At 46.1% G+C, this 72089-nt stretch overlaps 1 protein-coding gene across 1 annotated transcript; it reads left to right on the top strand.

Moving 5' to 3' along the window:
* The first annotated feature begins 37783 nt into the window (after positions 1 to 37783).
* On the top strand, positions 37784 to 40054 carry LOC142772331 (uncharacterized). Its single transcript, XM_075874531.1, has 6 exons — positions 37784 to 38031; positions 38820 to 38934; positions 39125 to 39193; positions 39267 to 39343; positions 39867 to 39926; positions 40007 to 40054. The coding sequence occupies exons 1-6, from the start codon at positions 37873 to 37875 to the stop codon at positions 40052 to 40054; spliced, it is 528 nt and encodes a 175-aa protein (XP_075730646.1). The 5' UTR covers positions 37784 to 37872.
* Positions 40055 to 72089: the final 32035 nt, after the last annotated feature.

Here is a 72089-nt window from a genome sequence, read left to right as displayed (position 1 = left end):
ACATTGCCAAGCCCACCACGTAAGCGAATAATGCCTCGCGCTATGCAAATACCTTTCTTTAGCAGCAGCTCGACATTGACATCCGCTGTTCCTTCAGAGTCGACGAATGCATCGTTCCTTACGCCAACCAGGACGCTGCATCGTGGTGGCACGGTTACGTCGCCGTCGATAACATGCAGCGCAAAACTTCCCGTCTCCTCGTCTATGGCCAGCTTTGTCGAAAAAGAAATACTACAATTCTGCAGGTTTATTATGGCGCTGTTATCTAGCAGGAAATCCATTCCAATTATTACGTCTCTCGAGCATTCTGGCAGAACTAAGAAATCAGCGACATAAGTGGCACCCTGAATGCCGACCCTGGTGGTGCGTCTTCCCAGAGGTGTTATCAGATGGCCCCCAGCCGTGCGTATTTTCGGTCCACTCCAAGGCGTCAAAACTTTCTTCAAAACTTTTGCGATTGCATAGCTTACGACTGAATAACTGGCACCAGTATCAACCAATACGTTAAATTCCCGCCCGTTCATAGTAACATGCAAGTCTGAAGAAAATTTTTCTTTACCTATATTTGTCGTCATTTTCTGCTCGTCACTGCTTCGCTGGGGCCTTGATGGAGGATCTTTGCTCTGTCGGACATCAGTGGCCTTGGCTCCCCAGGTCACTGGCTTCAATTTTTTTGACGCGGGCTTTTTGACCGATAGTTTCGTGAATTTAGTGGTGAACTTCAACGTCGCGGACTTGGCAATCGATAAAGATTTGGTGCTGGTGACCTTGGCTGGTGCTGGAAGCTAGCGGCTGGAGATCCGTGCCTTGAAAGGTACTCCTCTATTTCTATGGGTCTTTCACCATTACGCGGGCATGGATCATACACAGAAAGCCCACGCAGACCGGCCCTTCGGTATGGACAGTGTCGGTAAAGATGTCCAGCTTCTCCGCAGTGAAAACAGAGCGGTGTCCTGTCAGGTGTGCGCCACACATCGCTTTTCCGTGGTCTCGGGTCTCCAAGTAAAGGTGGGCTGGTCGAAGCTGACTGGCGGGCACCGGGAGTCGCGAACGAGGCATTGTGGACGGCAGGTTGGCGTAAAGCGTCTGCGTTCGTTGATACATGACGTTCCTGCAGGGGTTGTTGAAGTGGAAGAGGTTGCACTTCTGGTTCCGGCTGAAGAATGGCGTGTCGAACTTCATCACGGATGATGGATGTGAGGGATGAAACTGTCGGCATGACTTGCGGTTGGAGAATGTTACGAAGCTCCTCTTTGACGATGGAACGCACCAGCTCCCTCAGCGTCTCGTTGCTGCTGTCTCGCTTTGCCAAAAGGACGCCCGCGGGCTCACTACCGGCATCCCGATTGTAGTGACGGGCACGCTGCTGCAATGCTCTTTCTGTGGTCATGGCTTCTGTGCGGAATTCAGCAACGGTGCGAGGAGGATTGCGAACCAGGCCTGCAAATAAGTCCTGTTTGACTCCCCGCATCAAATGGCGCACTTTCTTTTCTTCGGTCATGTTCGGATCGGCTCATTTGAATAGGCGGGACATGTTCTCGATATACATGCTGACACTCTCGCTCGTGCGTTGGTTTCTTGATTGAAGGGCATTTTCTGCCCTTTCCGGGCAATCCGTGCTGGCATACGCAGCAAGCAACTGCTGCCGAAAGTCTTCCCACGTCGCTCTTTTCCCTTCGTGGTTCTCAAATCATAGTCTCGCTCCATGCTCCAACGCAAAGTACACGCTGCCCTATTACCTCGCCTCATCTCAGGCATTGGTCCTTGCGACCCGCTCGAAATTCTCCAGCCAGTCTTCCACATCTTCGTGCACGTCACCGTGGAAGGGTTCAGGTAAGCACGGGGGAGACACGATAAGCTCAGATGTTGAAGCTGGATTGGCCATTTCTCTGAAATTGGCGGTTACCGCTGCCCGTGTTGCTGGAGTAGTGAGGAGTGGTCCGAATTCAGGTGACTCACCTCGGAGGCGGCGACTTGAACGCTGGTGTACTGGAGTAAGTTCGCCAGGCTCCAATCGCTGGGAGTCAGGGCTTTTTTCTCTTGCTCCAAGGGGACTTCCAATCATACCCCGAACCTCCACCAGAATGTCACGTAATACAAGAGGGGAACACACACAATGATTTATTGAGGGCGAACTTGTGCCCAGAAAAGCAGCTATGTCACAGTCGGCTGAAAGCGTTCCGCCTACGTGTCCCTTTCCGAACAACTCTTCCGTCAGTTTTCCGGCTCGTGCTCGTTCACCCGAGGCATGAGCTGCTCTGCCCAAGATGTGTGAGCAGGCGCGAGGCACAGTAGACGCCCCCATTGCGTCTCGTTGGTTGCGAGGCACTGTAGACGCTCACATAGCGTCTCGTCAGTTGAGAGGTACTGTAGACGCTCACATAGCGTCCCGATGGTCCTCTTTGTAAAATATTGCCGCGACAGGTTGGCCACGTTCAAGTAGCCCGCCGCAATCATCATGGCAAGAGCACCAGCAAGACCCGGCTGGCATGCGCCACGCGTTCGTGTGCTCCAACAACGAGGAAGAGGAAGTTAGTTGAATCTGTGCCTCTCGGCTACTCGGACTCGACGACCATAGTCATTAGACTTGTGGGCACAAGTTCGTCCTAATAAAGTTGCTTGTTTTTAGATGCGGAGCATCTTATACTCGCGCCTTGTAGTGCGCCGTCCGCACCGCTTCTCGAACATTCGACAGCTGACGCGCGCGCATGCGCCGTCGCGCCGTCGCCCACTCTTCCACCATCTGTGCATCCCTTCCTCCTCTACACACCGCGCGCGCTTCACTCCTCCACCATCTGTGCACCCTTCCTCCTCTACACACCGCGTTCGACATCTACAATTCTCCTGATTCTCCAGTGGACGCGCATGTGGCGTCGCGCTTCGAGAACATTCAACAGCTGACAGTGCATGAGCCGTCGTGTCGTGCTATATATATACTCAAGGTCGGCGCTCGCTCGCTCAGTTGCCGCTCGTCGGTTGGTTTGTACGGCGCGTCGACGTCCAAGGTCGCGGTGAAATGAATTCCAACGAACCCACAAACACAATGATCGACGTCCCTTCGACCAGCGCCGCCCTTTCGCATACGTGTGTACGTGTTCACTCATTTAACACCCCCTCCTACAACCACGTTAACCAATTTAGCCATCGACCCAAGTAAGTCGCAATTTAACACCCCATTTCACAACCACGTTAACCAACTTAGCCATCGACCCAAGTAAGTCGCACTTTAACACCCCGTTAACCAGTTATATGGTCCGCATCCTCCTCAGTGTTCCCCCGAGGGAAGCTGCGGGCAATTTTTTTAGCCTGTCTGCCTCAGCATCACTACATTTCTGGTGGAGGTGCTGGGTAGTCATAGTGGTGGCATCCATAGTTTGAATTCCCCTTGGTGTGAAGTGAAGAGGACCGAACTCAGGTGAGTCACCTCGAAGACGGCGAATTGCCCTCTGGTGTACAGGAGTCACTTCCACGGGGTTGATACGCTGGTCGTCGGGGCTACGCTGTCTTGAGCTCGCGGGGCTTCGATTGATTAACAAAAAAGACAATACGCTTAGATTCTGTGTCGACTACCGAAAACTCAACAGTGTAACTAAACGAGATGTCTACCCCTTGCCACGTATTGACGATACACTAGATCGACTGTGATCCGCAAAGTTTTTCTCCTCCTTGGATCTGAAAAGCGGATATTGACAAATAGAGGTAGACGAGTGGGACCGTGAAAAAACGGCATTCGTAACACCAGATGGCCTCTACGAATTCAAAGCGCTTCCATTCGGCCTCTGTTCCGCGCCAGCGACGTTCCAGCGAATGATGGACACTGTCCTCGCGGGATTGAAATGGCAGTCATGTCTAGTGTATTTGGATGACGTGGTGGTATTCTCTGCAACGTTCGACAAACATCTAGAGCGACTGCGCACTGTATTACAAGCCATCCGGTCAGCGAACTTGACAATCAAACCCGAAAAGTGCCACTTCTGCTTCGAAGAGCTGAGATTCCTTGGACATGTCATTAGTTCTGACGGTGTTCGTCCTGATCCCGAAAAGACAGCCGCTGTTCAGAGTTTCCCTACACCCAAAGACAAAAAGTCAGTGCGTCGATTTTTGGGTTTATGTGCCTACTATAGGCGATTTGTGGAAAACTTCTCAAAGAATGCGGAACCTCTTACAAAACTAACGAAAGACGACGTGCCCTTCACAAGGGAAAGCGAACAACAGAAAGCTTTTGATGAATTAAGAAAACGGCTACAGGGTTCACCAGTACTTGCCCATTTTGATGAGACAGCCGACACTGAAGTTCATACCGATGCCAGCAATGTCGGCCTCGGCGCCATCCTGGTTCAGTGGCAAAATGGTCATGAGAAAGTGTTAGCCTATGCCAGCCGCAAACTCTCAAAAGCTGAGGCAAACTACTCTGCTACTGAAAAAGAGTGCCTCGCAGTCATCTGGGCAATAAATAAATTTCGACCCTACCTTTATGGTAGACCGTTCAGAGCTGTCAGTGACCACCATGCTCTATGCTGGCTAGCAAATCTCAAGGATCCGTCAGGTCGACTAGCCAGATGGAGCCTTAGGCTGCAGGAGTATGACATTACGGTCTTATACAAATCTGGAAGGAAACACAGTGATGCCGACTGCCTGTCACGCTCTCCCGTCGATCCAAGTGTACCTGAAGAGGAAGACTTCCCGTTTCTAGGCGTTGTCGACGCATCCGAAATCGCTCAACAACAACGAGAGGACCCGGATTTGCTGGCGCTTATACAACACCTGCAGGGTCTCGACGTTCAAGTTCCTCGCATATTCTCCAGAGGGCTCTCCACGTTCTACCTTCGAGGAAGTGTCCTTTACAGGAGGAACTTTGAACCTAATGGCGAAACGTTTTTACTAGTCGTGCCCACAGCCATGCGACAGGAAATTCTGCATGCATGCCATGACGAGCGAACTTCTGGCCACATGGGTGTGAGCCGAACATTCGCCAGGATTCGCCTGAAGTACTATTGGCCCAAGTTGCTCGCATCAGTGCAGCGCTACGTGAAAACTTGTCGTCAATGTCAATGGCGCAAAACTCCAGCCGTAAAACCAGCCGGCCTTTTCCATCCAATAGACCCTCCGGATCCCCCTTCTAACAAGTCGGCATGGACTTCCTAGGACCTTTCCCGACATCATGTGCAGGCAAGAAATGGATTATCGTAGCTACAGACTATCTGACCCATTATGCTGAGACTGACTCTCTGTACAGTGCGACAGCTGCTGAAGTCGCTAAGTTCTTTGTGAACAACATAGTGCTCAGACATGGTGCGCCCATCGCCGTTATTACGGATCGAGGCACCGCATTTACTGTAGACCTTATGCAATGTCTGATGCGCATGACAAATACCGATCACAGAAGAACAACGGCGTATCACCCTCAGTCAAATGGCTTAACCGAACGCCTCAACCGAACTCTGACCGACATGCTATCAATGTATGTCGATGTTGAACATAAACAGGGGGATGAAATATTACCCTACGTAACATTCGCATATAATACGGCTGTTCAAGAAACAACGCACGTTGCCCCTTTCGAACTAGTATTCGGCCGAAGAGTGACCACCCCACTGGATGCTATGTTACCACTACAGGACGAAAACAGCTATCCACCTGACTTAGATGACTTCTTGCAAAAAGCCGAAGAAGCACGACAAATGGCAAGATACCGAATACGCCGTCAACAGCGCATCGACTCTAGTCGGTACAACAAGCGACGCAGTGGCGCACTCTATCATCCTGGTGACAAAGTGTGGATATGGATCCCAGTGCGCCGCCGCGGACTCTCTGAAAAGCTTCTTCGTCGATACTTCGGCCCTTATGAAGTACTCAACCGTATCAGCGAGGTCACTTATGAAGTCAGATCTGCGGGACACGTGAGCTCAAGACGCCGCAATACCACGGAAGTGGTACACGTAGTCCGCATGAAGCCCTATCATGACAGATCGTCTGAGAACGAGTGAGAGGGCGCATGTATCATTTAACTCTCTCAAGCATCGGGACGATGCATCTGAGGAGGAGGATAATGCCGCGACAGGTTGGCCACGTTCAAGTAGCCCGCCGCAATCATCATGGCAAGAGCACCAGCAAGACCCGGCTGGCATGCGCCACGCGTTCGTGCGCTCCAACAACGAGGAAGAGGAAGTTAGTTGAATCTGTGCCTCTCGGCTACTCGGACTCGAAGACCATAGTCATTAGACTTGTGGGCTCAAGTTCGCCCTAATAAAGTTGCTTGTTTTTTATCCTGTCTGCCTCAGCATCGCTACAATATTTAGTAGGACCAATCTCTGTGACATTTGGTTGAGTATGCTTTTTTATCCTTGTAATCGAAGCGCAGTTCCTCAATTGAATGATATGACTAGTCGAATGTGTGGTCCTGCATGCATTCACTTTCTGTATTTTGTCGGTTTCCGAAGCCGTCGCTGCATTCGTCGCGGAAAATGCCAGGCCCGTAAACCACCTACAGACGCTCCCGTTCATTTCTTCCTTTTCTGGCAGATGTTCGCATTCCTGCCATTTTACCTCGGTTGCTGAGGAAGGGCATTCGGAGAGGTAGACAGACGAGGCGATGAACGCGTTCCCTGTAGGCGCTTGTCTTGCACAGTTGCAACGCAACTAACTTTTTGTGTGGCTTGCCATGAGGTGTTCGTTTTTCGCTTCAGTGACACGCGCAACCACACGAAAACTCGCTCAATAATTACAAACAGGACTTCTCTTTAATGACATAGAATGCGACAGATATACTGTTCATGTCAGTCCACCCTTCTGTCTATCTGTCAGTCCTGAACGGAGCAGTATATGTGCACTAAGCAAGTCAGTTGTCAGCCCATAACTCAAATATGCGCTATGTGGTGCATCGTTATTTGTGTCGTCCTTTTGTTTCATATAACCTGACACACAGATGATTCGATATCGTAAAGTCTGCTTTTACTTAGTGCTTGTAGAGAAAATGTGTTCGAACTCCGTATATGTGGTCGGAGCCGTGTATGATTTTTTGTCTTATTTCTTTACTCTAGGCCCACTGCGAGGACACAAGCTTCCAGCAAAGGAGGCAGGATGGTTGGAAGGCACAAGGCCAGATGCCGTTCGGATGCTGTTTGCAATAAAATCTAACCTGGAAAAACTTGATTTGTCCCTCGTTGCTCTCCTTTGCATTTCTTCTGGCCTAATATACAGGCTTGAGGGCATAGAAGGAGGGCGATGTAATGTGATTGAATGCTCTACTTTTTCGGGCAATGCTTACAGCTTATAAGTTTTTTAAAAAGTCATTGTACAGATTCGTTCGCAGGAACTAAAATTGCTGTCGGAAAGTATATTACGGAGAAACGCAATGTTTAGGGTTTGAGAAGCAGGCTAGCTGAGCTATTCGGTTTACAGGGAACATCGCGAGCTACCCAGTTGTTTGTTTTGCCTTCCCGGTCGTTACGAGTTCCATCATATAAACGGCACGGTTTCGAACCTTGCACTAAGAGGCCTATGAGGTATTTGCAGTGCTAAGGTGATTATGCTTCATAAATGGCGCGCAGACATCGAAGTTCATTCATAGTGACATCGAGGTTCTCTCCCTCGCAAATATAGGCTCCCTAAATAAACTCACTCCGCCAATGCGGTGCGTCTACCAAGTGAAAGAAACGAACTGTTTTAACAGTATTTTATACAAACTCGAGTCACCAACATGTCTTTCCTGTTCTACCAAACCACGGCTAACTTCAGAAAACAACCGTTCAGCCTTCAGCAGTTGCTATACAAAAAACAACCCTCGTCTCGTTGAAACCCACGCTGCCGTCAATGTAAATGAGCGAACTCTCAGAACCAACATGGCGGCCCGTCAAGTAAGGGGGCCATTTTAGCCAGCTGTTAGCAACCATGATCGGAGTTGTCACCACCCTAAAACACGGAGACGTGCGCACAAGAAGGCTCCCTAGCGTCCCCTAGCGTATAGCGCCGCCTACGAACACAAGATCACCAACGTCTTCATGTGACGTCATTTCTACTTTCTCGCTCGCTCGCACATTGGGATTGCGTCTTCGAGCGTGAGCCGCCGCCTTGCACGTAGCATACTTTTTATCGGCAAACTGTGAATCATCAGCGGGCTGCGTCCGTTCGTCGTCCTTCTGTCTGTCTGTCTGTTTAACGCATGGACGGACGGACGCGTGCACGCACGGACAGATGGGTGCATGTGAGGATCGACAGATGGATGGATGAACGGACGAATGAACGCATTAACCGAAGGATGGATGCATTAATAGGTGCATGAATTGCCCGACGCATGGACGGATGCATGGACGGACGGACGCATAGATGGATGCAGGGACGGACACACTGGCGGAGGAATGGACGCACAGATGGACGCACGAGAGGACCGACGGACGGATGGATGGACGCAAAAATGAACGGATGATCGCACGCATGGACGGACGGATGAATGTATAAATGGAAGCAAGAACGAATGGACGGACGGAAGCACGGACAGCCCTATAGAGGCTTGACCCCACTCATAATCATTCATTCCATAGTTATGCTGTCATTTTTATTATTTATCAATCTACGAGTAACGTCCTCTAGTATCGTACCATTTGCATTTTTTCAGCGTATATGCGTTTCGTTAAATGTACATGTATCGCTCTCTACGGCCGGTTCAAGAACGAGAGGTGGCTACATACTTTTACGACGGGATGCTCATCCTACGCCTTAAGGAGCTTTGCTCCTAAAAGTAATAGAAAGATTATGAGAGAGTTTAGTTAATCTAAGCGGGGGCCTTGTAGGAAGCAGTAAGCTTTGGTCATCTGATTTGCGAAACGGAAGAGTAAAAAGGGTCAAAAGAGAGATTAAGTATGATGATTCGAACTGTGTGTATTCACGAGTATACACACTGCTTACTTGTTGGGGGGGGGGAGGGTAACACACTAACAAACTGGATTTGTTTCGCCACAAAACTTCCTTCTACCATTTTGTGCAGATTGCAAAAACAGACGCGTGACCCCATTTAACCACAAAGACACCAATAACGTGCCCACAATCTCGAAAAAAATTTGTACATATGTCACTGTACGTGAAGCAGTGGTTTCCGTCAGGAGCGTGCCTAGCCCAGCATTATCAACAAAATTGATTGCACAATTTTTCACACTTCTTGCTCACACTTTATGAAAAATTTTCACGTTCATTTAGTCTTCACACACCTTCGCCTTCCGATGCAGGATCAAGCATATATCATTGAAACGTGATAGGGAAGTCGCAGAATAGTATTATCTAACGTCTGATACAACTAACATAATTTTACGTTGGTATTGTCAGTTGGGTTGATTTGGTGCTGGTAGAGTGGAGTTAGTGCGATGTGTTAATTGAGTGTGCATGCTTTATTTCTGGTATCGAAGCTCAGCGTTTAGTTGAATAACGAACATGTAAAAATTGTTGATCATCGCAGCAAAAATGTCTGACTGCAATGGTTGCCCGATAAGCACATTGTAGTGCTTTTTATATAAAGACATGTTTTCGCAATACTATAAGAGTCACGAAAAACTTTTTTTTTTTGCTGTGAAGGGAAAGCTACAGGGGTAAAGTTTCTGCACGCATACGACTACGCGAAGTAGTCTGGTATGTCATGCATTCAGTACGTCGGTGAAGAGTCAATGCTTTGCGCGATAAGCGTCTCATATAGACGCTTACGCAGATTGGCTTTACAAGTAGACGTAATGGGCGCGGCTTTCTCGGCGTTTAAAACTGTGAACTGACAACGAATGAAATAGAAGAGATACAAATATCTTACTGTTGTGAGCTGCACCTCGTGCCAAAGAGCTACATGCGGAAAAACTTGGCAGATCCCACGTAGAGTGGGAATTGATTATATGTGAAGCACAAATGAGAAATGTTGATATGCCACTTTAAATTCAGCACAACGTTACGAGGTGGAGGTAAATGATGACGTACATGACTTCTATGTCATGATTATCATGTTTGGATGCGTCCTTTACCTTCGTCATCTATTCACGACACGTGATACCAAATTTAGTATATGTGGAGCTATGAAGATGGCCGCGAGCACACTATGAGTGTCTGATCTTGTCATGTTCTTACATGACACGCGCGTCAGGATTGTCATGTATGCACCAATCATATATTTCGTCATCCACTGACGTCACGTAACAAATTTCGCATATGTGGGGCTAACAAAATGACCGCAAGTGCATCATCAAGGGCTCAATATACTCCAATGTAGCGTCGACGCTTGCGCACGCTTAGGACAGCGACGCAACGTAAGCAAAAAGCGAGGCGCGACCTGCGTTCATAGACGCGGCTCGACGGCAACCGGCGCTAAATGCGACATGCTGCATTTCGCGCCGATGTGTTACCCAGACATCTCTTCATCTCACTCTTTTTGTGAGGGAGGGACGCTGGACGCGCTAAAACGCGCATGCGTTAAAGCAACGCAGCGCGGCGCGCCTGCAAGAATGTGGCAAGACAACGTCGCCGTGACGCGACGAAATGAACGCCGGCAAGCACGCCCACCGCATCACTTCGGAAACTATTGGCACCTTGACTGTGGCATGTAGTCATGTTCTCACACGACACGCATCTCATGTTTATCAAGTTTGCACCCATCACATACCTTCGTCATTCAATGGCATCACGTATTACCAAACTTGGCATATGTGAAGCTAGCGAAACGGCTGCAAGCGCATCATCAGTGTGGCATGTAGTCATGCTGTTAAAGGACACGCATCTTATGATTATAATGTTTGCACCGGCCACATACCTTCGTTATCGATTCACGTACTGTAATCCCTATTGGAAAAAAATGCAGCAAATCCACAGGGTGACAGATGGAGAGTAAGGCGAAGCATCCGTCCGTCCATACGTTTTTGCTTCCGTCCGTCCATGCGTCTGTCTGTGGGACCATCCGTGCATTCATCCGCCCGTCCGTGCAGCCATCCGTTCGTTCGTCCATCCATCTGTCTGTTTGTCCGTTCGTCCATCTGGTCAACACTCCAAGTACCACCATCTCGCATCTTTTCATCATATATTCCGCATATAGGAGCACCACCATGCAGTGGACGTTCCAAGTACTAAACTAGAGGTGGCGCGCGCACTGCTTCCCACCTTTAACCACTTCGAGTTCATGGTATATACTAGTTCACTGTATTCATAGCACTGTGGCCCAACGCTCGCTAAACCTTTCTAAAACCAAGGAGGTTACGCCGAGTATAACGCACACTCTAAGGCAAAATTATCTGAAAAAGGAGTAACGGAGCCTAATAGGCGCAGGCGATGAACGGATAGTACGTTGAGGAGCAACCACAGAAGGAAGCGTGCCCCGCGAAAACACTTACCCCCGGATTCATAAACGCTTCTCGACTCGGCCTTCACCCTTCACTTTCACAGAGTTGAGTACTGCGCCGCCACGCGGCTGAAAATGACGCTGCGCTACTCAAGAATCGAAGCAGACTATTGCTGATATGCAGTGACTTGCCGTACCTAGAGATGGCCCTCCCTTCGGCTTTCTCAAGCGAAGGTGAAGCGTAGAGTGAAGGGAGTTTCTAGAATACGGGGGTTAGTCTCCAAACACGCTCCAAAGGAATGAACCGCCCGGGGAATGCAGGCAGCGCGAAAAGCGTTGCCAAGGTGGACAACCCTCGTTCTCATCCTCTGCTGGCTCGGTCTTTCCCCGTATTTTGCCGGTGATGGTTCTTACGGTGCCTTGCGACCACCTAGAAATCGGTCGCCATTGCCGTCGGCCTCTCGTACGCTCGCTCATCGAGTGCTCGCCTGTCTTCGCCGCCGCGATGAGCTCCGGGCTGACGATATTGGGCTGAGACCTTGTCGCCGTGTTGGGAATCGTCGAAAACACGTTGCGGGTACTCGTAAAGAGCTTGATTGTAGTATGTCGTGCGCTGTAAGTGCACCAGCACGGGCTGGCAGGGCTTTTTCTAGCGTTGGAACTCACTGAAAATTGGTTGCCTTTACCGTTGGCTTTCCCGTCAGTCGGTCGCAAGTAGCTCAGAGCCGTCCGTTGGCCGCGGCGGCAGACTCGCGTTTGCACGCTGCACTCGCCTTAGCTTGTAGAAAAGGGCCGCATTACCATCGATTTCTTCGGCGGTAGCTCCAAACCAGCTCGGCGCCGTTCATGGTGGCGGCCAAGCGTACGCTCGCTCTCCTGTACGAAGTTCGCTGGCATCAGACACTCCTCGTGCAGCACCGTGTTTTGTCTCGCGTTCGCTTGCTCGAGCTGAACGACATCGCTCGTTTAGGAATCGCCAACTTGTTAGCCGCACGGTGGTTCGCGGAGTTGTGACTGCGGCCGCCGCTCCTAAGCAGTTGTGCTAAGGGGATCAAATGAGTCTTTGACAATGTGTGACATCACGGTGAAATTATTAGCATGTCATATCACATGTTTTCATTTCACCTTGCTCGTATTTATCATATGCATTTGTATTCATCCTCTGCCACGTGTGACTCACTATTTTATATACTTAATGTGCAGCCGTGGGAACACACCATGCTGAAGACTGTGCGCTGGCATCCGCCACGCCCGTCATTCATCTTTTTCGTCAGAGCAGCTTTAGAAGCTCTGTGCGAGATGTGAAGGTAAATTTATTCGTGTGTCATATTTTAACGCTTGTTTTTATAATAACGTGCACGTACTTTTCATAAGAGTGCATATGCATATTGTGTGACGTGCGCCTATTTTCACTATATTATTGTACTTCAGCCGTGGGAATACAACAGACAGGAGGCTGCGTGCACTGGCGTCGGCAATGGCTGTCATCTATCGCTTCCTCAGAGGAGTTTCCCAAGGAGTGAACAAGATTTGACAATGAGACTGGACTTGTACACTTCAACATGAATTCATTTAAAAGAATGAAGAAACTTCATGTGTATGTAGACAAATAAAAGATTTCGATGTCTCACTTTTGTCTTTCGTTGTCGCCCTGACTGTGAAAGCAGTTACACATAGGTGGCTAACTACTTTTTCGCGTGTTCTTTTCTGCGAAATTTGTTGCTCACTGTGCAGAAAAACAGGCGAAAAAGTATTAAGCCTGGCGGAAAATAAACGAAAAACAATGTTTGAACAGGGGACAAAAAGTTCATCCGATTGGAGTATTTGAGTGGATCAACCGTTTGTCCGGCAAGTTGCAACTGTGAGGAATAACAGTTCCCCGGTAAGGTGTAAATGTTGAGATTAACAGTTGCTCTATGAGGTGCAAATGTGAGCGGTAAATGTTAGTCTTTTGGGGTGAACTGGGGGACTAATAGTTACTCACTAAGCTGTAAATGTGAGGACTAAATGTTAGTCGCTTGACGTCGTCTGTGGGGACTCTTAGACCCGGTGCCATTAGTTCTTAAAGGGATTAATGGTTGTGGCAGCCCCATTAAGCCCCAAAAGGACGAAGCACACACCCTTTTAACACCCTTTTGCCTTGGAGTGTACGTTATACTCCCTGGGCGTAAGCTCCTTGGTTTCAGAAAGGTTTAGCGAGCGTTGGGCCACAGTGCCATGAATACAGTGAGTTAGTATTTACCGTGAACTCGAGGTGGTTAAAGGTGGGAAGTAGACCCGAAGCGCAAGCCGCAATAAAGTGTGCCTACGCCACCTCTCGTTTAGTCCTTGGAATGTCCGCTGTATGGCGGTGCTTCTATATGGGGAATATATGATGAAAAGATGCAAAGATGCGAGACGGTGGTACTTGGAGTGTTGCATAGATGGACGAACGCACACACAGACAGATGCATGGATGGACGCACCAACGGACTCAGGTGCGGATGCATGGACGAACGCAGGGACAGACGCACGAACAGACGTACGCGCGGACTGGCGGATGGACGCATGGACGGTCACACAGACGGACGCATGGACGAAGGGAAGCAAAAACAAATGGCTGAACGAATGTTTCGCCCCATTTTCCATCATTCACTCCGTGAATATGCTGCCAATTGCTTATTGTTCAGCAACGCACAGAAGAAATCTCCCACCGGCACCACCTTATAGGTCAAAACGTAAGACATGTTACGCACTACTACGAGAAACGAACGGGTGCCGCTTTAAGAAGCTTCGCGCCTAAAACAGTGCCCCCAGCGTGATGCCAGTACGATTTTCGGCACTGGTACACGCTGAGACACTGGTACGCGCTTGTATTCTCTGGCACTTCGCTGGGCGCACTGGGACAAAACTGGGTCACACTGGTAGGGGCGCTAACTTAATCGCTGTGATGCTGGTGCACTCTGCGAAGCACTGGAATTTTCACTGGCAAGCGCTGGCGAAAACTGGAGCACGCACTGTTTCTACCAGCGCTGCGTGCACATCATTGTATCGTATGTCCTGGTATGTTTCGGTGTCGTTGTATATAACACGCTTGATTCAACGGCACGGAGAGATGCTACCCTAACAGATATCGAGCATATACAACTTTTGTGGCGCACGTACGTATCGCAGCAATTATGTCGCACCTTTTTCGCATATGCCGCCGCGTATACCGGCCACATAACCATCAGCCGCGTATTAGTGGAACGAATCCCAGTTGCAGTGTGTTTTTAAGCATGGAGCTGCACTCCACTCCTAACAGAAACAGGAAACTGTTTTTGCCGCCAAGGGACCAAACGTAAATGAGCTCTCTCAATCGCTTCGCAAGGGTTCCCAGCGGAGGCGAGAAAAAAAGCGCTCGTTCGATTCCACCACACCGAATAAATGGATGTCTGGTCATTCCTATCCTTCTACTTACTTCAGGTAACGGAAGTGTTCCGAAGCTCAAATGCAGAATCTTCAACCATCCCAACTCACCGCGTCGAGAGTGGTCTTTACCCAGTGCTCGGCCCAGCGAGCATTAAGCCTGTCGGGCCAGCCGCGTTGGTGTATATGTTACCGCTGCTTGTTCCTTCGTGTACACACAATTTTAAAGCGTCAGAATAACTGTAAAGTATAGTTTCGATATCAATAAACCTAAAGCAACTATTGTACCTTGTGTCGATGTTCGCACAAAGAGCACTGACGATCGATGCGTCACACTTTCAGCTACGCAGGCTGTCACCGAAAACTGCCGGCCACGCTTAGCCGACACTTCTCTGACTAATATGCAAGAACGCGCTATTTCCAGTTGGTAATTTGGTACACCTTCGTGAACTGACTCCCTGGCATACGTTTTCAGAGGATTTCATTAGTAAATGTATGGATGTTTTTTTTATTTCGAAGCATTTCTTGGCGAACTTCTGCGATTTTGAGCGTATCTATCTATCAATCTATCAATCTAGCCGCCTACGACTTTTAGCTCTCCTGGAAGTTTGGATAATGGTATCGACACCAAACTTGGTATGATATAACTTGACTGTATGACGAACATAACTTGTTAGTCATAAAATAAAAATCATATGTATGTCATAAATGACATGATTCACATGCCGTGGTCTTGCTGCTCTTGCGGTGGTTTCATGCACATGATATGTTGCAAAACAGGTATGGTATGACATGACTGCAAGGTGAACACAAGTGACCAACCATCACATGAAAATCATGACATGCGTGTCATGTAATTCTATGACTACATGCTACACTCATGCATGACATGCTCGGGGCAGTTTCGCTGGCTTTGCATATACTGAATTTGGTATTACGGGACACGATTGGAAGACGAAGATATGTGACTGGTGCAAATACGATAACCATGAGATGCGCCTCATGCAACAACATGACAATATGCCGAGCTCATGATGTGCTCGCGGTCCATTCGCTAGCTTCTCATGAAGCAAGTTTGGCATTACGGGACGTGAATGGATGACGAAGGTATATGACTGGTGCAAACATGATAGTGATGAGATGCGTGTCATGTGAAATCATGACTACATGCTACGCTAATGATACGCACGCGGCCGTATCGCTAGTTTCACGTGTACAAAATTCGGTATTGCGTGATGCGAATGGATGACATTGGTCCAAACATAGGGATCATGACATGCGTTTCATGTAACATGATTACGTCCCACACTCATGATGCGCTCGCGGCAGCTTCGCTACCTTCACATATGCCAAAACTTTGTATTACGTCACGTGAATGAATGACGAAGGTATGTGACTGGTGCAAACGAGATAATCATCAGATGCGTGTCATGTAAGAACAATAATACACTCCATACTGAAGGCGCAAATACAGTTCGACGTGAGTCGGCGCGTGTGCGTGCCGGCGTTCGTTTTATGGCGTTACGCCGGTGATGCCACGTCATGCACCGATATCTTCCTAGTAGAGATCAGTGGATCTGCCCACTGACCTTCATTGCGGATCTGCATGCCATATACATGCAGGCGCGCGCCGCGCTGCGTTCCTTTGACGCATGCGCGTTGAGGCGCACACGGCGTACCTCCATCACGAAGAGAGGCAGACGCGGTGCTGTTTGAGTAGCGTCCTCGGCGCGAAATGAAGCATGTCTCATTTCACGCCGGTTGCCACCGGGCCGCGCCGACTGACGCTAGTCGCGCCGGTCAAGCGTGGAGTCGCACTATGAAGTACTCGCGTTTTGCAGGCGTGGCATCGCTGCGCCCAGCCTGCGCGTGCGTCAACGTTGCGTCGGAGTATATTGGGCCCTTCAAGACGCACTCACCGCCGTTGCGCTAGCTCCACATGTACCAAATTTGGTATCACGGGAAGTGAATAGACGACGAAGGTAAACGACACATCCAAGCCTCATAATCATAATACGCGTTTCTTGTAAAACATGACCGCATGCTACGCTCATAGCGCTCTCGCGGCCATCTGATTAGTTCCACAAATACCGAATTCGGTAGTACATGACGTGAATAGACGCTGAATGTAAATGACACGTCCAAATATGGTAATTATGATATAGATTTCATGATTGATTGATTGATTTGTGTGTTATAACGTCCCGAAACCACCATTTCATTATGAGAAACGCCGTAGTGGAGGGCTCCGGAAATTATGACCACCTGTGGTGCTTTAACGTTCTCGCAATTCTGAGTACACAGGACTACTGCATTTCCGCCTCTATCGTAAATGCAGCCACCACAGCTGGGATTTCATCCCGCGATCTACGTGTCAGCAGCCGATTACCTTAGCCACTAGACCACCATGGCGGGGTGATATGGATTTAATGTAAAACATGACTACATGCCCGCTCATAGCACGCTCGGAGTCGTTTCGCTAGCTCCATATATAGCAAAGTTGGTATCATGTGATGTAATAGATGACGAATGTAAATAAGATGTCTTCGAATAATGCGTTCAATGCTCTAACCACTGAGCTATCACAGCGGCATAAATAAGATGTCTAAATATGATAGACAGGACATAGAAGTCATGTACGGCTAAATTTATTTCCGCCTCTTAAAGTTGGGCTCATTTTAAAGTGATCTATCGCCCTTCTCCATTCTTGCTTCGCATATCCTCGATTCCCACTGTACGTGGGATCTGTCAATTTTTTTTTATTTTTTAATTTTTGCTATTGATATAACTGCATATATCGGTACACTGCACGTCCGTTGTATATTGCCAGAGGAGGCCAGAAATACGGCTGTCGCCCGGTATCACCACTCCGTAAATGCATTTCTGGCAATGATTCACCTTCTACTTACTTCAGGTACAGTTTAGGTAAAAGTTGGAAATGTTGCAAAGCTCAAATGCAGAAACTTCAAGCATCGCAACCCTTCTGCTTCGAGAGCAGCCTTACCCAGTGCCCCGTCCCAGCGAGGCCCATCGTGCTGGCCGCGTCGGTGTACATGCTGCCGGTGATTTTTACTTGAAGTAGGCCCAATTCTAAAGTGTAAGAATGACGGTAAAGTACAGTTTAGACATCCTTGAGCCTAAATTGGCCATTTATCAGCGTGTGCGGTTCCCGCACAAGGAGAGGCGACGATCGATGTGTCGTACTCTAAGGGACGCAGGCTGTCACCGAAAGCTTCCTTCTGAGCGCAGGAGCCAGTACTTCTCTGACTCGTACGTAAGAACACGCTATTTTGAGTTGGCAATTGGGTACGCGTTAGTGAACTTACATACTGGAATACTTTTTTAGTGGATTGCATAAGTCATTTCTTCTGCGGTTTCTTAATTGCAGGTGTCAATATAACGGCAAATATGTAATCTGGCACGCCGGCTGTGTGCTGCTATATTGCTGCTTGCGCGAAAAAAAATCAATAGTCACTCGTGTACGCGCATATCTACCGAACAAGTCATTTTAAATCATCTGTACAGGTTGACCAGCAGTAAGTGCGATAACTGACTATCAAATCAAAACAAAATGGCAGCATATCTACGGAGTGAATGATGGAGAGTGGGGCGAAGCATTCGTCCATCCATGCGTCCGTCTGTGTACCGTCCATGCGTCTGTTCGTGCACCCGTCCCTGCGTTCGTTCATGCATCCGCCCCTGCGTCCGTTCATGCGTCCATCCATGCATCTGTCTATGTGTCCGTTCGTCCATCTATTCAACACTCCAAGTCCCACCATCTCGCATCTTTTTATCATATATTCCCCATATAGAAGCACCGCTATTCAGTGGACATTTCAAGGACTAAACGAGAGGTGGCACACGCACACTTTCTTACGGCTTGCGCTTCGGGTCTACTTCCCACCTTCAACCACCTTGAGTTCATGGTATATACTAGTTCACTGTACTCATAGCACTACGGCCCAACGCTCGCTAAACCTTTATAAAACCAAGGAGGTTACGCCCAGCGAGTATAACGTAGCAACCTTTTCCTGTCAGATAGGGCTCAATGTGCATGCCAGTGGCTGCTAATGTGAATTGAGAGACAGGAGGATACAGCTTTTAATTTCTTACGACTTGCACTTCGTATCTGCTTCCCGCCTTTAACCACCTCGAATTCATTCATGGTATATACTAGTTCATTGTATTCATGGCCCTGCGGCTCAACGCTCGCTAAACTTTTCTAAAACTAAGGAGGTTACACCCAGCGAGTATAATGTAGCAACCCTTTCTTGTCCGATAGTGCTCAATGTACATGCCAATGGCTGCTAATGGGGATCGCAGCGTGCGCGTTGACTAAAAGCCGAATGCTCCTGTCTCTCATTCCCCACTAGCAGCCATTGACATATACATTGAGCACTATTTTTTATTGTTAAACAACGCACAGAATAAATCTCTCACCGGCACCACTTTGGAGGTCAAATGTTATACCTATTTCGGGTATGTACCAATGTTACGTACTACGAGGGACGCCCTAGCCACGCCATAATGAGCTTCGCCCCTAAAAAAAACTTTCGGCAGGAACAGCCGACTATCTAGAGTCAAGATGTGGATTCTTCAAAACACTTAGTGCTCTTGCTAATATCTTCACGTCATTCAGTGCCCGGAAGCCGGTTGTCACTGTCGAATCAAGTCGCAATTGTTATTTGGAAAGTAATATCACGTCAATCTTAGCTTTGCGACTTATAAACGTAAAGTCGAGTGGCGCGTTCTTCGAATAAATAGTCACTTTACAACGCGTAATGCACGTTCTGTACTAAGTTTGAAATCAGAGGGTGGCGAGTTCAAATCGCGTCAAGAGGCGTTTTGTTTTTCCCATTTTTTTATTTTTGAAATTTTTAATGTTATTGCGCGCTATGTTTCTTATATATTTATTTATTTATGGCGAATGACCCCCCTCCCCCCCGTTTAAACCCCGTGAAGTCATTTTGCGCAGAGTACTGGGACGCTGCCGCTCTAGCGTCTCAGTACCTGCGCTGGGAGGTGCTGGTAAGCGCGCCATACTGGGCCCCTCATCAGGCATGGCGCAGGAAGCTGGTACCCAGTGACGCTGGTTTTTGCAATAAGGATACCAAATTTCGTATATTTGATGCAAGCGAAACGGCCGCGAGTGCATCATGAGCGTGGCATGTAGTCATGTTGTTACTTGACACGCATGTCATGATTTTCATGTTAGGGTCGGTCACTTGTGTTCGCCATGCAAACGTGCCATACCATACCAGTTTTTCAACATGCAATTTGAACGGAACCACCGCAAGATCTGCAGGACCATGAAATGTAAATCACGACATTCATGATATACACGTCATGATTTTTATGTTAAGACTAGTCAAATACGTCCTTCACAGAGTCATGTTATGGCATACCAAGTTCAGTATCGATACCATATCGAAACGGCCAGGAGAGCTAAATGCCACAGGCGGCTACATAGATAGATAGATAGATAGATAGATAGATAGATAGATAGATAGATAGATAGATAGATAGATAGATAGATAGATAGATAGATAGATAGATACGCTCAAAGTCACCGAAGTTCGCTAGTAAATGCTTCGCATTTAAAAGAGAAAGAAGTGGTTATCATATCTCACGCTAAAATTAAGTCACGACATTTGACTGATTGGTTGATTGATAGGTGTGGTTTAACGTCCCAAAACCACCATACGATTATGAGAGGCGCCGTAGTGGAGGGCTTCGGAAATTTCGGCCACCTGGAGTTCTTTAACGTGCACCCAAATCTGAGCACACGGGCCGACATTATTTGACTACCGTATTTAGAGGTAGGATGCGCTTTGATTTCACTCTGTAGCCTTCCCTGCATTGCCGGCAAGAGTTTTCCACGAATATAGCTATGGGCGTGCGAAGAGTAAGCTTTAGAGTCGAGTAGAATACAACAGTGAGAACCTTTCAATTCTTATTTGAAGTGAGTCAATGTCTCAATAAAGGACACACGCCGTCATTGTGAGCAAACGTAGTGATGTTTAACAAGATCAAATCACTTAAAGCCAGAGGAAAACAAAGCGAAGGAGAGAATTCGTGTACCCGTCATGCAATTGGTCTAAGAACATATGTTACTTGAAATGCTAATGCACACACGGTTAACCATTTCGTAGCGTTCCTTCGACTGGGTCACGGTATAGAAAGGGACCTCGTTGTCATTGATAATGTGAGGCCCACAATACAGCTGTTTGCTGTCCCATAGTAGAGTACCAAGTACTCTAAATTGTTAAACACTATTTCTAAACACATTCTAAATAGGGTAGAGCAGAAAAAGATAAGATTGAAGCCAATATAAGGAAGAAGCCAATATAAGGAAACGCATAAAAACTGCGTGAGGGCTTCCTCCGAACACCTTTACGGTAAACTTCTTGTCCATTGATTTGATTGATTTGTGGGGTTTAACGTCCCAAAACCACCATATGATTATGAGAGACGCCGTAGTGGAGGGCTCCGGAAATTTCGACCACCTGGGGTTCTTTAACGTGCACCCAAATCTGAGCACACGGGCCTACATTTCCGCCTCCATCGGAAATGCAGCCGCCGCAGCCGGGTTTCGAACCCGCGACGTGCGGGTCAGCAGCCGAGTACCTTAGCCACTAGACCACCGCGGTGGAGCGACTTCTTGTCCATTGCATCTCCATCACCTGAGATGAACTAATCGAAGCCGCCGCGATGTCAACGCACCGAGGGCTGTTGAGACCTGGAAGGAAAATTATGGAGCGCTTGAGGTTCGAGTACAGGAAATATTCACGAGGCGGACAAATACGTACACATCTTGTGGTTCCCTGCCCACACACGACTAGTTAACGCGGAGGCCAGTCCGAACGAAATGGCGCACAACGTGACTCGAGGTCTTATGTTCCGAGTCACGTCAGACAAAGCGGCCACCCAAACAGACCTTTCTGCGCCGGTGTGGGAATGGGACGATCGGCTCACCAAATTTAATGACATATTTTAACACTATCGACTGCAAAGGCGGAAGTACCCTCCGCCTCACCCCAAGCCAAATCGGGCCCAGTCCGTTCAGTGGCGGCAGCTACAAACACGCACATACATGAACCCTGTCATCATGCACCACATATATCCCGACGCCTATAGTTCTAATATATGCCAGTACTGTAGCACCAGAGCCACTCTTGACCATATCCTATGGGAATGTCCAGCATTAGTCAGAAATTCTGGGGTCTCAGCCTCCAACTAAGACCTTCGGGCGCGTCGGCGGACTGTGCTGCTCAATTCGGGCCTGGACAAAGAACTTTAGGCGATCCATCAGGCCAAGCAAGCTGCCGGGAGATACGGTCTCTCCGTTGGCCCCTATATGGGAGCCCATCCCAGCAATCTGCCGGAAATAATAAAGTCTATCTCTCTCTCTCTCTATCTTGAGGTTCGAGCTCACGCAGTGTTCTAGACAGAGAATAGCATACCTGAATATACTGAAGTGATAAATACAAAGTGGCAGATTCCACGTAGAGGGGGAATTTATGACATGCGAAGCATGAATGAGAATAGTTGGTATGTCACTTTAAAATGAACACAACGTTACGAGGTGGAGGTAAATGATGCCGTACATGACTTCCGCGTCATCATTATCATGTTTGGATGTGTCGTTTACCTTTATCTGTTCACGTCACGTGATACCAAATTCAGTATACGTGGAGCTAGCGAAACGGCCGTGAGCACGCTATGAGTGTGTTATGTTGTCATGTTCTTGCATGACACGCGTGTCAAGATTATCATGTTTGCACCGGTTGTATGTTTTGTCATCTATTGACGTCACCTAACACCAAATTTGTTATATGTGGAGCTAGCAAAGCGGCCGCGAGCGCACCATGAAGGGCCCAATGTACTTCAATGTAGCGTTGACGCGCGCGCTTGCTCTATAGTCTGACGCCAGGCACGACCGGCGTCCGTTGGCGCGGCTTGACAGCAACCGGCACCAAATGCGACATGCTGCACTTCGTGCTGATGCGTTACCCAGAGAACACTGCGTCTGCCTCTTTTTGTGACGGAATACGCCGGATGCGCTGTAACGCGCATGCGTCAAACCAACGCAGCGCGGTGCTCGCCTGCGAGTATATGGCAGGACCATCACCTAGCGTGGCAACGCCTGCGTGACGCGACGAAATGAACGCCGGCGAGCACGCGCACCGCGTCATGCCGAAATGTATTGGCGCCTTGATTGTGGCTTGTAGTCATGTTCTCGCATAACACATATCTCATAATTATTATGTTTGCATCAGTAGCATACCTTTGTCGACACGCAATACCAAATTTGGGATATGTGAAGCTTGCGAAACGGCTGCGAGGGCATCGTGAGTGTGGCATGTAGTCGTGTTGTTACTTGACGCGCCTTTCGTGATTATGAAATTTGGCTGTATAATTTACCTATGTCGCTCGTTCCCATCGCGTAATACCGAGTTTGGTACATGTGACGCTAGCGAAACGGCCGCGATTGCATAGTGAGCATGGCATGTAGTCATGTTTTACATGACACGCATGTCTTCATTTTCATGTTAGGGTTGGTCGCTTGTGTTCGCCATCCAATCATGTCATACGATACCAGTTTTGCAACATGCCATGTGAAGAAAAACACCGCAAGAGCTGCAGGATCATGATATGTAATTCATGATATTTATGACATACATGTAATGATTTTCATGTTATTATATGTCAAATATATTGTCACGCACCAAGAGCCGTAGAGACAAGACAAGAACAGCGGGGCAGAAAGACACGAGTGTGTATCTTCAAACGAAGCGCTAACACACGCTTCTTCTTCATTCTCTTTGCCCTTTACGGCTGTCTAGGGCTTGCCGACTCACAACTCTAGGTGGCATTATTCCCCCTCCCATTAGAGCATCGACTCGATAGTCAGAAAAAAAAGGAGAAACGACACTTATAGTGCGTAGTGTACATTCAGGAGCAAAAAATGTATGTGGTTGGTCTTAAGAAGTAAAAAAAAAACATTAACACATTTCACAGTTCATTCGAAACCCAACGGACAACGTAAAAAAAAGAAAATGCTACCCGGGAAGAATGAGGCGTTTATCACCGCGTAAAGTAAGGTTTTAGGCGGACGACATGCACAATCTCTGTTCGTTGTGAGTGGCGCTGGGTCACTGCCGAGCCTCCGTTTGGAATAACTTCATAGTTGACCTCGTTCAACCGCCGTAATATTTTGTAGGGTCCGAAGTACTTGCTCAGGAGTTTCTCGCTGAGACCTCGCCATCTAACAGGAGTCCAAACCCACACTTGGTCGCCAGGCTTATAGGTGACTCTTCGATGGTTGATATTGTACCTTCGGACGTCTTCACATTGCTACAATTTTACGTGCACGCGAGCTAGTCAACGTGCTTCCTCTGCACGCTGAATGTAATCCTCGACATCAGGAGTTAGCAGCTCGTGCTGGTGGATGTCACAAGGAATCATGGCGTCTACCATGGTTTGCACGTCTCGACCGTAAACAAGACGGAAAGGTGCGAACTTTGTCGTTTCCTGGGTTGCGGTGTTGTACGCAAACGTTACGTATTGCAGGATAACGTTCCACATTTTATGTTGCACATCCACGTACATAGAAATCACGTCCGCTATCGTTTTGTTTAGCCTTTCTGTCAACACGTTACTCTGGGGGTGGTATGCGGTTTTCTTGCAGTGGTTCGTGTAACTGAGCTTGAAGATGTCGTCCAACAGTTTTGCCGTAAACGCTGCCCCTCGGTCAGTGATGATGAATAACGGGGTGCCGTGACGAAGCACAATGTAGTTCATGAAAAACTGGGTGACCTCAGATGCTTTACCGCGTGGCATTGGCTTTGTCTCAGCGTAACTCGTCATGTAGTCAGTTGCGACGATGATCCGCTTGTTTTCGGGGTAAGACAAAGGAAATGATTTAAGGAGGTCATTCCAACCTGCTCAAACGGCGTACCGGGTGGGTCGATGGGTTGTAGGAGGCATGCACTGTTTACAGGTTGTGACTTGCGAAGGTGACATTCGCGCGGCGTCCTTTCACGATACTTTTGACACAAGCTGCGAGTTTTGGCCAGAGAGAGAGAGAGAGAGAGAGAAGAAACTTTATTCAAGTGTCCCTGCTGGGGTCAAAGGTGGTGGGGGGCCGGGAGACGGGCCCCTTTGTAACCTGCTTCCTCAGGCTGCGGCCAGGCCTTGAATTCTGGTGGCGTCTTCGGCCAGCCGGAAGGCCCAGAGCTGGTCCTCCGGACACGGGCTGAGCAGCAAAGCCTCCCACTGCTGGGCCGTGGTGATTGTGAATGTAGGGTTCGTGCTGTGTGAGTTTTGGCCCGAAATATAGCTGTCATACCCGGTCGAGTGTCTAGGAGTATCCCAGATGGCTGGATAACGGCTCATCGCGGCAGGCTAATAGGATGTCATCACGAAGGTCTTGAGGAACGACTGGAAGAAAAGATCTGCTGCCGACACCAGTGTTTTTCTTGTATAATATGCTGTGTCGTAAGCAAAATGACGGCACCGTAAGGGAAAGTGTATGAGGAACAGACGCAGTGCTGCCTTGTAAATAATCATTGATTGGCCTTAACTCGGGGTCCGCTCATTGCTTACTCAGGAGGTCTGCCCCACTAAGAGTTCCAAAGAAGGCACTGTCGCCTTCTACAGCTGTATGGTCGGATTCCAGAGGTGATCGTAATAGCGTGTCGGCGTGTTCATGTTTTCTACCCGACTTGTATACTAAGGTGACATCGAACTCCTGAAGTCGCAGACTCCATTGTGCTAGTCACTTAGAGGGGTCTCCGAGGTTAGCCAACACACATAAAGTACGGTGATCAGTCACAACTTTAAATGGGCGCCCACAGAGATACAGCCTTAACTTTGTAATCGCCCATATTTCAGCCAGACGTTCCTTCCCTGACGTTGAATAGTGGGTCTCTGCACGTGATAGAGTGCGGCTCGCGTAGGCAATCACACGTTCGGTCCCATCTTGTGTTTCCACCGCGATAGCTGCAAAACCAATGTTGCTTGCGTCAGTGCGCACCTCTGTGTCAGCGTCCTGACCTCATCGAAAGGACCAAGTACAGGAGTGGAAGACAATCGATGTTTTAATTCCGAAAAGGCAGTCGCTTGCTCGTCAGTGCCCAGAAACAGGGTGCCATCACGCGTCAGTCTGACGAGAGGCTCCGCAATCTTGGAGAAGTTTTGAATAAAGCGGCGATAGTATGCGCAGAGCCCAAGAAATCGTCGAAGACTTTTCTTGTCTGTCGGAGCTGAAAAAGCGGCCACAGCAGCAGTCTTCTCGGGATCAGGCCGAACGCCTGCAGCGCTCACAACACGACCCAGGAACTTCAGTTCTTTCTAGCTAAAATGGCACTTCTCAGGCTTGAGGGTAAGGTCAGTGGATCGTATAGCTTTAAGAACACTCCGAAGGCGACAAAGTTGCTCGTCAAACGTTTTCGAAAGGAAAACGACATCATCTAGATAGACGAGGCAACTTTTCCACTTGAGGTCTGCAAGAATGGTATCCATCATTCGTTGAAATGTGGCCGGAGCGAAACAGAGGCTGAATGGGAGCCCTCGGAATTCATACAGACCGTCAGGATTTACAAAAGTCGTTGTTCGTGGTGACGTTCATTGACTTCGATTTGCCAATAGCAACTTTTGAAGTCGATTGAGGAAAAGTATTTTGCTCGCCTCCACCTGTCAAGAGAATCGTCCACTCTAGGCAACGGGTACACGTCTTTCTTTGTGACGTTATTCAGCTTCCTATAATCGACACAAAAGCGAAGTGTGCCACCCTTCTTCTTTAGAAGGACCACTGGCGATAAGCATAGGCTGGGATGGCTGTATTACACCGTCTTGAAGCATTTCCTTCACTTGCTTTTGAATCGCGCGTTGGTAAGTTGGTGAAACGCGGTAAGGCTGTTACTGTATAGGGTGCGCGTCGCCGTAGGTGGTAATACGGTGTTTGGTAATCGATGTATGATGAATTCTCGATGATCGTGTGAACAGGCGAGGAATTCCGTCAAGAGGTCGTTAAGACTTCGTTCGTTTTCATCAGAAATCGTTGGATTTACGTAGACGACCCGGAGAGGTGCTTCGGCGTTATCGGCTGCCTCGGAAGCAATACACTTCGTCACATTGGTTACTGGGTAGGCATAGGCAATGACAGTACCAGGGAAAAGGTGTCGGCACTCGTAGCTGAAGTTTGCAACAAGAACCTCGCAGTGGCCAGCCTGGAGGTCTACTAGGCTTCGTGCTACGCAGTGACCTTGGGAAAAGAGTAGGCATCGATTGCTCTCCACCACCACTTCACCGTGTGCTGATTTGTTGCACGCTGCTTGAACCATAACACTTGAGCGCGGTGGTATTGTCACAGCGACGTCAATTACACGCAGACATACTCGATCGTTGCTAGGGTTATGCTCTGGTGTAGCGCTTTTTGTTGAAAACGTGACGAGGCGTTGTCGAATGTTGATGATAGCACCGTGCTCCTTCAGATAATCCTTGCTAATGATCAGGTCTCGAGAACACTGACGGAGAACGTTCAAGCTGACTACAAAGGTAAAACCACGAAGCCGTATTCGTACTGTGCTAACGCACAGTGGCGTGACAATCTGCCCGCATGCAGTACAATGTCGCCTGAGGTTCCAAGGCATCGTCACTTTCTTCAGAAGAGCATCCTGTTTTTCACTTATTATAGAGAAATCCACACCTGTGTCAACTAAAGCACTGACTTTGCGACCGTCGAGCAGCGCTGGAATGTCTAATGAAATCTTTGCGGAACCAGCTGGTGTCGTCGTCATCGGGGAATCGTCAGTTTGCAGAAGCGTCGTTAGGAGGCCTTGAGCTTGTCAAGTATGAGCGGCCTCACCCCCGAAGGTCACTGGGGTTAGTTTTCCCGGCGTGGACTGGGTGACTGACCTTACACTACGCTAGAATATACGGCGATTAGGAGAAAATCGCCGCGGTGACGGCGAGCATGACTGGTGCAAGGATGACGAAGTTCCGCCCTGCTGAGCCACACACCCTTCAATTTCAGTGGGCTGCTGACCGAACCTGGGTGGCGGTGAGTTCGTCGAAAATACGCGTAGTTCAAGTTGTCGGTAAGAACACTGTTGATACAGATGCCCAGCTTCGCCACAAAGGAAGCAGAAAGGATGTCCATCTGGTGCACGCCAGACGTCTGATTTCCGCAAGATCAGGTGAGGTCCGCTGTAATATGGCGCCGATTGGACAGTCTGCAGCATGGCATGGGCCACGGTGGGATGTGGGATTGCAGGTGTAACAGGTTGCCGCCAAGCTTGAGCATACGACACGCGGGGGAGTCACTGGGTGGATGATAATGCCGCATGAAAGGCGGTTATCTTAAGGAATGCTAGACCTCATCTCGGACAGCGCCGGACAACGAGGAGACAGTGGGCTTTGAGGGCACTGACAGTGTGTGGAGTTCTTGGCGAATGACTGAACGAATGAGCTCTCGGGAAAAAAATCCATTTGGCTACCGAAAGCTCCCAAGTAGTCCTTAGTTGAAGCGTTGATGTGCCGTTCTTATGACGGGGCCCGGTGCCTAAAAGTGCTTTCCTTGGTGACGGCTTCTGTAAAAAAATTCGACATAGTCTTTGGTGGACTGCGCCAAGCCCACCAAAAAGCTGTTGTTTCAATCTGCGCATGAGGTACCGTACTTTCTTTTCTTCTGGCATGACGGGGTCAGCTCGGTGGAAAAGACGCGTCATGTCATCGACATACACCACAAACCCTTCGTTCGACATTTGTATGAGGAACTGCTGGTCACGCTCAGCTCTCTCCCGACGGTCAGGGCTGGCATATGTCCGAAGAAATCGGCGTTTGAAGTCTTCCCATGATGTAAGAATACCTGCCCGGTTCTCATACCACACGTGTGTCGTCCAAAAGACTGAAATAGACGTGCCGCAGTTTGTCTGGGTCGTCCCGCTGGTTGTGCACGGCAACGAAAGCATAACGAACAAGCCAATCTTCCACATCCTCAACTGCAGTGCCATGAAAGGGATTTGGCGTTCGCGGTGTGAGTAAGGTGCAATGAAGCGGCGTTGTGCCGTTCGTACCAATTGGGTTGGTGTCGGTAGGGCTGGTCGGAGCTGTCATGTTGATTGCGAGCAGTCAAAACTCATGGGATCGCCCTCGGATTCTTCTGATGGCGCGGTGCACGGGAATGACCACCGGTACGACGCTTGAGTTCTTGCTATGTGGAGGGGTATGGTGCATAGATTACCCAGCACCTCCACTAGTTTGTCACGCACCAAGAGCCGTAGAGACAAGACAGGAACAGCGGGGCAGAAAGACACGAGTGTGATTCTTCAAACGAAGGGCTAACACACACTTCTTCTTCGTTCTCTTTGTCATTTTCGGCTGGCTAGGGCTTGCTGGCTCACAACTCTAGGTGGCATTATGTTCTTCATACAGTCATGTTATGTCATACCAAGTTTGGTATCGATACCATTATTGAAACGGCCAGGAGAGCTAAACGTCATAGGGGGCTAGATAGATAGATATGTGGATACGCTCAAAGTCGCCGAAGTTCGCTAAGAAATCTTTCGCATTGAAAAATCATGCCGCTGCCGAAAAATATGCATCTGGTGTTCCACGAAGGCAGACGCAAAGCTAGAGCAGTAGCCCTGCAGGCGAAATTTGAAGATCAGTCTAGCTTGCTTTACACGGACGCTCCAGATTACGAAAGAAGGGGAGCATAGACAGCAGCAGTGGTTCATGAGAGCGGGGGCCTGGTCTCGTGTTACACCTCTAAGAACACAACCACCACAGAGGCAGAAGAACTTTCGATTGCTTTGGCAATCGCACAAATGGCGCAAGAGTGATTGTTAGCGACTCTAAATCAGTTATTAACACTATGATAAGGGCAGGATGTCTGCTACAGCCACCAAAATTCTAACACAAGGACCAGTACTCACAGCAAAAATGTCACTGATATAGTCCCCAACCCATCAAGACCTAAAGAGGAATAAGAAGGCGCGCGCGATCGCCCAAGGGCTCACTTTCCGGTTGATCAACGCTGTCCCGCCGCCTTCGTTCGAGCACCCTTCGGCACAAGAGATGAACTACGAACGTTTCAGAAATCACCTCACGTTCTAACTTCTAGGGTAAAATTTATCCAGAGTCAGCTTAACCACTGAAAAAATAGAAGGAAATTAACTGGCGAAATTTCCAAGCTGGTGTGTTTCCAAACCCTCACCTGTATAGTGAATGGCACCCGGAAGTGTTTAACTCCAGATGCGCGCATTGTAACAGCACAGCAGGTTGAGTACGCATGATATGAACCTGCTATGAAGCAATGATCCAAGTAGAAACGTAGAATTCAAGGAAGCCTTATTACACAGGTGCTACGCCCAAGAACAGCGTCAAGCCGTCGGTCTCGCCTTGACCGCCACTGAGTCCCAAGGGATTCTAGCCGACGACTAAAGGAATGATCAGGGGCAGAGGCCGAAATACTCCCCCCCCCCCCCACTTCGTCTTGTCAGTCTAGAGGTGCAAATAAAATTTATTTCTCTCTCTATGGAATGGAAAGAAAAAACTTTATTTTTTCTCTCTCTATCACTACGTGGTTTCTCAAGGCTGCAGTGACAGGGCTATTATTCTCTACGTTTCCCTGTCCGAAGTTACAATTTTTGCTGATTGCTGAGTTTCTACGTCCACGACTCTCTTTCAAGAGACACCTTAATTGTCTTTTTTTCGAAGACGTGGGGTGGTGGGGAGGAGGGTTTGATGATTGCTTGACGGCAATCATGTTTCTCCAAATGATATCTAAATCCGGAATTACAAAAAATAGGCAGATCTCACATACAGTGGGATTTCGTGATATGCGAAGCATGAATGATAAATGTTGGTATGTCACTTTAAAATCACCACAACATAAGGGGGACAATTGAAATGATGCCGTACATGATTTCCGTGTCATGATTATCATGTTTTGATGTGTCGTTTACCTTCGTAATCTATTCACCTCACATTATACCAAATTCAGCATATGTGGAGCTAGCGAAACGGCCGCGAGCATGCTATGAGCGTGGTATGTTGTCACAGATCCCGTAATTAGAGAAGCGATCGCCGGGCTAATTCTAAGGGCTGACTTTTCGACCCCGCGAACTGCACCATGAAAGCGCGGACAATTCAGAAGTGGTCCTATTTGGCGCGCCAGCAGACGCCAGCTGTGGCCCAAAGAACAAGTCAGAGCCGAGAGTTGATAAACAAAACAAAATTATATTCTCAAATATGGCAGATCAAATGATACACAAATATGCACACTCGACAATAGTCGAATACGATATGTCACCAATCAAACAACGTGGTACAATCAGCCACACTCGAAACACGAACACAAACAACAACACGCGCTACAATACAATCAGACGCATCGAACAACCAAGACCCTTAAAGACTAAACCCTTCGAAAACTTATTCAGTCCAAAGTTCTTGGAACAAGGTCTGAATAATTCTCTTCCACGAATCACTCACTCAAAGTCCAGCGATGTTGTCGTTCCGGTGCCTCCAAAATTTTTCTTTCAGGAAACCTCGCGTCTTCAATTGGTCGCTCTACAAGCACCAAACTTCTTCGCCGGTAATACGTCGGCTTCCCACGCGCAGCTGTTGCAACTCGTCTTCGCTCGCTGGCGGTAGACACACTCTTCTGTTTGTAGCACGAGTCTTCACCCCTAAGGTGAAAATCCTCTTCTTCTCCTCCTTTGGCACTGAGGACAAAAGGCTTCACCCACACGGCGAAAAGACCCTACGCACACTAGCACAACGTTCCTTCTTCTCCTGATCTTCCTTCTCCGCTGCTCGCCTAAATACCTTTCACGCTAGATTCCAGAAAATTCTACTCGTTTCGTCGGTGCGATGCACAGGCAAGGCTGGGCAAAGAGCGACGTCTTTCGAGGGCCCTCCGCGACACGTGGCGACACTCTGCATCATCACGCTCTTTTCCTTCGAGAACCTTGCAGGGCTTGTTCGGCCGCTCATTTGAGGAGGTTGGTCGGTGACACTATGCTTCCGAGCGGGTAGAGACGGCACGCCCGTAGAGTGTTTGGATGCTTGTGTTCTCCTTTATCGTTGACCTTGAGGCGCCTCTCTGGTGCTTGGTCGGCAGAATTCGGCGGTGCGCCTTTTGGTTTAGAGCACTCGTTTGTGGCACGGCACTTCACTTTAAGAATATGATCTCATAATATTCAAAACCACACAAACAAGGGCGAACACTCGCCAAACAAATACCGTTCATAACACAGTCCATCGCTCATGGCACGTTACATTCACAGTAGAACACTCAATACTATTGCACATTGAAATTCAATCTCACAAAAAAGAAAATAACCACAGGCAAATGAGTACAACACTCCATCACATATTTCAAACAAATGTACAAAGGTCTTTCTTTGCAACAATTGTACAATTCTATACATCACGTCCCCACAACAAACATTTTGACTCACTCAACGTACACTTGTGACGCAGGATAAAAACAATATTAATACAATATATTGCACTCAGCACTGCCAAACACATTCCGATTCGACCTCAGCACCTATCCTGTGTACTTTGATCTGCGCTTGCGCCCTTTCTTGCGGTGCCTACTCAATCTCTTCTTATTTTTCCTCGTTCTTTTTCGGCGAGCCGTTCCAATCGACGGCATCTGAGGCGGCGTCTCAGCCATCGTTAACACTTTCGACTCCGTTATCGGTTCACAACGTTCAAGCGATCTTGTCTGGTTATTCACCAGCTTGTTCACGTCACGACATTGGACCTGGAGGGTGACTCGGTCACCTTTTCACTGTGGGCTGATTGAGGTCATGCCAACGTAAGTCGTGCTGCACGGCACGCTCTTTCGTTCAACCCAGTCATCTCCTGATTCACTGTCTCTTGCACCACGCTTCACCTTGAACCTGGATGAAATCCTTCACGGGATGCTCCTTCACTGTACCTCACGAATTCTGTGTTGCCGGGGGCTCCATCTTCCGGTCATCCCCGAACGTTCGGGATCGTTCGACCCTCGCGCTCTGTCGATATTTCTAATGATGAGGTCGTACAGGGGGGTCGTCATGCACAGGGTAGTAACCCTTCCACTGAAGTACGGGGTTTCGACTTCAATCTCCCCTTCAGGAAGCACCCAAATCGTGCTGTTAATAAGGCAAACCGGTTTCGTTTTGCCTGTTAACTAACTTTCCCGTACCATAATTCTCCGCACGATAATAATGGAGCTACCGGTGTCTCTCAACACTGTAATCTCCTTGCCCGCAACTTTTTCAGGCAGCGTTGGCATTCCCGTCGTAACACCGGTTGGCTGTTTTGTCATTACAGCACCCACAATAGGAAGTTTCTTCCCATTTTCAACTCTACAAATCCGTCGGTGACGTCGGCATCATTGGCTTTTGGTACCACCTGCACACAGGCTACATGGTGAGCTTGACTCGCTCCGCTACGACATGCGTATGCCTTGTGCCCAGTCTGACCACATTTGAAAAATTTTACAACCATAGGGCACGTAAAGTTAGTTCGACAGCTGTTAGCGCGATGACCCACTCGGTTACACAGAAAAGATCGCGCAACACTCTCTGGTGAGCGCTTTTTTCGTTCGGGTGCCGATTTCTTCGAATACTCTGGACATTCCTTCTTAACCTTGGCCAGACTTGGGCCACCTTGCGCTTCCAAGAATTGGTCGGCCAATACAAGCATGTCTTCAAGTGACTCAGCTTTCCTCTCTTTCAAGTAGAGCGACAAGTTTTGGTGGCAACTGGTGAACAATCGCTCTCTAATAAGGAGCTCTCTAAGCTCATCGTACTCCTGTGCTGTCCCTGCAAGTTTGATCCATCTGTCGAAATAATACCTAAGTCGGGTAGCGTACTGCGTAACCGTATCACCATCAGCTGGCTTTCCCGTCCGAAATCTGTTCGGGAAACTTTCCACAGTAAATCTAAATCGCTTCAGGAAAGCAGCTTTCACCTTTGCATAGTTGGCTGCATCGGTTGGCGTCAGCCTACCGTACACACTGAGCGCTTCGCCACTCAAGCAAGTCCTCAAAGCAGTTGCCCATTGATGTTCCGGCCATTTCTGGCTCCTTGCAATCGTCTCAAATCTGTGAAGGTACGCATCAAGGCCGTCTTTCCTTTCACCCAACACTACGAGAAGCTTGCTTGGGTTCAAGCGGAAGCCATGACCTTCCCGTTCGCTGCTTTCAACTCTAGCTTAGACGGGATTTTCACTACGCTGTTGCAAACGGAGCCGCTCGAGTTCCATCTAGTGCTTCCACTGCGGTTCCTTTTCACCTATCTCCGCCCCTCTATCTTCTTTCAGCTGTCGCTCGTCTACCTCTCTTTTTTCTTTCGCCCTCTCAGCTGCCAACCTCTTTCTCTCCACCGCCTCTTTTTCCTTCTGATTCACCCGCTTCCCTAGTTAGGCGCCAGAAAGACCCATCTTCTCACCAAGAGCTACTAACTTATCGAGATACATGTTGTCTCGAAAATAAAACCTTGCCGCGTGCACAAAATATCTGCCGAAAGCAGTCTATCGAAACACTCTCTGCACACTCGTTAACGAGAACACTGAGAAACACACAAATTGTTCAGATAGCACCATCAACACCTCAAGGCTCTTTCTTACTACTTTGGACACACTGTGCACCAAAAAGGTCCTATCGCGGACGCCAGAATAATCGTCCCAGGTATTGTTAATTAAGGAGGCGATCACCGGGTGTAAGGAAAGGACTTAAAGCGTCAAACCAAAGCTGAAGAAGACGAGCGCAGGGCAGGTGGCACGAGGGCGACAACAAGAAGTGAAGAAAAAGAAGGCACGTGCGATTACAAGGCAACTGTGCGCCAATCAGCTGATGACCAGTGGTGGCCCATAGAGGTGGCGTGCCACGATTGGGCCAGTGCGACCATTACGTGGCAGTAGACTGTGTGGCTGGGGACGAGCCGGAGCAGCGGCAGATGGGAGACAGCGGGCCGAAGCGTCGGACGCAGGCGATCCAGGTTCCGGCCAGGGAACGCGGCTGTCCACGCTGCTGCCGTCCAACCATCAGCTGGGGCGGCATTGCCGGCACGAGTACTGCATCTCGGGGCGCGGCCTGGCCTGCTGTTCTCTTCCTGGCCGAGGGCATCGCGGATCTCGGCGAGGCGTCTTTACGGTCAGCCGTTCGGCACAGCGATAAACGTGGCCTGGCTAATGGTCACGGTTGCGCCGAGCATCGCGTCTCGACGCAAGCTGTTCGCTGGACGGGCTGGCCGTTCCCCGCATGGAGCATCGCGTCTCCGATGTGGGTTGACTACTCCGTAGCCGCACCCATGCCATCAAGCGCTGGTGCCATCAGAGCGTCGCACATCGGCAAGGGACGAGCAAGACGTTCTGCCGGGCGAGACGCGGGCGTGTGTACGGAAAACCACGGAGCCGGGCGAGGTTCAGGGTGGCCGAGGATCAGGTGCCAGGGGAGGTCTGGCTGAATCGAGCGAGGATCGCCGAGCGGTGCCGAGCCATACCGAGCGACGCGCCAGACTCGGACGCGGGCCGCGAGCTCATGAGCTGCAGTGTGCACCCGAGGGTACCTGGCGGTGCCCTGGCCAAGAAGAAGGAATGTGGGAAAAAGAGCTCGAGGGTTGAGGCCACGAAGGCAGACGAAGCGGTGCGCCACTCGAGAGGACGAGTTCCTGGCAGCGTTCCTGAGCCGGACGTGGGACCCGTACGTGTCGGCCAGGTCGAGCTCCGGTGTGTCCATTCGAGGTCGAGTCCGTCGGCCTGTACAAGGTCCAAGGACGGGGCCTGCTGAACGGCTCCTGCCCGGATACAGTGGCCGGGAGCAGGTTCCTGAGCGAGGCCTACCGGGCGTGCTCCTCGTGAGCCGTGGCCTGACCCTGGACTTCAGGAGTTGCTACCCTGACTGCTGGGTTGGCCGTGACGTCCGACTAAACGGCGCTGCACATGGTAGCGCATCCGTGTGCCGTCAGCCGTTCCAGCCGTGCCACCTTTGCCCTCGCACACGTCGACGACGGCATCATGTCGGGACGACGGGGACCCAAACTGCGACGTTCCCATTCCTGGACCAGGAAGTGCACAAAACAGAGAAGAACAAGGTGTGCCTGTACAAGTAGGTGTTTCCGCCGCACCTGCCGCACCCGACGCTGGCCTTCATCGGGCTGCTGCAGCTGCTTGGGGGCGTGTTTTGCGCGCAGGAGGCGCAGAACCATTGGTTCGCGCAACTCATCAACAAGAAAGTGTCACTTCCTTCTCTAGTGTGCAATATAAAGCTTCTTTTGTTCGCATCAATTGTTGATGTTAATCCTTTTTCGTCCGCTATCGACAAACATAGTGAAGAACGTCCGTAACCATCACACGGGGCTAATTCCAAAAGCCGAAGCATTGGCCCGCCGAACTGCACCACGAAAGCGCGGACAATTTAGACATGGTCCTATTTGGCGCGCCAGCGGACGGCGGCTGTGGCCCAAAGAACAAGTCAGAGCCGAGAGTTTGCAAGCAAAACAAAATTATATTCTCAAATATGGCACATCAAGAGATACACAAATATGCACACTCGACAGTAGTTGAATACGATATGTCACCAATCAAACAACGTACTACACAGTACAATCAGCAACACTCGAAAGAACGAACGCAAAAAGCAATATGCGCTACAATAAAATCACATGCATCGAACAACCAAGACACCTAAAGGCTAAAGCGTTTGAAAACTTATTCAGTCCAAAGTCCTTGGAACAAGGTCTCAAGGTCTAAGTGATACTCTTCTAAGAATACCTCACTCAAAGTCCAGCGCTGTTGTCACTCCGCTGCACCGAAGTTCCTCTTCCAGGAAACCTCGCGTCTTCAATTCGCCGCTTTCCAAGCACCAAACTTCTTCGCCGGTAATACGTCGGTTTCCTACGCGCAGCTGTTGCAACGCGTCTTCGCTTGCTGGCGGTAGACACACTCTTCTGCTTGTAGCACGAGTGTTCACCCCTCAGGTGGAAATCTTCTTCTTCTCCTCCTTTGTCACTGAGGACAAAAGGCTTCGCCCACACAGCGAAAAGACACTACGCACACTAGCGCAACATTCCTTCTTCTCCTGATCTCCCTTCTTCGTTGCTCGCTTAAATACCTTTCGCGCTAGATTCCAGAAAATTCTACTCGTTTCGTCGGTGCGATGCGCAGCCAAGGCTGGGGAAAGAGCGACGTGTTTCGAGGGTCCTCCGCGACACGTGACGACACTCTGCATCGCCACGCTCTTTTCCTTCGAGAACCTTGCAGGGCTTGCTCGGCCGCTTATGTGAGGAGGTCGGTCGGTGAAACTACGCTTCCGTGGGGGGAGAGACGGCGTGCCCGGAGAGTGTTTGGATGCTTGTGTTCTCCTTTATCGTTGACCTTGAGGCGCCTCTCTGCCGCTTGGTAGGCAGAATTCGGCGGTGCGCCCTTTTTGTAGCGCTCGTTTGTGGCATATTTTGTCATATTCTTGCATAACACGCGTGTCAGGATTACCATGTTTGCAACAGTGATATATTTCGTCATACGTTAAGGTCACGTAACAAGAAATTCGGTATATGTGGAGCTATCAAAACAGCCGCTAGCGCATTATGTAGCATAGTAGCGTAAAATCCCTGAAAAGTAAACTAAAGTAGCCCCATTCGTGTCAATGTGCAGACTCCTCTCCCCTCGCGTACATTGCAGATAGGAAACGACGCTAGTTGAGGGGCTGTATGGCTCCTGGCCGCAAAGATGAGCTTGTGCTCATGTTTCCGTTAAAGCGCATCTGGGCGCTGCGGTTCTAGGCGATGCACCAAAAGAGTGATTGAGAAAGAAAAAAAAATATATAAAAAGTAACGTTAAGTACGACGATGTGACGTGTATATAAGCAAGTGGCATGCAGTGGCAAAAGACATCACTGCAAGCACGCAATACTCAACGCGATAGCCCACCGTTTGCATGCAGACGCGCTCAGCGGTGACGCTCTTGATGGCAGCGCCACTGCTTTCTGTGTAATAAACTCGGCGGTGCTAAGAATCTGCAGCATGACGCACTAGCCTTTGTGAAGGTATCGCAAACGCCATTTTGTTTGTCCACTTTCGTGGTGTTTGTTTGTGGCTAGGCGTGCGCGCTTGGTATTGTTGTGTAGCCGGAGTTCGACCGCGCGTGAGTGTGTGCACGATAATCCTGCACGTTTCGGGATGCCGACCTGCTGTGCCAGTGGTTGCAAAAGCAGGTACAGCAGAGGAAAGAAGCTATTTTCGCTTCCGCGAGGAAAAGACAATGCCGCTCGGCAAGAAGTGTGGCTCCCGCGTATCGGAAGGACTGACTTGGACCCTGTATCGTCGCGGCTTTGTGAGGTGAGTACCGGCGAGCTAAACTCTATCGTTTCGCTTGTATTCGTGTTTACAGTGTTGCGGTGATGTCAAGCTCGAGCATCACACAAAGAGTGTAACCGCGTCGATGCTAAACGTGCATGCCAGTTGAAACGCGTACCGCGTTTATTGCCGTGTAAACGTTGCGTATCTGGCTTGATCCATGCCGACCGCGGCGGCTGCATTTTCGATTGAGGCGGAAATGTTCGGGCCTGTGTACTTAGCATTATATGCACGTTATTGAATACCAGGTGGTCGAAATTTCCGTAGCCCTCCAAAAAGGCGTCTCTCATAACCAAATTGTGGTTTTGGAACGTTAAACGCCAGATAATATTATTATTATTATTACTTGTTTGATCCAGAAATAATCGTCGACTATGTTACAAAGTAAATGTAATGGATACATTCGAGTGCAAAACTAAACTTTGTTTATTGGCCGACGTATAGTTAAATGACTCCCGCGTGTATGTGTGTATGGGTGTAAGGACTTTATGTATAAAGGCGTGGGCAGCGACCTCAATGTCGCATCATTTCGTTTAAGCATATGCTCCAGCGCGCTCAGTATTCAGAAGCTCTGTGGTTGAAATAAGGACACGCAAGGCTAAATGGTGCGTATTTCTACATACTGTACGCACCGTTTGCTAGTCTGGTGAAAAGAGAATGTGGCAAACAGTGCGTAGTCGTGTACGTGTTGACACTAAAGGGTATTTTAGTTTCTTTTAGAGCGAGCTGTTTCATTGTGTAACAGTAGCCGCGAATATTTCCTTACCTAGGACCACTTCACTGCGGACCAATTCGAGCCGATACTGCTGCGCAAGTTTGGTACTAAAAAGTTGAAAAGAGACGCGGCGCCTACGATCTTCAGTCAAGAGCATTTGCAAACGTCAGGTAAGCCAATCGCGTTAAAAAACTGGAGAATGTTTAGTCCGTCTTCATTGTTTTCTGCATCACCCATAATTACTTCTCAGCCTTTCACTAACCTGAAACATGTCGTCTTGCATATAGGTGTTGTGCACTGTTTGTGTATAGCTAATGGCTTTTCTTTGGTATAATTAATGCATTTTTTTTTATTCTCCAGAATGCAATGATTCAGCCCGCTCTTCTTGTGGCCTTAATCTACTACTAACAGCAGCTGCTCTTGTTGATGGTGAGTTGACGGTTAAGCACATCTCACGCCTTTTCCCTCTTCGTTATCATTAATACATGTTTGGATTATGCAGAAGCCAAAGAGACACACTGCCCATCAGCTACGAATGTGCTTCTGACACCAGCTGCTGTTGATAGTGAGTTCTTAACCGTAATTACAAACGTGCTTTATCTCTTCATTGATGTTTTAGAATTTGCAGGCTATGGAGCAAACAGTGATGCCACTCAAGCAGGGTTAGGTTCTTCACAAGGTAACGTAGCTAACACACATGCTGCATGTAGTCGAAGCATTGTAACGGCTTGTAACTTGTATCCATTGGTTTATATATTTTACAATCATGTCTGTAGGGTGTGCTGCAGATGCACAACATTTTGCTCCGCAGTATGATGTTCAGCACATTGCAAGATTGAAAGCATTGTCGCTTGGGTTTTGGCATGCATCCTTATAACTGAAAACTTGTAATGCACCTGTGCGTATTGTAAATGCTTCAAGTAGTGTTGATGCTTGTTTGCCAAAATGCGATGTAACAGAGATGATGATCTTCTTCAATTTGTCTTTATCTTTTTTAGGTCACACTGCCACTGATTCAGCACCATCGGACTTTCTAGAAGGTAATGGCAGTGACATGTTGCTTTGAAATGTCACATAATTTATTGTTGATCTCATGTTGCAGATGCACCTTCAAGTTCCGAATGTGACGCAGTGCCAGCTTGTTCAACAGCTTGTTCAGCAGGTGAGTGCTACTTTTCATGATTTGTATAGGCATGTGTCTGCCAGATGGTTTTGTTGGTTCAAACTATCATATGTGCGCAGGTGTGGAAACCACCCATGAATCGAGCTGTCAGCCATTTCAAGCTTTGACTGTGCCTGTTGAGTGTGAGTGAAATTTCTGTTCAGTATCATATACATTTTTTTAATTTTAGTCACTGGCCATCCCTCATTGACTGTGCTGCAACTGTGCTAATTTAAAGCTTTGGTGACTCTACCGGTCTTCAGTACTACTAATAAGATTATTCGTCATTTACAGCTCAGCAGAACTTTTGTGCTGCCCGTGGAGGATTTCTGTCTGCTGAGGGCACAGCTGATGTCACCGGTAAGTGTTCATTGCTACTGTTCTCACACACTATGCAATATACACATCGCCGCCTACAGGAAATTACGTGCACGCTCATAACAGATTGATATATTGGTGCATTTAATAGTAACAATGCGCTCCAAGTACTGGTGCCCTGTTTTGTTTCTTTTGCTGGTATGCTCATCCTTGTAAAGCGACAGTAGTCGCACACAACGTAAGTTTATTGGAGGAACATGTAAGCTGTGTTTTGTGTACAGTAATGCATAGCACACTGCTACTTACTGCGCAACATCATCACACTATCACTTGTGACACGCAATCAGCTGCCGTCTTGTAGCAACTCTGTCAAAAAAAGCTACAACACTGGAACCATGGCACTCTCCCCACTTTGTATGAAATAGCCACCGCCAGTGATAACCCTACGTCATAACCGAGAGTACGTGACATATATTCATGTCTTTATTCATTACTAACTATTTGCATAGCTAGGAGGTGGTACACCGGACACTTGCTGCTCCCAAAATGTCTTTCTGCCTTCACACGCAGAGTACAAAGTGAGACGTGATTACACTTGACTGTCCTGCCTCTATTTCGGATCAAGGACACGCCCCCACCAAAAAAAATAGTTCTGCTGCATGCATTGCGGGTTCTGCGCAGCTCCATTTGTCCCTGTTCATTTAGCAACAGTGTCAGCTTATGCTGTTTCTTAAAACCACTGTTGTGTTCTCAAAGAGTTACGCTTACACTTTTCTGCTGAATAATATGGAGTGGCACTGTTTTTTTTGTTTCTTTAAATCCTTATGGTTCTCCCTCACATGCTAGTCTGGGTTAAATAGGGAAATTTTCAAACTCTTGTCACTTCCTGCTCAATCTGTGCTTTGCAGGCTCCAGTTCAAGTAGTTGGGATGCTGATCAAGCAGTAGTAGCTGCCCTTCACAAAAGAATAGCTACATTGGAAGAGTGCTTGAACAACATGAAGCGGAAAGTTGCTACACTGCAACAACAGAAAAGCAGAGCAAACCGTAGAAACCATGATCTCACGCGAAACATCAAGAAGTACCTGTCACCAGATCAACTGCAAGGCATGTGGACTTCCAGTATGCGAGGGAAGCAATGGTCTACAGAGACTATACAGAAAGGCCTCAAGCTCCGTTTGGCATGTGGATCCAGAGGCTACAATGCGGTCAGGGAGCTTGCTGTACCTCTTCCGAGTGAAATAACTTTACAACGTCGTGTTGAAAACTACAAGATCTCACCAGGAATTTTACATGAGGTTCTGAAGTCCCTTGCTTTAAAGGAGAAAGGATGGTATAGCTGAATATATTTGTTACATTTATTCTCGTGAGCATCTCTTTCAGCAGTACACCTTGAGCAAAAGGTGAAGCCTTTTCCGGAGCCTTCCACTATGGCATGTCTCATGATCGTATCATGGTTTTCGCACGTAAACCCTAATATTTATTAGGCTTTCATGTGTTGATAGTATCAGTGTTAGTGCCTGTCACTGCGCTCTTTGTCGTGCACGTTTTAGCGGCAATTCATAAAGTTTCCACAACATATTCTCACCTTTCCTTCACTTATGACTTCAGGTCCTCTAACTAGGCACAATTCTACATAAATTTCAATAGGTGATAATCTTCTTGCATGCAAACATCGAAATACAGCTTGCACTGTGCACTGCCTGTTTGTTCTTGAAAAGCATTGTATTTTAAATGTCTTTATTATTGCCTTTGGTGAATAATGCATGTTGCATATTTCAGATAACCACCATGAAGGAGCATAAGAGGCATGCAGTTCTGATACTCGATGAAATTCAGTTGAGCTCAGGGCTTGCGTTTGACCAAACGACTGGCACTGTTATTGGAAGGCCCACTTCACCTTTGGCCGACGGTTCTCTGCCACATGCTGCAGTGGCAACACATGGACTTGTTTTCATGCTGGGTGGGGTTACACAAATATGGAAGCAGACAGTTGCTTATCATCTTACTGGAAACTCGTTCAGCAGTGCTGCAGTTCAAGAACAGTTGATTGAAATTATTCAGGAATGTGAAACAATCGGGGTTCGTATAGATGCAGTCGTTAGCGACATGGGTGGTGGGATTATGGCACTCTGGAGAGAATTTGGCATAGTTGTGGGAAAGCATTCTGTGTCAAGAGTTTCTTGTTGTTATCCTGTTGACCAAAATCGCAAGCTTTATTTTATGGCAGACACCGCACATTTGCTAAGAACTTGAGGAACCACCTCACACGTGGTCAATTGATTTTCCTTCCCGAAAATGTGGTCGAAAAGCACAAGCTGCCTTCGAATGAGGTTAACCTTGTGCCGATTCAGAAGCTGGTAGAAATAGACTCTGAACTGCAATTAAACATAGCACCGCACTCGAAACCATCTTTCTTGGACCCAGGACACTATGAGAAAATGAAAGTGGGGCCTGCATTTTCCTTGCTAAATCACGATACTGCAGCTGCACTACGTTTCCTGGTCGAAAGGGGAGATTTGCCCTAAGATGCGTTGACAACAGCATGGTTCATAGAAACCATTTATAGGTGGTTCAAAGTACTGACATCACGTACAACGAAGCTTGGCATCAGCAAGTTCAGAAATATGAGGACTCACTGATTTTTTTAAAGGATATGGTAACTCTTTTTACAGATCTGAAGATAGGCTCCCCATCAAAACACCTGTGGAAGCCTGTGCAGACGGGCATAATTTTGGTGTGTAAAGGTGCATTGGAACTGCAGCATTATTACCTTAATGAGAAGGGCTTCTTTTTTGTTTTGCTCAGCCGATTTGCCCAAGATGCTCTTAAGAATTCGTTCTCCACTCTGAGGACGAACAATGCAGTACCAAAAGCTCTTCAATTTCGTAGTGCTATTCGAGCTGCTACTTTGTCACAGTTTTTTCGGCCCAGTAGAAGTGGAAGCTATGCTATCAACGATGCTCCTCCCCTAGTTGGAATCGAAAATTGCCACGCAAGAGCTCCTAACAGCAATGATACAGAAGCTGTTGAATATCCCAGTGATCTTCTCGACATAAGCATGATGGAGCATGAGTCTTTTATTGACCTTGCTGGGTTTGTGGTGAAGAGTGTTGCAAAGCACACAGGGATTTGTGAGCAGTGCAAAACTGCCACAGTGTCGAACGAAGCTAGTGTGCTCACAAAGTTAAAATCTTACACTGATGACAGCAAGCTCGTATCACCAAGGCCAGCAGTACTTCATTTGCTCGAAACAGCTGAGAATATGTTTAGAGTGAATAGCAACAAGCTTCTGTGCAATAAAGTTACGATTGATCAACTTGTGGCCACCACTTATGACAGTGTGCAAGCTGTCAATTGTTTTCCACCTTGCCACAACATTCAGGAGAGGTGGCTGAGAGCATTTTTTAAAACCAGAATTAACATTCTTCTGCGGAAAGAGAATATGCGTTTGGCAGATGATGAAGCTAAAGATGCAAAAACTGGTAGTCGTAGCATTGGAAAGCAGGCTGCTACAACCAATGTAAAATAGTGTGTATGCCTCATTTCTTTTGTGTTTTCCTTCCGTTTTTCTATGATGCATGTGTGGTATGGCCTCTTAACCTAGTCTGTAGGTACAGTACTCATGGATTGAAATGCAGGAATTATGGTCTCAGTAACGCACATACTTTTGTTGACACTGGGTTAAGTTAAGGTCATATTGGCGTAATTTTGACTAGGACGTGTATATAAGAGCCAAAATTATTCTTAGAGACTATATCACGACATGACGTGGTTATTTCAAGCAGGTGTGCATACCAGTTATGCCCAAAAAATTGATGTTGCGTTTGAATCCCCAAGTACCGTACATGATGAACTGTAGTGTTTTGTCCTATTGGGATTTCATTTCAACAGTAATTACTTATCTTTGATCCGTACAGTTCAGAGCAGATGTTTTCAGTTGCCGTCATAATCTCATTGAATTTTCTAACACGTTTGCCCTGTTTGTTTCAGTGTGTACATTTTGGTCCTTTATAAGCAGTTCCCTTTAAGTAGCTTGGGTGGTGTCTCGATCTCATTTACGTTGTAATTCTGTGTGATTAGAGTTCTTGATGAGAAGCTTTGTTAACTTAGCTAAGCCTATTTTTATTATTGTGTGTCAAGTGTCCTTGTTTTTCATTATGTTTCTCGTCACTCGGGAAATTTCGCTTACTTTCTGCCTTGGTGGTTTACAGCCTTAAATTTCTGCTTCAGATGTCAGTGAAGTAATGGTTTTGTTCATTGCCTCTGTGTCTGTTTTCTCGTTTTTCCTCTCTTTGCTTTGAATTTATTGCCAAAGGCAATTCTAAGCTCGTGCATTTTTATTTTGACTTCTGCTAGGTTGGCCTGTGGCTGATTTTCCTCTTGTTGTCTTGAGGCTGAAGATGTCGTTGGCCTATGATTTTACAGCTTTCCACTTGTTGTTGAGGGCAATTATAAGCTCGTGTGTTTTTATTCCAACTACATCTGGGTTGGCCTCTATTTTAGTGTCTAATTTCGCTCTTCTTCTCTTCAGATAGAGCAGTTGTTACCCTCACTAGTCTATGATTAGGTCCGTCGTTTTGCTGTGCCTATTACATCTGTTTTATTATGTCTTTTACGTGTATGTCCTGTTTAATGCCTACATATCTGCATAATATGTTTTGCATATCCCCAGTAAGGGCTTTCTATGTCTACTTCCTATTCCTGTGCATTCAAAAGTTCAATACGTGTACTTCATTTCATTCGCTAAATTCCACATGTGGAGTGTTAATCTTGATAAAGGTGTTTGGCACAAATTGCGTCCGCTTGTCGCCAGTTGTGAGTGCACCACGAATGCCATCGCTTTTCTTTACTCTTGTCATTGCGATGTGCACGTATAGCAACAAGTCACCGTTAACACATATTCCGTGTCATTTATTATGTACACTGCATAATTATCATGTATGATCGAGGCAGTCCTGCATTTTCATGAAATGTTGAATAAATGTCATGTTTTGTGCCCTTCATTCAGTTTTTGCATAGAATCAACTGTACTTGAACTTTGGTGTTTATCAATAAAGTAACATTATGGAATAAATACCAGGCCCTTTTGTTCGCTCGACATATTGCATGCTATTATTATGGCATATGCATAAACATGTCATGCCATGAACATCTCAAGTATACGTGTGTACTCAATGCTGCCTTCCCAGACGCCGTCATTCTCATGTATTTATGCCAGGGAAGACCGAGGTGTGATGGATATTGAGTGGCCTAGAGCCGGTATGCAAGTGTAAAACATCATTCTAAGAGAGATGTATTCTGCTTAAACAATGGGGACAATCATATGTGCAAAGAAGGAACTTCATGTAACGCTGGACACAAACGGTATGGACCTCACCAGAACACAGAGGAAAACATTATGCACATTATCGCACTACCCCAACCTCTGTCCTTGCGAAATGCGAGCTGTTCGTACCTTATAATAATAACCAAGTAGCTTGAGATGCGTTATTCTTTATGGAGCAAGCTATACTTACTCATTTTTATTGATTGTATTTTACCACACCTATTAAAAGAATAAAGGCATAGACGAGAACATAAAATTTCATTGGACACATGCTGGACTAACAACTGCAAGTCTTCAATTGGAATATGTTTTACAGAAATCGCAAATGTTAGTATGGTCGGGCTGCATGCACCCCTTGTATGCAGATTTTTAGGTCCTGTCGAGGAGGTTAAACTCTCAAACACATTGGCAGATAGAAGAGAAATGCAGGGAAAAAGGACAAAGTTCAGTCTTCATATATGTTTTTTTTGTTGGGTTGTGCATTCAGCTGCTAGAGAGAGATGCTAAAGAGCACTATGCATGCGCGAACGCTACCTTTTTTTTGTATTTTTCAGATAGTATTTCGTTTGTTTACCGCCTGTCTTACGTAATTCTTCTATTGGCTCTATTGCCTCCTCAGCTGCGCTTTCTTTTTTTTTTCCAGTATGAGCGAACTCACCCAGTTTTACACTAGTTTACATATCAATATACCTTCTATGCGGACTGTAACAAGCCACGTCTGTCAATATACGCGCACGATGTGCAGTAGTTGTTTAAATTGCTGTACATCGAATAATGTGAGCAGCATATAACCTCACAGACCGAAGAAAGAATCAGCATGACCATGTGACCTGATTTTGTCAGCACTTGCCAGTAGTATCACATGGCCTAACTCGCCCACGCAGTCGCTTCATGCAATCGACGGTGAACTCGAACTGGTCGGCCTCGCACCGACAGCGTATATCTGAGTCTTTCCTTCGGCTGCGCATGGCGCTGTATTAAATATTGCTGCGGCGACCTTTTAAAGCTTTCGGTACCGACGGTCTAAAAAGAGCGTGCCAAAGTCATAGTTGCTTTCGTAGTTTTTTCTACAGTAGAAAGTTTGGCTTCTTCGCACAAAACGCTTGCTTTGAAAACGTAGAATGATCCATTGCCTGTTTTGCGAGGGTAGCTAGCTTTCTATTCCTTCGAATCGACTAACGAACGAACGAGTAATGTCACCACACTAACGACACAAATAACTGTTCAGCGACGAATGAAATGCAAAGGAAGTGTACCGAATACGAAATACTGGCAACGCCGCACACACGCTGGGGCAGCGATGAAGAATCTCGGAACCATGGCCGCCGTAGAGTTTGCTTCTGTGAAGCGAGCGCGCGCTCCCCGAACAGACGCCACCGGCGTACCCTTTCAGCATACCCGAGGCACGGTCCCTCGATGAAAAACGCACGGCGCAGCAGTGCCCGAGCTGCCCAAGCGTCTGGCACATCCAGTGCGCCCGCGTGCTTTCGCATTTGTAGTTTCCTGGTGGACACTCTAGAGGCGCTGCTGTGGCTGCTGGGAGAGAAGGTAGAGGCGAAGGGGTGCGGTTGGCGCTACTTTAGTTTATTTTTCAGGGACTTTATAGAAGCGTTGATGCGCGCGCAAGCTGGGCACAGTGATGCTACGTTAGCAAAACGGGAGCACCCTACGAGCAAACGCCAGGCGCGACCAGCGTCAATCGGCGTGGCCCGACAGCAACCGGCGCGAAATGCGACATGCTGAATTTCGCGCCGATGCGTTCTCGAGACAGCACTGCGTCTTCTTCTTTTTCATGACGGAGGGACGCCGTGTGCGCTGAAGTGCGCATGCGTCAAAGCAACGCAGCCCGGCGCGCCTGTGAATCTATGGCGCCTGGCGTGGCAGCGCCTTCGTGACGCGACGAAGAGAACGCTGGCGAGCGCGCGCATCGCGTCACGTCGAAATGTATTCGCCCCCAGACTGTGGCATGTAATCGTGTTCTCACACTACACGGATTTCATTATTATAATGTTTGGACCAGTCACATACCTTCGTCATCCATTGGCGTCACGTAATGCCAAATTTGGCATATGTGAAGCTCGCGAAACGGCCGCGAGCGTATCATCAGTGTGGCGTGTAGTCATTTTATTGCAACATACGCATGTCATGATAATCACGTTTGGATGTGTCCTTTACCTAGGTCGTTCCTTCGCGTCACGTATTACCGAGTTTGGTACATATGAAGCTATCGAAACGGCCGCGAGCGCATCGTGAGCGTAGCATGTAGTTATGTTCCCACATGACACGCATCTCATGATTACCATGTTTGCACCAGTCACATACCTTCGTCAAAAAGTCACGTACTGTATTACCAAAATTTGTATATGTTACGCTAGCCAAACGGCCGCGAGCGCATCAAGAGCGTGGCTTGTAGTCATGTAGTTACATGACACGCATGTTATGATGTTCATGTTAGAGTCTGTCGCTTGTGTTCGCCATGCAATTATGTCGTACCATGCTAGTTTTGCAACATGCCATGTGAACGAAACCACTGCAAGAGCTGCAGGCCATGAAATGTAAGTTATGACATTCACGACACCTATATCATGATTTTCATGATATGACTAGTCGAATATGTTCTTCATACAATCATGCTATGCTATACCAAGTTTGGTGTCGATACCGTTATCGAAACGGCCATAAGAGCTAAAACTCGTAGGCAGCTAAATAGATAGATAGATAGATAGATAGATAGATAGATAGATAGATAGATAGATAGATAGATAGATAGATAGATAGATAGATAGATAGATAGATAGATAGATAGATAGACTGTATATAGATAGACAGATATATACACTCAATGTTGCCGAAGTTTGCTAAGAAATGCTTCGCAATTAAAAACTGGCAGATGCCTCTGACAGAGGGAATCGATGATATGCGAAGCACGAATAAGAAAGATTGATATGTCACTTTATAATCAGCACAGCCTTACGAGGTGGAGACAAATGATGCTGTATAGGACTTCCGCGTCATGAATATCATGTATGAATGTACGTTTACCTTCGTCATCTATTCACGTCACGTGGTAGAAAATTTAATAAATGTGGAGCTAGCGAAACGGCCGCGAGCACGCTATCAGCGTGTATGTTGCCATGTTCAAACCTGGCACGCGTGTCGGGATTATCATGTTTGCACCAGTCATATATTTCGTCATCCATTGACGTCACATAACACTAAATTTGGTATATGTGGAGCGAGCAAAATGGCCGCGAGCGCATCATGAAAGGCCCAATATACTCCGATGTCCCGTTGACGCACGCGCATGCTAGTCACAGCGACGCTACGTTAGCAAAGCGCGAGCACTCTATTCACATTTTCATAAACGCTGCCCTGGGCGCTTCCATAGCCCTCCTTGGGCTGCGAAATTGGCACGTCCCCTCAAAAATGCATTGGCAACGCTGTGCCCTTAGCCTTTGTACTCTCACGCACAGCCCATCAAGGCAGTATTTTTATCCTGCCTGTGAAAAGGTGTATAGTTTGGCGCCAGGCGCGACCGGTGTGGCCAGCGTCGGTCAGCCCGGCCCGACGGCAACCGGCGCAAAATTCGCACCGCTGCGTTGCATAGATAACACTGTGTCTCCCTCTAATCGTGACGAAGGGGTGCCGGACACGCTGAAACGCGCATGCGTCAAACCATCGCAGCGCGGTGCCCGCCTGCGGGTATATGGCAAAACTGGCGCCTGGCGTGGCAACGCCGGCGTGACGCGATAAAATGAACGCCGGCGAGCACGCGCTCCGCGTCATGTCAAAATGTATTCACGCCTTGAGTGTGGCATGTAGTCATGTTTTCACAAGACGTGCATCGCAGGATTATCATGTTTACACCAGTCACATACCTTCGTCAGCCATGCACGTCACGTAACACCAAATTTGGCAAATGTAAAGCTAGAGAAACGGCCGCAAGCGCATCATGAGTTTGGTGTGCAGTCATGCTGATACATGACACGCATGTCGTAATAATCATGTTGGGATGTGTCTCATGTCGTCCGTTCGCGTAGCGTATTACCGTGTTTGGTACATCTGGAGCTAGCGAAACGGCCGCGAGCACATCATGAGCGTAACATGTAGTCATGTTGTTACAGGACACGCATCTCATGTTTACCATGTTTGTACCAGTATCATATATTCGTCATTCGTTCACATCTTTTACTACCAAATATGGTAGTACAAGATGTGAACGAATGACGAATAAGTGAAGCTAGTGAACCGCTGCCAGCGCATCATGAGCGTGACATGTAATCTTGTTGTTACATGGCACGCATCTTATGATTATTATGTTTGCACCAGTATCATATTTTCGTGATCCATTCACGTACCGTGATACCAACTTTGGTATTTATGACGCTAGCGAAACGCCCACGATTGAATTATGAGCGTGTCATGCAGTCATGTTCTTACTTGACAGGCTTGTCGCCATTTTCTTGTTAGGGTCTGTCGCTTGTGTTAGCCAAGCAATCATGTCATACCATACCAGTTTTGCAACATGCCACGTGAACGAAACCACCGCAAAAGCTGCAGGAACTTGAAATGTTATTCATGACATTCGTGACATACTTTCATGATTTTGATGTCATGACTAGTCAAATATGCTCTTCATGCAGTCTTGTTATGTCATGCCAAGTTTCGTATCGATAACGTACTCGGAACGGCCAGGAGAGCTAAAAGTCGTAGGTGTCTAGATAGATAGATAGATAGATAGATAGATAGATAGATAGATAGATAGATAGATAGATAGACAGACAGACAGACAGACAGACAGACAGACAGACAGACAGACAGACAGACAGACAGATAGATAGATAGATAGATACCCTCAAAGTCGCCGAAGTTCGCTAAGAAATGTTTCGCATTCGAAAGCGAATGGAAGGACATTATTTTTTTTTTTGGAATCGCCCCGCCGCGGTGGTCAAGTGGCTAAGGTACTCGGCTGCTGACCCGCCGGTCATGGGTTCGATTCTCGGCTGCGGTGGCTGCATTTCTGATGGAGGCGGCAATGTTGTAGGCTCGTGTACTCAGATTTGGGTGCACGTTAAAGAACCCCAGGTGGTCAAAATTTCCGGAGCCCTCCACTACGGCGTCTCTCATAATCGAATGGTGGTTTTGAGACGTTAAACCCCACAAATCAATCAATTTTTTCGGACTAATCTATAACACATTTTTAACGCGATAGCGTTTAAGAGCTGTTGCCACAGAAAACTCCCCGCCAGCGTCAGCCCCGTCGGTTGTGAGAGAGAAATCATCTGTGCGTCTGTGACCGAAAAATCAAGTTACCGAGATAGTCGCAGGATGCCGCTACTTGTCTAAGCGTGCGCGCGCGATCACACTGAGAAAGCCACGCCTTCGGAGAAAAAAAAATTGCTCAAGGTCCTTAGGCGTGGTAGTTTCTTTGCCCTTTCACCCCTCCCTGCTTAGGTGCCAGCGCTTTTGTCGGGACGAGAGAAGAGATAATGCAAATGCAGCATGCGATAAATCTTCGTAACTGCACTCGAAATGGACGGATTCTTAAAATTTTTGCGGCAATGAATTCATGAGGCCATAAGCTCTTCTAGTGAATTTATTCCATGGTTACTTGAGAAAGTGTTTTATGGCCAATTTAACGCATTTTGTTCGGCATGTGTCACGGCGAAAACGAACTCATTCGGCGGTAATAGCGCGCGCTGGTCCAATCTACTGTGTGCGTGTTTGTGTGCATGCGTGTGTATGTAACAAAACATATAAATAATTATGCACTTAGCGGTTGAAAGGTGCACTAGGGGCCGGATATTTCTATGACGTTCAACTGTTGAAGGAGAAGCTTAAGGGTCTCCTCATTTTTTTCTTTTATACTTTAGTTCATGCTGCATTGTGAAGACCAAACAGCGGGGAAGAAGATAAGATAAATAATGTAAAAGAGAAAAAAGAATACAAGTAGTTACAAGGAGCAATGCTAAACCACAAGCACATACCAACAATGACAACTATTTGTACGTTTCTAGAAAAATAATGCACAAAACTTGAGAAACAGTTTTATGTACACGGAGGTATAGCAGCCCCGCCACGGTGGTCTAGTGGCTAAGGTACTCGGCTGCTGACCCGCAGTTCGCGGAATCAAATCCCGGCTGTGGCGGCTGCATTTCCGATGGAGGCGGAAATGTTGTAGGCCCGTGCCCCGCCGCGGTGGTCTAGTGGCTAAGGTACTTGGCTGCTGACCCGCAGGGCGCGGGTTCGAATCCCGGCTGCGGCGGCTGCATTTCCGATGGAGGCGGAAATGTTGTAGGCCCGTGTGCTCAGATTTGGGTGCACGTTAAAGAACCCCAGGTGGTCAAAATTTCCGGAGCCCTCCACTACGGCGTCTCTCATATTCATATCGTGGTTTTGGGACGTTAAACCCCACAAATCAATTAATCAATCAAATGTTGTAGGCCCGTGTACTCAGGTTTGGGTGCACGTTAAAGAACCCCGGGTGTTCAAAATATCCGGAGGCCTCCACTACGGCGTCTTTCAAAATCAAATATTGGTTTTGGAACGTTAAACCCCACAAATCAATCAATCAACGGAGGTATAGCAGTGAGAGTGTTTCATAAGGTGATATGACAATATCAAATTGTTGATTGGAAAGGTGCATGTGTTTTTACCAGTAAAAAGGCCACGTTCTGGAACACATCGTGTGTAGGCAGTTGTTATGGTCAGCCAAAAAAATAATTTGTTTGAAAAGGCTCGTTCTCGCGAAAAGAAATGTTTTAGCCGTTTTCTTGCGCAGGTTTCGCTTGACACGAGGTAATCAAAAAATGATGGCTTTTTCTTCTGAACCATTACTCTGTGACTTTTGAATAAGCTTTTGTAAACGATCTCTATAACTGATCAAACATATGGTAGTTTGCCCTCTTAACGCGTACATCACTTTTTCTTGTCTTCGGCTGATCTTTGCGCACACCTACTACATCTAGACCTGGAGAAACTATTCCCGAGTGGTGAGAGAAGAAAGAATCGAATTACCTCCGTCAGTGGGTTTTTAGAAAGCTTTGCGAGTAGTGTATAATGACAGAGACAGTAGACATGTTTCGTAAAATATACGTATTTATCGTCGATTTGGACACCTTTGTATTGTGCTGTTGCGTATTCGCCAATAGTGCTAAGAAAGTTCAGTGGTAGCCAAAATGCTTTTCCTAAAACGATGTGGGCAGATATCAAAATTCTGTTCTTTGAAAGAACATGCATGAATAGGTAATTAAATTTTTAACAGTTCACAGAGGCCGGAAGGTAATGGTATTTGTTAGTAGTTTTCATCGCTCAGTTGATAACCTTTCTTGCGTACAGTAACAACGCGTGCCACGCTTCAATCAGTGGTAAGGATTGATTCACAAAACAAAAGATGAAATTGTGAGCGAAGGCATGTGCGATAGTTCTGGCGTAAACTAGCAGACTGTCTTAGATATAGCTGTCGAAAGCATCAGAATATATAGTCTTAGCACTAAAGTGATACTAAGCGAAAATCGAGGAAAAACAACGTGTGATGCCATCCCTTTTATATTGGAGGACGCTGATTTTTGAACAACCAGTGTTTCTTTCACGTACTTTTGAAGAGTTAGCCCTTTCTTTACTCGGGGATTGTCAGCATGCGGTGGTTGCACGCGAGCACGATTCGTTACGTCACTTTCGCCGATGTGCACACAGGGTGGACGTTTTATTGTCCTCCTCTTCACTTTCTCTACATTTCCTTTCATTCCATTTTCCCCCTTGCAAAAAAGCGCTCATGCTTTACACCCCAGCCAGGAACACTGTTTAGTGCCCTATTTGTAGGTTCTTGGTACTACGGTGGAGGCTGAGTGTATTTCGAGAAGCGGGTGAGAGATGGCATTGTCGGCATGCTTGTTTTTAGTGACGTTCAGTTCACGACACGGCTGCTTAGGTTAGGGTCATTTGAAAAAAAATGCACTTAATTTATGACTTTTTGCTTGTCCTTGCCTGAAATGAAAGTTGTGTCTCTTAATTTCACCAACTAATCATCCAGTCTTGCTGCAAACTTTGGCAGCATAATATTTGTTCACTATCCCTCTAAGTAACGAAGAAGGGACGCTTTCCGAAGACAAATCTGCGTACTGACTTGGACTCTCAGCGGATCAAAATGAATCCTTATAGTTTCCATACTATGCATCCAAGAGCTCGGTTGACGGCTGCAAGCGAGCATATTCATGTACGAATCAAAATGCACAGATTACCGGATGACAATACTTCCTTCTTGTAAACACCCTCCCTATTTTTTTCTGGTTTACGGAGATTATCCAATAGTACAACAGTTAGCATAAGTTGACTCTTCACTAAATTGTCTGGCCCAGTGGAGAGTGTTTGGTAAGCCTAACATTAAGTGTATGCAGTGACGGAATCAAGATTGCCTGACGCATGGTTAGGGTAGAATAAACTAGGTGACGTCACGGTCCCCATAAGGCACTCGTGACAAGTATGCGGCAGCCCCATATTTGATGTGAATTTCCGGCCTCGTTCTGTAACATTCCAGCGTGAGTCGGTGTGCCTGTCGTTACTGCGTAAACCGACACAGGCGAAGCAAAACAACGAGAAAAAGACGCCGCCTTTTACACCTCGTATTTGCTGCTAGATGAATGCTAGAACTATAAACGCCACTATTGAGTTGTTTTATGCGCGGGAAGCAAGTCGTGAGGCATACCTTCATTAAAAAACGAGACATTTCATGCAAAAGAGATCTGCCGCTAAAACTGGTCTGTATAGGCGTTCTCTCTTTACGCGCATAATTTTTCACCGCTGTCAAGGCAAGCATTTACTTGACGTAATCACACATTCTCAATAGTGTGTTAAGATAGCCAAAGAAAACCAAATTAAAAAAAAGATGGCAAGTGCGCTCACACAAGAAAGCACATGCAGAGGCGTTATCGCATGAACTGTTTCCTGCCATATTAAGGGACTGAAGCCGTGATCAATCATTTCGTTTCACGGGTAGCCCCGCCGCGGTGGTCTAGTGGCTAAGGTACTCGGCTGCTGACCCGCAGGTCGCGGGTTTGACTCCTGGCGGCAGCGGCTGCATTTCCGAAGGAGTCGGATATTGTGGGCCCGTGTGCTCAGATTTGGGTGCACGTTAAAGAACCCCAAGTGGTCGAAATCTCCGGAGCCCTTCACTACTGCGTCTCTTATAATCATATGGTGGTTTTGGAACTTTAAAGCTTACATATCAATCAATAATTTCACGGGTATACATGCCTGTATAGAATTTCGAATATGCACAATGGTTTCATCAAGCTATACGTATACGGCCACGTTGCAATGTACGGGATTCTGGCTGAAGGTAATCAACAAGTGCTGATTATAGGTTCATGGTACTTTGCAGCAAAGGCTACTTCTTTTATATTTTAAAGCTGTCTTCGCAAGAAACTTTATAGATGTATCCACGCGCGCTTATTTATTCTCTTTCTAATCTGGTTTAATGCAAAAAAACTGCAGTCCCACCAGCTCTCGACGCAGGCCTTGCCGCAATTTTCAGAAGCGTCTTCATATTTTAATATTTTCGGATAAGATCGCGAGCTTACCACGAATAGTCAAGTTCATTATAGAGGTAACGTAAGCACGAGTGATAACGCTGGAGTTTTCAGTCACTCGTGCATTGAAAATGATGTGTGTGGATAACTGAAGACTAACGCTTGTGCTAACTGCTGTCGCTGCACTTTGACTTTGAGTGTTACTCGTTTTATTGTTCACAATTTCGATCAGCAAATCACCGTCGTTTTCCCAGCCTGTTGCTTGCTTTTTTTCATAGCGACAACCTTGTGAAGACTTAAACATTAGAGTGTATACCATTCAATCATTCTCGAAACGTTACACAAGATAATAAAGCTTTAGAAGGAAAGCTAGCTATGAAATTCCTGTTGTGACCACAAACTTCCATTCTCAAAAGCAGGAACGTCTCCTCATCCTCTCCTTCGTCTTTTAATTCGCCCCTAGACAAGCTGCGCTAACATATAACAAGCGTATAGCAAGAAAGCGAGAGAAAAAGAGAATGAAAACTTTGGTGAAAAAATGCCTCTCGAGAGGCGGGGAGGTTTCAGGCAGCATACCCAGAATCCCAAGGTGAGTGTCCCAGTCACTCAGCAATTCAGGCACGCTCATAGATGACTACATAGCTAATACAGTATCGTATAGCAATGAGATAAGGAAGAGAAGTGACGGTGAAGAGGAGGCAAAGCTGTAAAGTATCGCAAATAAAAATTAGAAAGAGGGAATATAGAGAGAAAGTAGTGGCAAATAGAAAGAGGTTGATTCAGTAAAACCGACAGAATAGCATAGAGAGACAGAGAGAAAAGGTACAAAAGGAAGCAAAATGGTGAAAACAGAGAAAGTAAAACAAACAAGGTAATACATGAAAAGAAAAATTGAAAAAAATAGAAAGAAAAAAAAGTAAAAATAGACATTGACGAAAAGAAGAGCTACAAGAGAAAAACATGGCACCGTGTCGGCATGCTTCACTGCAAAAGCAGTCAAAAAGACGACGATCTTCCGTCTGGAAGCGCAGCATGAAAAATGAAACCCCATCTCCCAGCAATCTAGAGAAATTGTAGCTTTTTAGAACGGACAGCAGCTGGTAGGTGGCAGTACACTGTCGGTTTAGCCAAAGTTACGTTAGTTTGAAAAAGTGTAGGAAATATCCGCACTTTCGTTCATAGCATCGCACTGTCAGCGCAGCGTAATAGACAACGTGGTCTGAAGAAATACGTTTCTGTGCAATTTTTAAATAAAAACACACACTACTTAATTCTCACGTATTGATGTGCCAAAGTATGCGCAATATTTGTTTTCAATCGAAATGGTGGGCTAATATTAACGCAGCCGGAGGTCGAGATGGGTGGGTGAACGTTCAGCAAAGAGATAAACTTTCACTAGTGTTGCTGAATTGGCACAGACAGACAGACAGACAGACAGACAGACAGACAGACAGACAGACAGACAGACAGACAGACAGACCGAATTTCTGCGTTGAAGTATTAAAATCTTTAAAAACAGCGGGAGAGAGAAAGAGCAAACTAAAAAGAAACAAGAACCCTCTGCAGTTCTAAAGAGATATGCAGAGAAATACAGAAACTAGTTGGCCTGAAAACAGCAACGTGCTCCCGCTTCAATGTGTGTAGCGATGGGCTTCGCCGTGCTCCCATCCAGGCTGCAGAAATTATGCGCCTTCTTCCTCTTCAAACCCCTACCACCACCACCCACTTAGCGCAAACATTTCTCAAATCGAATGCTCTGCCACTCAAGCACCAATTGCATTTGGCAGGCTTAGTCACATGTACTGTTTCATTTGAAGAAATAAAAGTTATTATTATTATTATTATTATTATTATTATTATTATTATTATTATTATTATTATTATTATTATTATTATTATTATTATATTATTATTATTATTATTATTATTATTATTATTATTATTATTATTATTATTATTATTATTATTATTATTATTATTATTATTATTATTATTGTTCGTACCACTGTTCCCAAAAGCAAATTTCTGCTTTAGATTCCGGCTCCTCGTAATTGTTTGCAAAAGTTGGTGTTAAGATTGCTGCGAAATTGCTTCAGAAATATTCCGTCAGAATTTTTCTCCCACTGTACATTGCTTTCGAAAGAGTAAGGTATAAGTACCAGTACGTGGCGTAAGAAAGCAAAAAAGAATCAGACAACTTGGCCAATGTACAAACGAAGTTAGATATTTTGTTAGCCGCAGAACACAACAACTGCGTGTCAAATTGGAAGCGGGAATGCTGTTCCAGTCCTGTGAGTTGTGTTATACAGCACGGGAAAACTACATGTTCTTTACCTCTAATGCTGTGCTTTGAGGAAGGAAAAACAAATACGACTGCGCCATACGACTGCCAAAATGGGTTGTTTTGCTGTGTTATGCAGTTTGAAGGTGCGCGCAGTCGCGAAGATAATGAAATTCAGGCCTATATCGAGTGACGAATGGCCGAGACTTGCTGCCAATATTCCATCAAATAGCCGACTCGTATACCTAGAACCGTATATCTCTAGACGAAAATGCGGGTTTGAGGCAATATGCTAGGTAATTCACTAGCAAATGCTGTAAGAAGCTCACTGTTGCGGCCGACAGGCTTCAAAGTGCCGAACCATATTGGGACACGGCATTGAAGGTTCCACATAGGATGACTAAATACCCGCGCTCACCGAGAAACGTCTGGAATGCTTGAAAAAGAGGAGCAATAACGTCGGCAGCTATGTATCGGACCACAGAGTTCTTGTTTTGATGGGGGAGAGGAGTTGGGAAAGAGGAAGGGGGTGTTGAATGGGCTGGGAGGAAGAACAAAGACATGGACATCTTTAATATGGGGAAGATAAATTCAATCTAACTTCCCTTTAAGTTTTTGTTGTGCCACCGCTACATACGCGTCAGCCCATTGACTGGCATTTTTTTTATGCCTTTCTCTTCTCTTTCCTTTTTCTCTCATCTTTACACTCCCCCTTTCCATTTCGCTAGCGTAGGGTAGCGAACCAGGCATGTGCCTAGTTAACCTCCCTGCCTTCTCTCTTTTTGTTCTTGTCCCAACTTCTCTTAAAGCAACGCATGGTCAAGGTGATAAACAGGACGATAGTTATAGCGCGAGAACAAACCGACGACAAAGCGAGAAGTAGAAGACGAGCTCGGCTTTTTCTTCAACTAGCCAAACTACCACACTTCTAAGTAATAAACAGGTTACTAATATTCTTTTTCCACGCGTGCACCTTTAAATTCCGCAAGTAAACGGAAGAAAATGATGGTAATTTAGATAATTGCGAATAAAACCACCCCGCAATAACTTATTTTACCAATCTATAACTCATTACTAATACAATACATATAAAATTATTTTGTGTATAAATTCTTCGTTTCTTGCCAATCTTCCAGAGTGGGTGGGAGCCATGCATAGAAGCCATCATTGCTTGCTTGCTTGTTGCTTTTTTTTTTGTGTGGCTCTGACCCACTAAGGGGGATTGGCCAAGAAGTCGGTGGTTAATGCAAGTCAATACCTTTAGGTTTTCTAGACTATGGAACTATGATTACTGTGTTTTGACTGTGAAATTATTTTGGCGCAATGTAAAAAATTAAGACAAAAAGGGGGGAGGAGAGAAATAATAGAATTTGTTGAACAACTGAGGTGAAATTGTTATATGAAATTCTCCTGAAAGTTGAATCATTGCAGTGTATCAACTAAATAATAAGTGGTAGTGTGTGGCTAGTAAAATTCGAGAGCTGATCACTGACTCGGCAAGGTAGTCTTCTTGTGTTATATATGAATTCGCGGAGAGCCCCGCAGATGTTCCTGTCGCTGTGTCCCAATGAAGTGGCCCCAAAAGACAAAATATTGGGAGTATTAAGTGATATTCCTAGTTTTCTGAATAAAATTTCGAAGCAGTTTTTTCTTTGATTTTTGAAACGGTGACATGTGATAAGAAAATGGTCGATATATTCAGGTTCGTTACAGCTTGAGCACAGAGGGCATGGCACCAGCCCAGACCTGTTTCAGTAGAAATTCAGAGGTGGTACACTGCAACGTTATCTTGTTATCAACTCTTCCAATTTACGCGTGGGACACCACTTATTATACCATGTGAAGTGCAGGTGCGAGAAAACTGGATTCGGTATCATGATTTTTGGTGAGTCTTCAAGCAGGGAAAGTTTTCTAAACCTCGCTGCTGTTACATAAGCTGTAGGAGGCATGATTGGCACAATCGGAAGATCAAGAGATGTTCGCCATCATAGACATCTTGAGACGTCTTCGTTCTCGTCCGATATGACAAAACTTTGTTAAACTATGTTTCGTACCTAGGCAAGCAACACCATTTTTCTAAACTAATGTACATACACGGAGGGCCTCACCGGTCTTATTTAGAGCTGAATTTCATGCGCAGGAAACATTTATTTGCGGGGCATCTGCAAAAGGAGGTGATAAATTTCTTTCCTAGTAATTTATCAATTGCTGCAATGAAGGCCAATAATGCATTTTTGCCCGAATTTTTTACCTCTACATTTGTAACATACAAATAATTAATAAAAAAAATCAGGCCTGTAGCAATTTCAGAAAATGAACAGGAGAATCCAAGAAAATTGAAATTGCACGATCTTAAATTAAGGCAGACTGCTAGTATCCCCAATGCTGGGTGGAAAATGCAACACTTTGAGAGTGAGAAACTAAATGAACGATATATGTATGCGCTCTAATCTGTAGCCCCGCCACGGTGGTCTAGTGGCTAAGGTACTCGGCTGCTGACTTGCAGGTCGCGGGATTGAATCCCGGCTGCGGCGGCTGCATTTCCGATGGAGGCGGAAATGTTGTAGGCCCGTGTGCTCAGATTTGGGCGCACGTTAAAGAACCCCAGGTGGTATAAATTTCCAGAGTCCTCCACTACGGCGTCTCTTATAATCATATGGTCGTTTTGGGACGTTGAAACCCATATATAAATAATTCAATCAATCACTCTAATCTATATTTCAACATCTGCACAGATCGATCACTTTTCTGTGTACCAATGGTTGTCTCATGTACTCGATGCGTGACATAAAGGACAAGCACCATAACTCGTAAACTACATTTACAATGAATTTTTCTGATGAATAGTAGCACATTTAAGGTTTGTGGCACCGACGTTGGCTGTACATGGGGGTCAAAACTTCACACGCCACTATCACATTTATTTACGGAAGCGTGGCCTACGAACTTTTGACTAGCCCTGTACACATTTGTGGTGTATTTGATGTTACCATGCTCTTCAGAAGTAATACCGATAGAATTGACGTCTTGTATGGACCGTACACACTCCCAAATTGCTGTGCACCGTAAACAGTAGTGTAAATTTTAGAGAAACATGAATCATATGCGCAACTGCTGTGCATGAAGATTTTTATCTTTGTTTTAAATCACTTTAAATTGTTGCATGGTCCACGGCAAGTTCTGGCGAGCCTTTAATGCACCTGAGATGCATCTCCTAGATTGCATATAACTCTTTATATAAATAAGTCGGGTAGGTCTTGCCTCGTTAGAGCGCTTGTGAGGCTGCCGTGGTATAGAGTTTTTTTAAGTATCAGCGACATTCTTTCAGGTCATTTACTTTGAGACGAGTGAATGGTCCATCAACTCTGCATGACCTGCATCGTAAAAACGAAAGCACAATCAACAAATTGGTCTGTCGTGTGCCATACCCATCCTATACCTAGGCAAACTATCAGAATATTAGCTCGAAATTACACTTCATTTAGTCTAAAATCCTTCTTTTAACTTGTTTTCTTCAAAGACGTTTATTAGTTTTACTTTATTTCTTGATTGCGCTCAGATTTAGCTTTCCTGTTATTTTAATCAGCTCTGTTTCCCACTTATCTCTTTTCCGGATCTGCCTGTAGCCATTAGCTTCGTGCTCGCGTTCACGATTTGGCACTTTAGAAGATGACTATTATTCCAGTGACAAATACGATGGGCAAAGCCATTCAAAACGCGGTGAATAATAATGTTTTTTTCTGGGGGGACCCTTCGCATTGGGAAAAACGAATTTCTCGCGTTCTCAGAAGGGTCGGTAGGCCTATGTATCCATACAGCGGTGAAACGTGGGATTGCATTCGTCTCTAAGGTCGTCTCTCGCATCTTATGTGGATTCAGGGCATCAAAGACAGGAGCGACCAGTTTAGCTATGGGATGCACCAAACAAGAAAGTTGCTGTGTTTTACACAGCCATACTCCAACCTAAACAGTTGACTCGAAAAAATTCAATGGTGTCATGTTTAACGCTAATTAGAATTCGTGTTTACAACAAGTTTTCTGGAACCAGTGACCTCGTTTTTCAGGCAGCGGGAACACCAGAATTGTTTCGCTCCATCGCAGATATTTAGGGGTGTTCCAAAAGTCACCGTATATGGCTAAATAGACAGCTGAACGAATGGCGGCCGTCTTAAGTTGTCATTCCAATAATCACGTAGTCGGTAAGATAGACAGCTCTGGGAAGATAGCATCATCGACAAACACGATGCAGGCTACTTTGCAGTCTAAAAAAAATGGCGGCTCAGCGAATCGTTCAGATAGATCAAATCTCGCCGGAATGGTTATCTCTACACTAGCAGACACTTCTCCCGACTTTCAATGTGAGTAGGCTTTTTTTTTTTACGTAGCAACACCAAATAAGCCATAAAACACAACAGGTAATTTTTTTTTATTTTAGCTTTTTCTTCTTGACGCGAGGTGGGCCTCGCCGCGCTGAAGTCGTCTAGACGTGTTCCCTTTCTCGGACAGCATGGGCTCAGCGCTCTTTTTTTAAGCTGTTCGCGTTGACTGTCTACGAAGCTGTTTAAGTATTGGAACACAGCCGTGAATGCAAAAAGTGAGATGCAGTATACGTAACAGGGGCAATAGAACAGAAGGACAACACTGGTGCATTCTTCTCTTTCAAATGTGGCGTACTACGTCCCACTCTCTGCAATCAGAATGAGGAGGCACCAACTAGCCCAAATGGCTATTTTGGTGCAATACAAGCAGACATTCATGTTAATCCTAAAAAGCAATCTGTCTGTCTGAGGATTCTTATTAGGATGTTTCTCATGATATGAGTAGACCTCAAGCTGTTATTACTGTATATTAGGCAGCCATTTGAAATTAGACAAGACAATTAGCCACACCGATGAAGACACACGAAAAAAAAAGAAAAATTCTCTCTACACCAAAACCCTGCACCAAGGCACCAGCGTTCAGTCTCATGCCGGATAAGTGGTCCAGTATCAAGCTGGATAACGGGACGCCTGAGCGGCATGTTAATGGAAGGCGCTAAGTGCACAGCGGAAAGGCTTTCCAGAGTTAAAACAGGAGTGTTCATTGGCCATAAATAATTAAATTGGTTAAAGAATTGGTATAGAGTGCATTAATGCAATAAAAAGAAGAAAAAAAACGTGTAAACAAAAACGAAGGCCATCGTTTGTACGCACGACCTTCAGATTCCCAACTGAGTCCTGCGCCGACTACGTCAGAACACGTTAAGGGCGTCCTTGACATATCTATTATCAACAAAGCCGCAAGTCGGCTTTATGTTTACAAGCCGCATAGTCAAGAGAGTAGCGATATTTGTTTCCAAATAAGGACTGCGTCTTTATAAGGCACTAACACCAAATCACATGCGGATATCGGCAAGGGCGCAAAGTGTTTGGAGGTACTGACATCTGTAAAATATCAAAAGATCATTATAAGAGCAGCCGCAAATTGCGAGCTGTTACTGCCGATTTCTTTATAGCTGTTTCTCTCTATTGCAACTGTTCAACATGCACACAGGTTCTAGGGTGACTTGTTCGATAAATATGCGCGTACACGGTCCAATAATGGTTAGCGTTATCGCGGCAGCGATGATATTCCTGTGTTCAGATTTGCAGTTATATAGATGCCTACAAATAAAAAACTACCCTAAAAAACTAATATAATTCGCTGAAAAAGAATGCTAGTGTGTTAGTTCACTAAGGCATTCAATATACTGAAAAACTGTAAGTTGCGTGTTTTTACATACCAGTCAGAAGAGTATCGCCAGTAGCTTCCGGTGACAACGTGCATCGCTGAGAGCTCGAAACAACGATGGTCATCGCTACTTGTGCGGGCACCAAACACAAGTGAAAATGCTTGATTTCAGCTGACGAATGTCTAGATGAAATTTTAGAGTCATTTTAATGCTTTACAATTGCATGTACCAAAAGCAAAAAGCGCCGGTAACTTGTATACCAATGCGGCCGCCCCGATAGGTCTATAGTGCTTACTGGGATGAAGCACTGGTTGAGGCCGCTCTCGACGCACTGGTGATGGTTGAAGTTTCTGCATTTGCACTTCTAAAGAATTGAAACAGTGACCTGAACTGTACCTGAAGTAAAGAGAAGGACTAATTGCCGACGGGGCACACCACTGCACCGTGTACGATTAGGTGTTGCAAACCTACATCTAATGCCGGCTGAAACGAAGAACGTCCCCACCAAGCGACCACTGTGATTATGTCGATGCGTCAGAGGAGCATATCGTTAGAGAATGATAATAATATGATGAAAACGGGCCAAACTCAGTGATCGCTTGAACCAACTTTACAGACGGCCATTTACGATTAGAAAAAGTACATGGGCCGTGGCAACAATTTGATAATGCAAGGCATGCAGTGAGTGCCTTCCGTGAATTTGTAAAGGAATCAAATGTCTGAAACTGTCTTTATTTCATATTAAACCTTGCCACTATTTATGCGCACTCTATCTCCACTGTGATCCGGATGTACAAACTGGACTACGCCCATATATACTGGGCTCATCGACTTTGAGTTTGAGTTTACTTAATTTTTACCACGTACCGTTGTACGGCAAAAGGCTGGAACAGAGGAAAGAAACTGCATAAAACGGCTTGACAAAGCCCCATATCCTCACGGCAACTGTGGCAACAAAATGACAAAAGCAAAGTAAACGCAGGACAGTGTGAACCAGTACTGCATATGCTTTTAATGCTGCGTTATGAGCCCAATAGTGCATATAGTATGTACATAGTGCCCCTGATAAGTTTTTTTCGTCTTTTATTCTTAATTTTTGCGTTTTAATTGCGAATAATTTCTTTGCGAACTTCAGTGACTTCGACCATATTTGTCTCTCTCTTTCTAGCCGCCTACTACTTTTAGCTCTTCTGGACGTTTCGATCGTGGCATCTATACCAAATGTGGTGTGGCAGAACATGATTGTATTACGAGCGTAATAGACTAGTTATAACATGAAAATCACGACATGTGTGCCATGAATGTCATGGTTTAAATTACATGGTTTTGCTTCTCTTGCGGTGGTGAAATAAAAAGAATCTCTCTAGGAAGTACTGACTACCCTGGCTCTGTTTATTCAATTACTAATTTTCAGTTTTTATTTGTCAATAGTTAGAAAGTTTTGAGTTTTCACAATGATAACAGTTCAACATGGAATACAGAAATTTATTATGTGATTACCATGCAAACTGCACTCTCGGTATTTGCGCGTAACTTCTCATTCGTACCTGATTTCTTAACTATTGAAAAAAACACTATTCTGCTCTAAACTCCATTACGTCTCATCAATCTGGGATCTTTGTTCTTGAACAATTCTTAACGCACTAGAAGCCATTCAGAGTCACTCAGCTCGTTTTATTGCCGCTAATTACTCCTGCACAGCTATAGTATCTTATCAATAAACACTTCTCTTGACCTCCCTACCCTGTCTACCAGAAGGAAGCAGGCCTGCCTATGCCTCTTTTATAAAATTATTTTCATTATTCCTAGAATAAAACGCACATTGGTCTCACCAACTTCCTGCGCTTCATCTTGCATCAACCAAAACTTCAAATTTCATGTGTCATTCTGCCGTACCAACGTGTACTTTCACCCCTACGTGCCCAAGACGTCATGTGATTGGAACCACCTTCCTGCCCCCATCGGCAGCAACGCTGATCATTCGTCATTCATTAATGCCAGTTTTGTCTTGTAACACCACTCTTCTCTGGAACGCCACAAATGACAAAAATGACAATGAGAGTACCTAAATAAACGAAATAATAAATTTTCCTGTAAGCATATTAACAAAATTGAAATGTTATCGCAAGACTTTTCTGGTGTTATGACCCTCATCTGGTAATATGAAATCAGAAATTAAAAGGCGCCAGCACAGTTCGTAATCAGGGCAGTAGCCTTCGCAGAGGTTCCTGGTACAGTGAATAGCTACAAGGCCTTACCTCACTGGTTTAACAATGCATTTCGTCATGAACGAGCATTGTGCGTTGGTTGTCTTCTTTTTATAACTTGAATGAGCTAACCTCTGCACTGTCCTTACTTTTCTCGCAGTCACGTAAACTACACTTCATGGATATTCCCACAGGAATGTCACCACCTACATGATGTGACTTGTGTAGGCGAGTGGGAGGGTAGAACTTAGGTTGGACATCGCAGCGAGTGGGTGGCCCCAAAGTGAGGTTTCTGAAATGCTAAAGCCAAGCATCCGTATAGATGAAGGTTGCCTGTCACGCACTCACTTTTCAAAATATTGCATCTAACACGTGTCTGCATGCGCCATCACTGGCACAAATTACTGGCCTTTCAGAACGCGATTAAGACACCAACAGCGACATTTGTTTATATCAACCTAAGGCCTCGTTCCTCGTTCAGGAACCCCCGGCTCGGGTAAAAGTAAGAGCCAACTTCTGACATGCTGATACAAATATGCACAGTGCTTGTATTTCAGAGTAACATCAAAGGCTGGCGAATCTCTCTTGAGAGAAGTACTACAACCTGAAGAGGCTATACTAGGCAATCTAGTGTCTAGGTGACTTCTTTTCAGCATGGAGGAACTTGGAATAACTTTCATGGTTATAGGTAACACATTCTGTCTCGCCAAACACATGACATCTAGTTATCCTTGCAGAGTCAAGGGAAACAGGGAACTTTCCTGTGGCATCCAGAGTACTGCCACCAAGGTGAAATATTCACATATTTGTAGTATGGCAGAAAGAAGCATGTATTATGCGCTTCATTCGATATTCATTTACATGTATGCAAAAGCACTTGTCTCAGTCGCTTCCACAAGAAAAAAAGTAACATAACCTTCCTGTTTTTTTAATGGTGAGAAAGATAGTTGCCGAGCGCGTGCCAAAACTTTTCTTCAATCTACGCGACAAATTTTATTTACAAGAGCAGCGTGGCATGTTGTTGTAAGCAGTGAGATGTGACGAAAATATGCCACGGCTTTCACTTGGAATAGAAACAACATTTTGTTCTGAAAAGAAACTTTTGTAAATCTTTTTTTTGTTTTCTTATCGTGCAATAGTTACAAGGCGTTGCTAAGCTTCTTCTTTTGTGGGCTTGTTTGTTGTTTGGTTTTCACATAAACTACCATTATCATGAATGCCGCCTTACTTGTAGCCCCCGTAAAATAACAACTCGGCAGCCCAATGCTCTCATCATCTTTTGCCTCATATTTTACTGCTCTTCTCTAACATCAGCGCTCAGCACACGCTGACGTATTGCAGTGATTTAGGAGAGATATAAAAAGCGAGAAAAAGTTTGTCGATGAAAAGAATTTTTGGAAGGCGAGAAAGTCGAGCACACCTGATCACGATCCGTAGGCGAGCCCCATAGCCAGTCTAGGCACGATTGAAACGCAAACTACGCCCTTGTATAGTTTAGTACACCGAGGTAGTGCAAGAGTGATGTGAGAGTGAGCAGGAACGAAAGGAGGAGGGGAAAGAAAGAGGTATAGCATAGAAAGAAATAGTAAGTGATAAATAGAAAGGAAGAGAAGAGAGCAAAGAGAGAATAAAAGGCAGAAAAAGAGAAAAAGCAATGGAGCAAGTGACAGAAACACACTGGGAAACGAGAAAAAGAAGAAAGAGAAATGAAGACATAAAAATTGGGGAACGAAAGAACAAATGTACAGTGAGAAACAAAAAAAAAGAATTTGTCGCTTAAAAATAAGCCTTAAAAAGCGAAGGAAGAAAAGGTGGAATGAGTGTAGGAAAAATGAAGAGAAACAAAGATGACCATCCAGCTCCACCTTACCTTCACGCTTGGTACCAATAGTGCGGAGCTGTCTGGGTTTTTTTTTATTGTTTAAGTAGCAGTGGGATGATATATCAAACTGCGGATGTATAGTCATTCCTCGATAGATTGGAAAGCAACAATTATTTGAACAATAGTTTACCTGCAACCGTTACGTTGTGAGGGAGAACAACGTTCTTTTTTTGAGACAGACCAACGCACGCAAGGTCAACACGACATGTAGCAGCTTGCGACAACGCTAGAATTACTGCGTGCCCTGTGGGTACCCAGGCCACGCCCCAGGTCACGCTTGGGCTACTGAGTAACAATGTGCTAGTAATGAAATTAGCAGATCCCACGTACAGTGGGAATTGATGATATGCGAAGCACTAATGAGAGAGGTTGATGTGTCACTTTAAAATCAGCACAATGTTACGATGTTGAGATAAATGATGCTGTAAATCACTTACATGTCATGATTATCATATTTGCATGTATCATTTACCTTCGGCATCTATTCACTTCACGTTATGCCAAATTTAGTATATATGCCAATTTATGCGAATTTAGCACGCTTTTATTAACTAGCAATTAGTAAATATGCCAATTTAGCACGCTATGAGCTTGGTATGTTGTCATGATGTTGCATTACGCACTTGTCAGAATTATGTTTGCGCCAGTCGTATACTTCCGTCGTCCATTGACTTCACGTAACACCAAATTTGATATATGTCGAGCTAGCAAAACAGTCGTGAGCGCATCATGAAGGGCCCAATATACTCCAATGTAGCGTTAGCGCGCACGCACGCTGGGCACAGCGACACTACGTTAGCAAAACGCGAGCACTTTATAGTCTGACGACAAACGCGACCGGCGTGACAAGCGTCCGTTGGGGCGGCCCGACGCCAACCAGCGCGAAATGTGACTCTGATGTGTAACCCTGTCAACACTGCGTCTCACTCTTTTCGTGACGGAGCGACTCCGGACGCGTTGAAACGCGCATGCATCAAAGCAACGCAGTGCGGCGCACGTCTGCGAGTATATGGCTGGGCCGGCGCCAGGCGTGGCAACGCCCGCGTGACGCGACAAAAGGAGTGCCGGAGAGCACGTGCACCGCGTCACGTCCAAACGTATTGGCGTTTTGACTGTGGCATGTAGTCATGTTCTCACATTACATGCATCTCATGATTATCATGTTCACCAGTCACATGTCTTCGTAATCCATAGACGTCACGTAATAACAAATTTGACATATGTGAAGCTAGCGAAATGGCCGCGAGCGCATCATGACTGTGGCATGAAGTCATGTTGTTACATGACACGTATGTCGCGATTATCATGTTTTGATGTGTCATTTACCTATCTCATCTGTTCGCGTCGCGTAATGCCGATTTTGATACATGTGAAGCTAGCGAAATGGCCGCGAGCGCATCATGAGCGTAACATGTAGTCAAGTTGTTACACGCATCTCATGTTTATCATGTTTGCACCAATAACATACCTTCGTCATCCATTCACGTACCATAATACCAAACTTGGTATATGTGACGGTAGCCAAACGGCCGCGAGCGCATCATTAGCGCGGCATGTAGTCATGTTGTTATATGCACACAAATCATGATTTTTATGTTAGGATCTATCGCTTGTGTTCGCCATGAAATCATGCCATATTATACCAGGTTTGCAACATGGCATGTGAACGAAACCACCGCTAGAGCGGCAGGACCATGAACTTTAAATCACGACATTTATGACATGCATGTCCTGATTTTGATGTTATGACAAGTCAAATATGTTATAATATGTTATAATTTAAATACAAACATGTGCTATACGAAATTTCGTATCGATGTCATTATCTAAACGGCCAGGAGAGCTAAATGTCTTAGGCAGCTAAATAGATAGATAGATAGATAGATAGATAGATAGATAGATAGATAGATAGATAGATAGATAGATAGATAGATAAATAGATAGATAGATCGATAGATAGATAGATAGATAGATAGATAGATAGATAGATACGCTCAAAGTCGTCAAAGCTCGCTAAGAAATGTTCAGCATTCATTTTCTTGAAGAATCTCAGCGTTGTCATCAAGCTGTCGACCGGCGGCCACACTTGGTAGCCACAGGCGGCTTCACTCAGTTTGTCTGGTTAGGCTGTATCGAGTCCGGCGCTTTCGCCGTGCCACTTCGAATGACTCGGCGTGAGCTTGTCGGCATTGTGTCATTGGTAGCAGCGATATCAACGGCATTTCGTGGGAACCTGCCATGAAACAGTTGCGCATGATTAACACTATTGAAGTTTAATGTAGCGCAAGAGCAAATGTCTCAGTCACGGAGAGGTGCTGAGGTCACTTATAAGAGCTTCCAAGTGGGATTGAGCATGTATTTTGTGTCTATCCACGTATCTCTACGATGCATCGAAAGTGGACTTACACACCTAGAGACTGAGGATCTTTTTTTGGAGCTCCATAATGTCACAGGTGAAGTGTGCTAACTTGGACGCTTGACTGGGAACGAGAGGCGAAGTGCATCAAGAGCGTAGGCGTGTTTTGGGGGGCGGTTAAAGAAGGCGAGCCCGGTGTTATGGAAGGATCGGCCGACTTGAATGCTGTTCTGAGCAGTGCTTACCTATTTCAGCTTCAATTGAATACAATTTCTGGTACAGTGAGTTACTGGAGTGTTTAAAGTTTGAATAGGAACAACAAACAGGAAGTTATCCACTGTCTTCAGGACAAGACGAATGGAAAACAATAGATGTGAGTCAAGATAGTATAGATTAGCAATATAGGATGAAATAAATGGCATGATTTTGCCGGGTTACTCCATCAGTTGTCGCCCGCTGGTGGTGGGGCTCCCCACATTTAATTTATTTTTATCTTATTAGATAAAAACCTATTTACCTTGTTATGCCCCTTGCGTTTTTGTTGCAATTTGGTAACCTATGAAAACAAGGTTCAACAGGCAGGGTTTAACTCTTTATTTCCTTTTAGATATTTTACTTGCCTTACTCCACTACATACCTTTTTATGTGAATGAACGCAAGAGACACGGGAAGTAGTTTTCTTACATAAGATTTCGAAAAAGTGTATCACGTAAGTAATCGTCTGCGCTGTCAAAACCTTAAGAAATACCAATTATCTATGCATCGTAATTTGAGATTTAGCGCATACAGCCAATACTGTGTGTTTTTTTAATGTACTGTGTGTCGCGACATCGCTAAACATCTTCACAAAGTTTGTGAGGGCTCATTTGCTTTCACATCGTGAAATTATCAACTAATGAGTTCTTTCATAAAGCACGAACGTCGCGCAAAAGCGCAGACTCCGCTATACATGAAGCACCCGTTATGGTGCTGCGTATAAAATGGTTTCGTTCAGTGCCAAAATTGCAAAGCAGGAACTTTATTACCATAATTTCTCGAAAACTTTCTTACAGCGAGAACTATGGTTGTTCCAAGAAAAAGTTGAGCCCACGGGATTGTAGTAATTGCTTTCATCTGCGCTATTCTGGTCATGGGGTCATAGGGAAACAGCTAGCGATAAGTATGGCATCTGCCGCTGGTCGCATCGTATTATGTTATAGGGGCTGTAACGCTCTGAAAATGCCCACGATGCTCTCACACTTTGCCATATTAAGTGAACACTATGATGTTTGCAACGGACGACGATTTCCCACTCCTGCAGTTGCACACCGAGAAGGAACTGTATGTTTTAATGATATTAGCATGCCATCAATAAAGACGGCCATTTATCAAAAAAGAATGTTAAATGTGCCCACTTTTCACTTTAGCTGTCCGTTAGTGTCTCCCTTTCACTGACGAGTGGTTGTCAGAACCTAACGGCAAAGGTAGTATGGTACAAATGAAGGCGGCTCGTTTCACTCGTGCCGGAGACGAATCACTTAACCTGCTTTAAACGAACATCTATTTGCTTCTACCTCAGGCTCTTCTCACTGTTTGTCTGCGAGCAGTAAGTATTCGAGACAATTGTGTGCTGGCCTCTAGTTGAACACGTTCGAATGCATATGTGTGCCCGAAGATATCAGTTACAAGAAACCAGCCATTTCTCACCCGTGGTCAGTGCAGTGAGGATTATTTCGTTAGAAACAAGCTCAAGAACACCCTTCGATGCGTTGCTGTATTCTCAGTTCTTCGAATGCACCATACCTAAAGACTTCAATATTTCAATAAAGCTAATTCAATACCTAGAGTGCGCTATATAAAAAGCTAGCCAATGAATGACACCAAGTCCCACCTGTAGGGCCTCTATAGTTGCACAGCCCGACAATCCTACTCTTAGCTGAGTATTCTATTCTTGTTATGAATGCGACACATTTTAGGGGCGAAGCTCCGTGTGCTGTATGTAGCCACCTCTACTTTATTATTTGCTCAGTAGATGGTGTTGTGCGTATATGTCCTTTAGAATAATATAACTAGATGGGGTTAAAGGGTTTCTCAGCATATGAATGGAGTGAATGATGATAAGTAGGTCGAAGCGCCCATCGGTCCATTCTTGTGTCCAACTGGCTGTGCGTCGATCCGTTCACCCGTCCGTTCATTCGTTCGTGCTTCCGTTCGTCCGGTCGTGCGCCCATTCGTCCCTCCTTCCGTCCGTCTCTCCGTGCGTCCGTGCTTTCGTGCGTCCGTGCTTCCATCCATCCGTCCGTACTTCCGTGCTTCTGTCCATCCATCTGTCTACCTGTCCGTGCTTCCGTTCAGTGCACACTGCCAACAAATTCAGCATCTATCTATCTATCTATCTATCTATCTATCTATCTATCTATCTATCTATCTATCTATCTATCTATCTATCTATCTATCTATCCATCTATCCATCTATCTATCTATCTATCTATCTATCTATCTATCTATCTATCTATCTATCTATCTATCTATCTATCTATCTATGTATCTATCTATCTATCTATCTATCTATCTA

The sequence above is a fragment of the Rhipicephalus microplus genome, chromosome 9 (assembly GCF_043290135.1).
Source record: "Rhipicephalus microplus isolate Deutch F79 chromosome 9, USDA_Rmic, whole genome shotgun sequence".
Lineage (NCBI taxonomy): Eukaryota > Metazoa > Arthropoda > Arachnida > Ixodida > Ixodidae > Rhipicephalus > Rhipicephalus microplus.
This window is presented reverse-complemented; position numbering and strand designations above follow the sequence as displayed.

Bases quoted from the DNA above. Each gene is read 5' to 3' on its own strand.
- LOC142772331 (XM_075874531.1), top strand. From the start codon at position 37,873: ATGCCGACCTGCTGTGCCAGTGGTTGCAAAAGCAGGTACAGCAGAGGA. The intron at 39,194-39,266 runs GTGAGTTGACGG...TGGATTATGCAG, and splicing joins AGCAGCTGCTCTTGTTGATG to AAGCCAAAGAGACACACTGC. The intron at 39,344-39,866 runs GTAATTACAAAC...CTCATGTTGCAG, and splicing joins TTGATAGTGAGTTCTTAACC to ATGCACCTTCAAGTTCCGAA.